General features: G+C 37.8%; 1 protein-coding gene across 1 annotated transcript; it reads left to right on the forward strand.

The window, feature by feature from the left end:
- The first annotated feature begins 47,662 nt into the window (after nucleotides 1–47,662).
- LOC112785786 (B3 domain-containing transcription factor VRN1-like) lies at nucleotides 47,663–53,631 on the forward strand. The gene is made up of 3 exons (XM_025829216.1): nucleotides 47,663–47,869; nucleotides 52,819–53,377; nucleotides 53,474–53,631. The coding sequence occupies exons 1-3, from the start codon at nucleotides 47,663–47,665 to the stop codon at nucleotides 53,629–53,631; spliced, it is 924 nt and encodes a 307-aa protein (XP_025685001.1).
- Nucleotides 53,632–72,089: the final 18,458 nt, after the last annotated feature.

A 72,089-nucleotide genomic window follows, 5' to 3' on the forward strand; every position in this document is an offset into this window, starting at 1 on the left:
TCAACCCAAATTCTGGATTCGCTCAACTAGAACATTCTTCTAATTAAAGTTGCTTGATCAATCAATCCCTGTGGGATTCGACCTCACTCCATTGTGAGTTTTTACTTGACGACAAATTCGGTACACTTGCCGAAGGGGAATTTGTTGAGAGACAAGTTTTCCGTGCATCAAACTCACGTCGACCACGATGTAGTCTATCTTGAGTGTTCTTGACTGGTTTCCTTTTCTGAAGGTTGTGTGTAGTGAGATGTATTCAAGTGGTTGAACTGGGGTGTCTCCTAGTCCGAACAGGTTGTTTGGGTATGCTCTAAGTTCTTTTTCTTCCAGGCCGAGCTTGTCGAAGGCAGTTTTGAACAAGATGTCGGAGGAGCTCCCTTGGTCTATTAGTGTGCGGTGGAGATTTGCGTTTGCCAACATAATAGTGATGACCATGGGATCGTCGTGTCCTGAGATGATACCGGCTGCGTCCTCTTTGGTGAAAGTAACTGCGGGGATATCGGGTGCTTCCTCCTTCCCCTCGACATGATATACTTCTTTAAGATATTTTTTGCGAGATGATTTGGAGATTCCTCCTCCCGCAAATCCGCCGTGTATCATGTGGACATGTCTTTCTGGTGTACGAGGTGATCGCTCGGTTCGTCCGACATCTTCGTCCCTTCTTCTTTTTCTTTGCTCATCGTCTCAGGTGGCCAGGTACCGATCTAATTTCCCTTCTCTTACTAGTTTTTCTATAACGTTCTTTAAGTCAAAACATTCATTGGTAGAATGCCCACGGATTCGATGATATTTGCAATATTCAGTCCGATTTCCTCCTCCTTTTTTGCCTTTGAGTGGTCGAGCTGGAGGTATTTTTTCAGTGTGGCAGACTTCTCTGTAGACATCCACAAGGGACACCTGAAGAGGGGTGTAATTGTGATATTTTTTTATTTTCTTCCCATGTCGATCTTCCTTCTTTTTGGATTCCTTGTCCTTGTCCCGGGAGGGGTAGGTGAATTCGGATTTTGCGGTCTCTCCTAGTCGGGAGTTTTTCTCCATGTTGATGTACTTCTCTGCTCGTTCTTGCACTTTGTTCAGAGATTCGGGGTGTTTTTTCGATATAGATTGGCTAAAAGGTCCCTCTCGTAAGCCATTGATGAGGCTCATAATGGCAGCCTCTGTTGGTAGGCTTTGTATGTCCAGGCATGTTTTGTTGAATCTTTCCATGTAGTTGCGAAGACTTTCCTGATCTTCTTGCTTGATTCCTAATAGACTTGCGTTGGTGAGGTACATTCTACTTCTGAAATTGCTGAGATGATGACCGGGATCTGTAGTGCCATCATATAAAGGCATATCTGGGAGTTTAAAGTCTTTAGGGATTTTGGTCCTCATGATCTCCCTAGTGAATGGATCTTGATCCTTGCGAGAGCTGTCCTCATGGACGGATCGATTAGCTTTGGTTTTGAGATCGGCTTCGAGTTTTAGAAGTTTTTTTTCTAATTCCCAGCGCCGCCTTATCTCCCTTTGTAGATCCTTCCCAGCTTCTCGCTGATGTTGGGCTTCTTTTTCAAGTTGTTTTAAACGATCTTGAAGCGTCTCTAGAGCTCCCGAGTTTGGTGAGTTTTTGTCCCCGTTAGATTCCGGGGTATCTTTTGGTGTAGTCTCCGCGTTTTTGTGCGGCGTTCTATCTTCTAGATCTGAATCATGGTCATTGTCAAGGTCGTCCGCCATGGTGATGGGATGACTTCCACATTCCCCGGCAACGGCGCCAATGTTCCGAGGGTTACCTGAAACTGTAGGTCGATCTCGGATGAGATCTTCTATACTGGTCGGAGATGACGTGTCCGGCTGGTGGATGGTGGCCGGAGCGGTCGTGTCCGACTTGTTGGACTGCTGCGCTGCTGATCCGTTGTCACCGGAGGGTGGTGGTACCTGCAAGGGACTCCGATGCTTAAGTTAGCAAGAGTATTAAGTAGGTTTTTAGTAGAATCAGAGTATGAGTTATACCTGGGTGCTCAAGTGTATTTATAGAGGTGTGATAGTGACCTTTTTAGATAAGATAAGTTAGTTATCTTATTTTATCTTATCTTATCTCTGGGTGAGGTCAGCTTATCTTCAAGGGAACCGCCCTTCTTTCTGTAGGCTTAGGCTGCCTTTGGATTTGGGTCGTGTTCCTCATTTTTGGGCCCATTTTAGACTTTTCTGTCGATTTGGCCGAGCTCTTTAAGAAGAGGTCGGATGGTTTGACCTGAAGAGGTCGGTCGCTTTGTCGCTAATCATCCCGGGTCGGACAGCTCGACCCAGGGGATGAACAATACATTTTTTAGGTTTTTTGGTAGTGTTAGAGCCTTGTTGCTCGACCTCTTTGGATTGCCTTTGCATTTCATACTTGTGGCTTTGACTCCTTTGAGGTTGTGGATGTTATGTCGGCTTCTGATGTTATTCTAGTAATCCTGTTTTGTTTGGACCTTTTGTGAGGTCTCTGCTAGGAGTTACTTTTTATAACATTAGGTTTTTTGGGAGGCTGACTTCGTCATGTCGGGTCCTTGTAAGTTATTTTTGTAATCCTCTTTCTTGAACCTTGTTCAAGTCTCTTTCAGGGATTACTTTTATAACTTTTATGTTTTGGGCCGACTTCATCATGTCGGGCCCTTCTAAGTTATTTTTGTAATCCTCTTTCTTGGACCTTGTTCAGGTCTCTTTCAGGGATTACTTTTATAAATTTTATATTTTGGGCTGACTTCATCATGTCGGGCCCTTCTAAGTTATTTTTGTAATCCTCTTTCTTGGACCTTGTTCAGGTCTCTTTCAGGGATTACTTTTATAACTTTTATATTTTGGGCCGACTTCATTATGTCGGGCCCTTCTAAGTTATTTTTCTAATCCTCTTTCTTGGACCTTGTTCAGGTCTCTTTCAGGGAATACTTTTATAACTTTTATGTTTTGGGCCGACTTCATCATGTCGGGCCCTTCTAAGTTATTTTTGTAATCCTCTTTCTTGGACCTTGTTCAGGTCTCTTTCAGGGATTACTTTTATAACTTTTATGTTTTGGGCCAAATTCATCATGTCGGGCCCTTCTAAGCTATAGTAATCCTCTTTTATAGGGTTGGCTAGACCTTTTTCTAGGGATTTACTTATAACTTTGGTTATTGCGACTGGTCCTACTTCTTTTCGTCGGCCAGTCTTTAAGTTATTTTTTAGCAATCCATTTTATTAAGACCTCGTCAGGTCCTTTCTATGGATCACTTTCGATAACTTCTTGCATTATTCTATTTTTCCCTTTGCCGATTTGTAGATATTGGGTTTAATCCACGTTTGGTCGACCTTTTAATGAATTTGGTTTTCATCTCTGTTGGTCTTTATCGTGATCGTGCAGTGAATCTGTTTTTCACTTTCTGCCAATCTATAGCTTTATAATCGGACGATGAATGTTTCAGATTAATACAGCTTGCGAATTTGTAGAAGATGTAAACAGATTTTATTCAAAAGAAAATGCATATATATACATGTGGAAGCTTTATCCCTCTAAGTTGGGCAATTTATAGGTCTTGGCTTGGCGCCTCATTAAAAAATCTTCTCAGGAAAAAGAGTGTGCCTTATCCTAAGATCCTTTATCATCCTTAACTATAGTACCTTCTTAGGTTGCAGGTGTGCCAGGATCTACGAAGCTCTTGCCCATCGAGTTCGGACAGTCTGTAGTAGCCCTTTCCGAGTACTTCTATAACTCGGTAGGGTCCTTTCTAGTTTGCTGCCAGCTTTCCTTCTCCAGGTTAAGTCGTTCCGATATCATTTCGGATTAGGATGAGGTCATTCTCAGAAAAACCTCGCAGCACTACCCTTTGATTATATCTTGAAGCCATTCGACGCTTTAATGCCTCTTCTCCGATCCAAGCTCTTTCTTGGACTTCTGGAAGTAGGTCGAGATCTTCCCTTTGAAGCTGGGAGTTGGCTTCTTCATTATAGTGGATCTCTCGAGGCGATCCTTCTTCAATCTCCACTGGGATCATTGCCTCCGTTCCGTATGCTAATCGGAAGGGTGATTCCTTTATGGTGGAATGTGGCATTGTTCGATATGCCCATAGGACTTGTGGGAGCTCTTCCACCCAGGCTCCCTTTGCGTCCTGTAATCTCTGTTTCAACCCAGCCAATATGACTTTGTTGGCAGCTTCGGCTTGTCCATTGGCTTGGGGATGTTCTACGGAGGTGAACTGGTGTTTTATGTTCAAATCGGCCACTAACTTTCTGAAACCTGCATCTGTGAATTGGGTGCCATTGTCTGTGGTGATGGAGTATGGAACCCCGAACCTTGTGACAATGTTCCTATATAGGAATTTTCGACTTCTTTGAGCAGTGGCATTAGCTAGAAGTTCTGCCTTGATCCACTTTGTGAAATAATCTACCCATACTATGAGGAATTTGACTTGTCCCGATCCCTGAGGGAAGGGTCCGAGAAGGTCGAGTCCCCATTTTGCAAATGGCCAAGGTGACGTCACGCTGATGAGTTCCTCTGGCGGGGCGATGTAAAAGTTGGCATGTTTTTGACATGGTGGACATGTCTTTACGAACTCTGTTGCTTTCTTTTGCAGAGCTGGCCAATAAAATCCTGCCCGGAGTACTTTTTTGGTAAGTGCTTGCGCTCCAAGATGGTTGCCACAAATGCCATTGTGTATTTCTTCTAGAACCTCCTTTGTGTTGGAAGTCGGCACACATTTTAACAATGGTATTGAAATCCCTCTTTTGTATAGAGTATTATTTATGATAGTGTAGTATTGTGCCTCCCGTTTTAACCTCTTTGCCTCCTTTTCATCTGTGGGGAGTGTTTCTGTTTTGAGGTAGTTAATTATGGGAGTCATCCATCCTTGATCCTGACCAGTTATGGCTAGGATTTTTCTTCTTCCAAGATTGACGGGTTCTGCAACATTTCTTGGATGAGGCTTCTATTGTTGCCCCCTGGTTTGGTACTGGCTGGTTTTGAGAGTGCGTCAGCTCAGGCATTCTGTTCTCGGGGTATGTGACAGACTTCATATTCTCCGAGTTGTCTGAGCTGTTCCCTGTTTTTGTCCAAGTACTTTTTCATGGTGGGATCTTTGGCTTAATAGCTCCCTGCTATTTGTGAAGTGACTACTTGCGAGTCGCTGAAGATGATAAGCCTTTGAGCTCCAACCTCCCTAGCCAGCTTCAAACCAGCTATTAGTGCCTCATATTCTGCTTGGTTGTTTGAGGCAGGGAACCTGAATTTGAGGGAGAGTTTGACTTGGGTTCCTTGGTCGCTTTCAATTATCACACCCGCGCCACTTCCAGTTTTATTTGAGGAACCGTCTACGTATAGATTCCATTTTGTGGGGAGTTCCGGGGTGTCTGTAAATTCTGTGATGAAGTCGGCCAGGTATTGTGATTTGATGGCTGTCCGAGCTTCGTATTGAAGATCAAATTCGGACAACTCGACTACCCATTGCAGGATTCTGCCTGCTAGGTCTGTTTTTTGCAAAATCCCTTTCATAGGCTGGTTGGTCCGAACCCTAATGGTGTAAGCTTGGAACTATGGACGAAGTCGTCGAGATGTTAGTATGAGGGCGTAGGCAAATTATTCTATTTTTTGGTATTTCAGCTCGGATCCTTGTAATGCTTTACTGATGAAATATACGGATTGTTGGCCACTGTCATATTCTCGAACTAGTACTGAGGCTATTGCCCGACTTCCTATTGCGAGGTATAATATGAGTGGTTCTCCTTCCCGTGGCCGAGTTAGGATAGGTGGTTGTCCCAAAAATCTTTTGAAATCTTGGAAGGCTTGCTCGCACTCAATTGTCCATTTGAACTTCTTTCCCTTCCTTAGAGTGGCATAGAAGGGGAAAGATCTTATTGCCGATCCGGCTAGAAATCTGGATAAGGCTGCCAACTTCCGGTTGAGTTGTTGTACCTCTTTGACACAAGTCGGGCTCTTCATGTCGAGTATGGCCCGGCATTTATCCGGATTTGCCTCGATTCCTCTTTGTGTGAGCATAAAACCCAAGAATTTGCCAGCTTCTACTGCGAATGTGCATTTTGCAAGATTGAGTCACATGCCATGCCTTCTTATAGTGTCGAATACTTGGGTCAGGTCGAACAGTAGCGTCTCTTCACTTTGTGTCTTTATTAACATGTCGTCCACATAGACTTCCATGATTTTTCTGATGTGATCCATAAAGATCTTATTCATTAATCTCTGATAAGTAGCTCCTGCGTTTTTAAGACCAAAAGGCATCACAATGTAGCAGTAGTTTGCTTTTGAGGTTAAGAATGAAGTTTTTTCTTGGTCGGGTGGATACATTGGGATTTGGTTGTATTCTGAATATGCGTCCATAAACGAGAGGTATTTATATCCGGAGGAGGCATCTACCAAAGCGTCGATACTTGGGAGTGGATAAGGATCTTTTGGGCAGGCTTTGTTGAGATCAGTGTAGTCGGTGCACATTCGCCACTTCCCATTTGACTATTTCACCAAGACGACGTTAGCTAGCCATAGTAGATACTTGACTTCTCATATGAATCCTGCCTCTAGTAGAGCTTGTACCTGCTCTTCCACATCTTGGGATCGTTCTGGCCCGAGCTTTCTTCGCCTCTGTTGTACAGGCCGAGATCCTGGGTAGACCGCCAATGTGTGGCACATTAATTTGGGGTCTATGCCTGGCATGTCTGCAGCCTTCCATGCAAAGAGGTCGACATTATCTCGTAAGAACTGTACGAGTGATTCTTTTATATCTCCTTTTAGGATCGTACCAATATTGGTTGTTTCGTCAGGGATATTGATAAACCACTATTTTATGGTTTATAATGTGTTTAATTGTGTGGTTTTATCATGATCTTTACCCACTTATTCATATGATTAGGATGCATTTATATTTCCTTCCTAAAATTATTACATGATTGAAAACTTGCTTCCTAGAGACTTTTAATTATGTATTTTAATTCTCCTTTATTCCATTCGATGCCGTGATCTGTGTGTTAAGTGTTTCAGGCTTTATATGGCATGAATGAGTTGGAGATTGGAAAGGAAGCTTGCAAAAATGGAAGGAACACAAGAAATTGAGGAGATGACCAGCGAGAAGTGACACAGGCACATGGCTCACGGGACCGCGCGGAAGAGAGGAAATCGCAGTGACGCGGCCCCATGTCTCACGCGACCGCGCGAATTGGAATACCACAAGTGACGCGGAGGCGTGGACGACGCGCCCGCGTGGCAAAGCAAAACGCTGAATGACGCGTCCGCATGAATGACGCGATCGCGTGACGTGCGCGATCTGCATAATCTGCAGAATTCGCTAGGGGCAATTTTGGGCCCTGTTTTGACCCAGTTTTCGGCCCAGAAAAGCAGACTAGAGCCAGAGAACATGGAAAAACCAAATACAACATTCATTCTACACAGTTTTAGTTTTTTTTATCTAGTTTTTACTCCTCCTCTAGGTTTTCTCTCTACACATTCCTAGTTCTTAGGATTTTATTTTGCTCTTTACATTGGGATATTGAGAAGAGTTATTACCTCATCAAGACTTCGTCATTCTAGTTCGTTTTCTTTACTTGGTTTTACTCTTTCATGTCCATTAATTTACTCAATTTTACTATTGGATTATTTTAGAATTTATTAATACAAGAGTTACTTTTATTTTTAATTGATTTCTTTGAGTTTTATTTATCATGTCTTTCTTTAATTCTCTTTTCTATGTTATGAATTCCACGTTCACAATGAGCAAGTAGTTCCCTAACTTGATGGGGAGTTGATTGAAAGGAACCCTTGAGTTGGAATGCTCAAAGGAGAAATTGTAATTGGGTTTATTTTTGGATTGCTCTCTAGTCACTAACGCCAGTCCTTCCAAGTAAGCGGATTGGGACTTGTGAATAGAAATAGCATTCCAACTTGTTTGACTTTCCCTTACCTAGTAAGGGATAACTAAATAGAACAACCCTCAATTATCAATTAATCTTGAGAGTACTGCAACAAGAATAGGGCTTTTAACTAATCTACTCTCAGTCAAGGCTTTTATTTAAATTACTTAATTTCTCTAATTTAATTTCCTGTTTATTCAACTCAAACTCTTTTTAAAACATCTGATTAATAAAATAGCACATCTTTCTGCAACTCGTTGGGAGACGACCTGGGATTCATACTTCCAGTATTTTAATTTTAATTTTTGTGACAACCCTTCTAAATTGATAAGCGGATTTCTGGTTGGTTAAGAACTATACTTGCAACGCATATTTTATAACAATTCTTGACTCGCCAATTTCCGCCACGTCAATTTTTGGCGCCGTTGCCAGAGAATTGCAATAGAGTGCTAGAGTTATTAATTAGATTTTATTTATTTGCATTTCATTTTATCTTGCTACTATGAGCTGCTTGTTTCTTTCGCTAGATGACGCGTTTACTTCCTAATCCAAGCTTGCCAGTATTCGATCCTGAGATTGAAAGAACTATTTCACGAATAAGGCAAGCTCGGCGTCGGTTAGTCCTCTCAGAGGGCGGATCTGAAATGTCATTTGAGGAAGAAACCAGCCCCCGTTCTACTGATTCTGTTAATTTACGTGTAGGTGACATGGCAGCACCTAGGAGAGTTACTATCCAGGAGGCTGGAGCCCCTGATTTTACAATGCAACCGTTTCAAGCGCATCACCCAGCGGTGGCTACAGACTTTGAAATAAAGACTGCAATGCTCAATTTGATGCCTAAGTTTCATGGCTTACCTGCTCAAGAGCCTATCAAGCACCTGAGAGATTTTCAAGCAGCCTGTTCTACTGTTAGGCGTGATGGTGCGGATGAAACTTCTATTTTGCTATAAGCCTTCCCCTTCTCTCTTGAGCGAAAGGCGAGAGAGTGGTACTACACTCAACCCGCAGCAACTGTATCCAACTGGGATACACTTAGAAGAGACTTTTTGGAAAAGTTCTTTCCAGCTGAAGTTACTGATAAACTGAGGAAAGACATTTCCATGATTGTTCAGGATGAATCCGAGACTCTCTATGAATACTGGGAGCGCTTCAATAATCTTCTGGAAGCTTGCCCCCACCATATGATTGACAAGATAATGTTACTTGATTACGTCACACAGGGCATGAGGCCCCAAGATAAGACCACATTGGAAAGTGCTAGCAATGGGTCTATGAAAAAGTACAAGACCACTGATGAGGCATGGCAATTGATCAGCGACTTAGCTGAATCTACTCGGAATCATAGGCAAAAACAAGGCCATTCAAAAACCGTTGCAGAAGTATCCTCTAGCAGAGAGACTGCTGCTCTAACTCAGAGTATCTGTGAAATGACCAACTTGCTGAAGCAGATGCAATTGAATCAACAACAAGTTTAGCAAGCTCAACCTTCTCCACCACAGCAAAGCCAACAGTTAGTCCCACAGAGAGTTTACGGAATCTGTGCTGATTATAGCCATTATACTGATGAATGTCCGCAGCTCCAGCAGGAAGACAACACCATGGTAGCCACTCATAACTTTTATAACCGCCCCAACCAAGGGTACAATCAAGGTGGCAATTACAGCCATGGATGGCAGGACAATTCTAACCAGAATTGGAGGGACAACAACAACAGAGGATGCAGAGACAAATCAGGAAAATTAGAGGTGGAATAATAATAACAACAGGCAGCAGAACCAGAACCAGCCTTACAGAGCACCTCACCTGAGGCAATCCCAAGGACCACAAAATACCCAACAGTAGACCTCTCAAATTACTTATCCTTCCTCATCTTCTAATGATGATTTACTACAATCCATTGATCGGAGACAACAGACCATGGAAAATAACCTTTATGCTACACTAAATGGTCTGAACTCTACCCTGTAAGCTCTTGTCTCCCAGATTGGCTCAATGAATAACTCCAATAACCAGCCTTTGAGCTCCAGTAGAATCCCCTCTCAACCATTACCCAATCCAAAGGGTGGCATTAATGCCATCACCCTAAGGTCCGGAACCACACTGCAGGAGAGGAATCAGGAGGAGCCAAGCTCACCAGAACACGTCTCAACTGAAGAGGTAGTGGAAGTAGAAGATGTTGAAGAGGAAGAGGACATACAGGACATAGCTGAAAAAGAAGAAGTTCAACCACAGGAGGAAGCACCACAGGGCGCAGATACTGCAAAAGACACCACTCCCATTCCATTTCCACAACTTGCAAGGAAGCCCAGGAAGCAGCTGGAACCTGATCCCAAAATGGTAGAGATATTCAAAAAGGTTGAGGTAATTGTTCCTCTATTTGATATTATTCAACAGGTACCTAAATATGCAAAGTTTCTAAAAGATTTATGTATACATAAAGACAAAATTAATGAATTAGAAACTATTCCTTTAGGTAGTTCCATATCTACTTTAATGGGAGGTTTACCTAAAAAGTGTAGTGACCCAAGTCCTTGTATGGTTAATTATACTATTGGTGGTGTGATAATTTCTGACTGCATGTGTGATTTTGGAGCATGTGTGAGTATAATGCCTTTGTCTATATATGATATTTTGAGGCTCCCTCCCTTAAAAAGGTCGGCAGCTCGTTTTGTGTTAGCAGATAAAAGCATTGTTAAAGTGGTTGGAGTTGCTGAAGATATATTAGTAGGCATTAAGGGGATCACATTCCCCACTGATTTTTATATCCTGGAGATGCCCCAAAATGACTCAGAAAAGCCATCATCAATCCTACTTGGAAGACCATTCCTGAAGACATCAAAGTTCAAATTGGATGCTTTTTCAGGAACATACTCTTTTGAAATGGATGGCCGATTAGTAAGTTTCAATCTGAATGGAGTTATAAATCACCCTCCAGAAGATCATTTTATCTTCCAGTGTGACATCATAGATGAAACTGTAGCTGAAGTTCACCAGGAGGAGTTGGAGGAGAAGCACACAGGACAAGGTCCGAGTGTGGGGACATTCTTGAACGACAATGAGGGCACTTTGCCATTATCACCAGCTCCAGACAATCCAGAGCCTAACCATGAGCAGAAGTTAGAGTTGAAACCCCTTCCCCCACACCTCAAATATGCTTACCTTGAGGACAAGCAGAATTTTCCAGTTATCATTGCATGGGAACTCCTTTCTCAACAAGAAGAGCAGTTACTTAGTATGCTGAGGAGGCACAAGAAGGCAATTGGGTGGAGTTTGGTAGATATAGTAGGCATTAACCCTCAAGTATGTGAGCACAGAATATTTTTAGAAGAGGGAGCAAGGCCCGTTCGTCAACCCCAGAGAAGACTGAACCCCACTATCTTAGAGGTTGTCAAGAAGGAAGTGACCAGACTACTGAAGGCAGATATCATCTATCCCATCTCAGACAGTGAATGGGTAAGCCCAGTACAAGTGGTGCCAAAGAAGTCTAGAGTCACTACAGTGAAGAATGAGCATGGAGAGCTCATAGCAACCAGAGTACAAAACGCTTGGAGGGTCTGCATTGACTACAGACGCCTCAACCAAGCAACCCGTAAGGATCACTATCTTCTTCCATTCATTGATCAAATGCTGGATCGCTTGTCAGGTAAATCACATTATTGCTTTTTAGATGGTTATACAGGATATTTCCAGATTCATATAGCTCCTGAGGATCAAGAAAAGACTACTTTTACATGTCCTTTTGGGACTTATGCTTACAAGAGAATGCCCTTTGGCTTGTGCAATGCACCAGCTACCTTCCAAAGGTGCATGATGAGTCTTTTCTCTGATCTTATTGAGGACTATAAGGAAGTTTTTATGGATGATTTTAGTGTTTATGACGATTCCTTTAGCCTTTGCTTAGATGGATTATCTAGAGTATTAGATAGATGTGTCAGTACAAACCTTGTATTAAATTTTGAAAAATGTCACTTTATGGTTAAACAAGGGATTGTACTAGGACATGTTGTGTCTAATACTGGTATTTCTGTAGATCCAGCAAAGGTGGATGTTATTTCTAGTTTACTTTACCCCTCTTCTGTGAGGAAAGTCCGTTCGTTCCTTGGCCATGCAGGTTTTTACAGGAGATTCATTAAGGATTTCAGTAAGGTAGCACTTCCCTTATCCAGACTACTGCAGAAGGATATTGAGTTCGAGTTCAGTGAGGATTGCAAACAAGCGTTTGATAAGCTGAAGACCGCCCTGACTCAAGCTCCAATTGTGAGAGGACCAGACTGGAGCCAGCCATTCGAAATAATGTGCGACGCTTCCAACCATGCAGTAGGAGCAGCATTGGCTCAGCGTGAAAGTAAGGATCCTTTTGTTATTGCTTATGCGTCTAAAACTCTAGATGCCGCACAGTCCAATTCCACTACTACTGAAAAAGAGCTTCTTGCTATTATTTTTGCTCTGGATAAATTCCGAGCCTATTTACTTGGTACGAAGGTAGTAGTGTACTCAGACCACGCAGCTCTAAAGTATCTATTAGCTAAAAAGGAGTCCAAACCAAGGCTTATACGTTGGATACTGCTATTACAAGAATTTGATTTAGAAATTAAGGATAGGAGTGGTAACCAGAATTTAGTGGCAGACCACTTGAGTCGCCTTGAGCACATTACGGATGACCCCACCCCTATAGCTGATAATTTCCCATTTAATAACCTGCAAGCAGTATCTGAGGTAGTCCCTTGGTATGCACCTGTAGCTAATTATCTAGTTAGCCGCACCTTTCTTCCAAACTTTTCTAAGCATCAAAGAGACAAGCTGAAAAGCGAGTCTAAATGTTATATATGGGATGACCCATATTTATGGAGATGTGGCACTGACCAGGTAATTAGACGGTGTGTGCCTCAATCAGAATTCCAGTCCATCTTAGAGGCATGTCACTCATCTGAGAGTGGAGGACATTTTAGCTCTCAAAGAACAGCTAGAAAAATCTTAGACTGTGGATTCTGGTGGCCTATACTTTTTAGAGACGCTGCTGAGTTTTGTAAATCTTATTTCCCATGCCAAAAATTTGGTAATATATCCAAGAGGGATGAGATGCCTCAACAAATTATGCTTTTCTGTGAAATTTTTGATGTTTGGGGCATTGACTTCATGGGTCCATTTCCAAATTGTAATGGTTATTTTTATATATTGTTAGCTGTGGATTACGTTTCCAAATGGGTGGAAGCAATTCCTACCCGCACTGATGATGCTAACACTGTTATTTCCTTTGTGAGAAACCATATTATTTGTCGCTTTGGATCACCACGAGCAATCGTGAGCGATCAAGGCACCCATTTTTGTAACAGGAGACAAACAGGATTAATGAAGAAGCATGGGATAATTCATAAGGTTGCAACAGCCTACCATCCTCAGACTATTGGGCAAGCCGAGGTGTCAAACAGAGAGATAAAGCGTATCTTGCAGAAGATAGTCAAACCTCATAGAAGAGACTGGAGCACCAGGCTACAAGATGCACTCTGGGCATACAGAACAGCATACAAAACACCCATTAGGATGAGTCTTTTCCGCTTAGTTTATGGTAAAGCTTGTCATCTCCCTGTTGAAGTAGAGCACAAAGCCTTTTGGGCAGTAAAGGAGTGCAACATAGGAATTGAGAAAGCCGGAGCTGAAAGGAAATTGCAACTGCAAGAACTGGAAAGCCTTCGCCTAGAAGCTTATGAGAACTCAAGACTATACAAGGAAAAGATGAAGGCTTTACATGATCAGCACCTCAAGAGAAAAGAGTTCCAACCTTGGGACTTAGTCCTCCTTTACAAGTCTCGACTCAGGCTCATGCCAGGCAAATTGAGATCAAGATGGAAAGGTCCATACAGAGTAGAGAAGGCCGAACCATACGGAGTTTACCACCTAAGCCATCCTTCAAGCTCTGAACTTATCAAAGTTAATGGACATCGTTTAAAGCTGTACCATGGCGAGACGCTGAAGAAAAAGAAGAAGCTCGAGATCTTCCTCTTCGAAGACCCTCACATAGCCGAAGATTGAGCTAGTGGAGCGTCCAACTTACGGACGTTAAAGCAAAGTGCTAGGTGGGAGACAACCCACCATGGTATGATCGTTCTTTTCTTTATTCTTAGTTTTTCTATTTAATAACTCTTCTCTTTATTAGTACAATTCTTGCATCTGCATTTACATATTTTCAAAAAAAAAAAAAGAAGAATTTTTCACGCGACGCGACCACCTCATTGACGCGTCTGCGTCGCAGGAGATGGGAGGAAATAATAAAACAAACAGAGAGTCACGCAGGAGTGTGGCTGGAAGCGTGCCAGTGGCACAAAACGCCCCATGCAACCGCGTCGCCGACGCGTCCGCGTCACTAGGGAATATTGGCCTCCCACGCGACCACGTCACTCACGCGGCCGCGTGCCCTGGAATTCGACGTCAAAAGGGTGCACGACCGAAAGTTGTGCTAGAGTGGTGCTGGATTGGTGCTGGATTGGTGCTGAACGCACAATCCTTCCCACATGGCCGCGTGACCGACGCGACCATGTCATATCCTTCTAATGGCCACTCACGCGATCGCATGCCCCACGCGATCGCGTCACCCCAGATTTGGTACAAATAAACTTTTAAACAAAGATTTGTGTGAGTGCGAGGCTACTCTCGCGCCAATAGCATGAAACGGGTCACGGGACCGCTTGACCGACCCGACCGCGTCAATCAGTATAAGCGCAAGTCGCACGACCGCGTGCCCCACGCGGCCGCGTCGCTTGCGCTGCATAGCTTCCCTGATTTGCCACTTATCTTATCTTTTTCTCCCCAAATCCTATTTTCTCTTTTCCCTCCTTATTCCTTCCTCCTCCCTTCTTCCTTCTTCCTTCTTTCTCACTTTCTACTCTCTCTCTCTCTCACCCCCATTAACAAGGTTTTCTTTTCTTCTTCCCTCCTTACTTTTCTATTTTTCTTCTTATTTTTATATGTTATCTTCTTTTCTTTCTTTTTACTTTCATTATCCATATTTTCTTTTTCTTTCTTTTTTTACTTGGTGTTAGAAATTTATTTGAGTCATTATTTCTCATTATATGCATGTGGATTGTTGTAATTTTGTTTGGCAATTATATATTACTTTTTAAAGGGTTGCTTGCATGTTCACTTTAATACATTTTATACCTTAATTATCATGCATGCTATGTGCTTGTGAAAAAGCCCATATGGCATTATGCATTTTTCTACATTATTCTACTATTCAATGCTTGCTTTTCACAAATTCCCTTTACTATTGTATTAATTGAAATTAATTGTCAATACAAACGTGATGGTTTTTTACGAGTGATGCTTGATCTATGCTACTCATGCCTTTGCCAGCATGTCAATAAACACCTTGCATTCACTTGTCATCATATGCACTAACTATTTTCCATTGATGACTTTTCACATGTAGTCATGACCATGTGTTAACATCATTTACCTTTTACTGTGCATTCATCACCACCCTTTTCCGTTCTCTCCCTTACTCTATCTCTTTGAATTTAATTTACTTTCTCTTCCCTTTTTCAGAATGGCCACCAAGAAGGGCAAAAAGAAAGCTACTCCCAAATCAACAGCAGGGAGAGGAACAAAGAGAGCACTAGTGGCAGAGCCTTCTTCAACTGCGGTAAAGCCCTCAACAAAGAGACTTAAGAGGATTATAAAGGTTGATGATAAAGAAAAAGCCTTCCCAACAAAGGACACTGCGCGATTTCCCAATCACTACTGTGAGCATATGTTCCCCATCCTGGCAGAAAGGAGTTACAACAATGAATACCTTCTTCTCCTCCCAAACTATATTGCTACATTTGTTGAGCCACAAATTGCACAAAGACAATGGGGTTTTCTACAGAGACAGCCGAGGCAGGTCAATCTTTCTTGGGTAGTCGAGTTCTACTCCAACTTCCACCTGCCAACCCTGCAGTCTGTCTTTGTCCGTCAGAAGCAAGTCCCCATTACAGAAGAGGCCATTCAAAAAGCTCTAGGTCTTCCCCCTATTCCAGAAGGTTTGGACGCCTTTCAAGAAGCCGCACTCAAGCGCCAGATGTACCAATTTAACTGGGACGTTGTTCTCAGAGTTATCGCACTACCTGGCAGCCGTTAGATCTACGGATACCATCGTACCCGCCCTAAGAGAATATCGGCTTCAGCACTTACCTTGGAGGCTCGCGTATGGGCACAGATCATGTCCCATTACATCTTTCCGAGCACTCACGAGTCCTCCTTCACTGCAGACATGGCCGTTCTACTATGGTGCATCCTTACTGACCAACCTCTGAACCTACCAAGATACATCCGGAATGCCATGGGACACGTACAAATTGCGGGCAACTTACCTTTTCCCGCCTTGGTCTCAGATCTTATCTCCGCAGCCGGAGTCTCCTTCAGAGCTGGAGACACCAAAGCCATGCTTCCACGGAATGATCAATATGTCCCTAATGGGAAATATATCAGACCCTCAGCAGCCACTATAAGCCAGCCTATTGAACCGGCTGCAGACATTCCTCCTTCAACACTACAAGCACCTACCACAGACCAACTGCTCCATCAGATACTCGAAAGGTTGGATCGGCAGGAACACAAAGCTAAGATGAGAGAGCGCCGTAACAAGCGCCGATTCACATACCTCAAGGAGCTGATCATGGGAAAATTCAAGGACTCAGACACTCTGGACTCCACTTCTTTTACCAGCACAAGGAGCCATTATGGTCCCGACTGTGGAGATACTGCTACCAGCCCACCCCTGTTCCTGACAGATGGCACCGAGGACGGTGCAAAGCCTTAAGTGTGGGGAGGTCGGTCAGTACCTGACTTCCGGAGGTAATTTCTCTTCCCTAAACACCAATAAATTAGGATATTTAGTTAGTTTTTCTTTTGTAGAATAGGATAAATTGCATAGTAATAGATTAGTTACATGCATGTTCTACTTGATTGAAAAGACAATAAGTTTTTTCTAAGACTCTATTTTTGGAACAAATTTTCACTATTTTTATGTTAAATTTGCTTGAAGTTGTATTTGGAACATGATTTTTAAGCTAAAAGAACACACAACCTGTGAGATTTGAGCCTTTATGCATGGTTACATTATTTAACTATAATTATTTTATTCTTATGTGTTTACTTCTCTATGATTGTGATCTATATTTTGTTTCATTCTATATGTCTAATGTTTAATATATTTATATGCTTGCATATGATTGAGGCCATTAATTGTTTAGCTCACTTATCCAAATTAAGCCTACCCTTTCAATTACCTTTGTTAGCCACTTTGAGCCTTTAAATCCCATTTGATCTATATTTTACCACATTACCAGTCTTAAGCGGAAAAATAATTATATATCCCAAATTGAATCTTTGGTTAGCTTAAGATAGAATTGTGTGTGCTAATTAAGTATGGGAAATTGTGGGAACAAAAGATAATAAGGGAATGTGTCAGGATAATATAATGAAAATTTGAATACCTACTCATGTGAAACTATAAGAATTAAAAATCTATGCGCATTGACAATCTATGTTTATTTTTATGCTTATATTGAAAAAAAAACCAAAAATATTCAATAAATAAATAAGGGGACAAAATTACCCCAATGTTAAGTTAAGAATTCAAAGATCAATACACGTATGATAAAATTAAAATAAAAAGTTGATACATGAGTATGGAATGTGAAAGGAAAATTCTGGGTAGCTAGGTATGAATTCTAAAGTTATATAGAATATATATATATATATATATATATATATATAGGTTATGTTAAAGCTTGGGTTAATTAAAGATTCAGTTTATAAGCTTACTTAGCCATATGTGTATCCTTACCATTACCTTGGCCCCATTACAACCTTGAAAAGACCTCATGATGTTTGCATTGGTATATTAAATGTTGTTGATTGATTAGGAGAAGAGCAAAAAAAAAAATTAGAAAGCATGATTAGAGAAGGATAGAGTGATTACCCTATAGACTAGAGAGACTAGAGTATACATACATCATCAGTGAGGGTTCAATGCTTGAAATTTTATGTTCCCTGCTTTCATGAGTTATCTTCTTGCACTTTTATCTGTTATCATTGTATAAGAATTGAATTAGTGGAATTTGATTTGTAATTGTTTTGAAGAGTTTATTTGCTATTGATCAAGTGGACAAGAATCATATAGTTGCATTGCATTGCATGAGTTTTACATGTTCCTACTCATTTATTTTATCTCCTTCAACTAAGCATGAGGACATGCTAATGTTTAAGTGTGGGGAGGTTGATAAACCACTATTTTATGGTTTATAATGTGTTTAATTGTGTGGTTTTATCATGATCTTTACCCACTTATTCATATGATTAGCATGCATTTATATTTCCTTCCTAAAATTATTACATGATTGAAAACTTGCTTCCTAGAGACTTTTAATTATGTATTTTAATTCTCCTTTATTCCATTCGATGCTGTGATCTGTGTGTTAAGTGTTTCAGGCTTTATAGGGGCATGAACGAGTTGGAGATTGGAAAGGAAGCTTGCAAAAATAGAAGAAACACAAGAAATTGAGGAGATAACCAGTGAGAAGTGGCGCGGCCGCATGGCTCACGTGACCGCACGAAAGAGAGGAAATCGCAGTGACGCGGAGGCGTGAACGACGCGCCCGCGTGGCAAAGCAAAACGCCGAATGACGCGTCCGCATGAATGACGCGATCGCGTGACGTGCGCGATCTGCATAATCTGCAGAATTCGCTGGAGGCGATTTTGGGCTCTGTTTTGACCCAGTTTTCGGTCCAGAAAAGTAGACTAGAGCCAGAGAACATGCAGAAACCAAAAACAACATTCATTCTACACAGTTTTAGTTTTTTTGATCTAGTTTTTACTCCTCCTCTAGGTTTTCTCTCTACACATTCCTAGTTCTTAGGATTTTATTTTGCTCTTTGCATTGGGATATTGAGAAGAGTTATTACCTCATCAAGACTTCGTCATTCTAGTTCATTTTCTTTACTTGGCTTTACTCTTCCATGTCCTTTAATTTACTCAATTTTACTATTGGATTATTTTAGAATTTATTAATACAAGAGTTACTTTTATTTTTAATTGATTCCTTTGAGTTTTATTTATCATGTCTTTCTTTAATTCTCTTTTCTATGTTATGAATTCCACGTTCACAATGAGCGAGTAGTTCCCTAACTTGATGTGGAGTTGATTGAAAGGAACCCTTGAGTTAAAATGCTTAAAGGAGAAATTGTAATTGGGTTTATTGTTGGATTGCTCTCTAGTCACTAACGCCAGTCCTTCCAAGTAAGCGGATTGGGACTTGTGAATAGAAACAGCATTCTAACTTGTTTGACTTTCTCTTACCTAGTAAGGGATAACTAAACAGAACAACCCTCAATTATCAATCAATCTTGAGAATACTGCAACAAGAATAGGGCTTCCAACTAATTGATGAGCAGATAATTTATACACTTTTTGGCATTATTTTTAGTATGTTTTTAGGGCTTCCAACTAATTTATACACTTTTTATTAGTTTTTAAATAAAAATCACTCTTATAGACTTTACTATGAGTTTGTGTGTTTTTCTGTGATTTCAGGTATTTTCTGGCTAAAATTGAGGGACTTGAGCAAAAATCTGATTCAGAGGCTAAAAAAGGACTGCAGATGCTGTTGGATTCTGACCTCCCTGCACTCGAAGTAGATTTTCTGGAGCTACAGAAGCCCAATTGGTGCGCTCTCAATTTTGTTAGAAAGTAGACATCCTGGGCTTTCCAGCAATATTTAATAGTCCATACTTTGCTCAAGATTTGATGGCCCAAACTGGCGTTCAAAGTCAGCATAGAAATTCTGGCGTCAAAACGCCAAAACTGGCATAAAAGCTGGAGTTAAACGCCCAAACTGGCACAAAAGCTGGCGTTTAACTCCAAGAAAAGTCTCTACACATGAAAGCTTCAATTCTCAGCCCAAGCACGCACCAAGTGGGCCCGGAAGAAGATTTCTGCATTAATTACTGATTTTTGTAAACCCTAGGCTACAAGTTCTCTATAAATAGGACCTTATACTATTGGATTGAAAGGATCTTTGGACGTTTAGTCCCTAGACCTTAGAGGTTGGCCATTCGGCCATGCTTACATCATTATCTCTTTTGTATTTTCAATGGTGGAGTTTCTACACACCATAGATTAAGGTGTGGAGCTCTACTGTTCTTCATGAATTAATGCAAAGTATTATTATTTTTCTATTCAACTCAAGTCTGTTTCTTCTCCAAGATATTCATTCGCACCCAAGAACATGATGAATGTGATGATTATGTGACACTCATCACCATTCTCACCTATGAACGCGTGACTGACAACCACTTTCATTCTACATGCAAACAAGCTTGAATGTGTATCTCTTGGGTTTCTAATCTAAGATTGGAACCTTCGTGGTATAGGCTAGAATTATTGGCGGCCATTCCTGAGATCCAGAACGTCTAAACCTTGTCTGTGGTATTCTGAGTAGGATCTGGGAAGGGATGACTGTGACGAGCTTCAAACTCGTGAGTGTTGGGCGTGTGACAGACGCAAAAGGATCAATGGATCCTATTCCAACATGATCGAGAACCGACAGATGATTAGCCGTGCAGTGACAGCGTGCGTAGAACATTTTCACTGAGAGGACGGGAAGTAGCCATTGACAATGGTGATGCCCAACATAAAGCTTTCCATGGAAAGGAGTATGAATGATTGGAAGAAGGCAATAGGAAAGCAGAGGTTCAGGAGGAACAAAGCATCTTCATACGCTTATCTGAAATTCCAACCAAAGAATTACATAAGTATCTCTATCTTTATTTTATGTTTTATTTATCTTTCAATTATCAATTCTCCACCCCCATCTGAATTCGCCTGACTGAGATTTACAAGGTGACCATAGCTTGCTTCAAGCCGACAGTCTCCGTCGGATCGACCCTTACTCACGTAACGTATTACTTGGACGACCCAGTATACTTGCTGGTTAGTTGTGCGGAATTGTGACAAATTGTGATTCACGTTTGAGAGATCCAAGTCCTTTGGTGCCATTGTTGATGATCACAATTTCGTGCACCACTAATCTACTCCCAATCAAGGCTTTTATTTAAATTACTTAATTTCTCTAATTTAATTTCCTGTTTATTCAACTCAAACTCTTTTTGAAAACATCTGATTAATAAAATAGCACACCTTTCTGCAACTCGTTGGGAGACGACCTGGGATTCATACTCCCAGTATTTTAATTTTAATTTTTGTGACAACCCTTCTAAATTGATAAACGGATTTCTGGTTGGTTAAGAACTATACTTGCAACGCATATTTTATAACAATTCTTGAATCGCCAATTTTCGCCACGTCAGATAACTCTGATCTGGACTTTTTCTACTTCACCTTCGAGTTGTGGGCGGAGTTCTTCCCGCCTCTGAACTCCACTGAATTCGATTGTATGGAATTCTTCTCCTCTGCCTCTGAAGTTTAGACTTTCGTTGTAACAGCGGCGTGCCATCTTCTGGTCCGCTTTTGTTGTAGTTACCCCTTCCGCAGTTGGGAATTTCATGCATAGATGTGGAGTCGAGACTATAGCGCTGAGCTAATTCAATGTTGTCCGACCTATTAAGGCGTTGTAGGCAGAACTCATGTCGACCACGATGTAGTCTATCTTGAGTGTTCTTGACTGATTTCCTTTTCCGAAGGTTGTATGTAGTGAGATGTATCCAAGTGGTTGCACTGGGGTGTCTCCCAGTCCGAACAGGCTGTTCGGATATGCTCTAGGTTCTTTTTCTTCCAGGCCGAGCTTGTCGAAGGCCGTTTTGAATAAGATGTCGGCGGAGCTCCCTTGGTCTATCAATGTGCGGTGGAGATTTGCATTTTCCAGTATAATGGTGATGACCATGGGATCGTCGTGTCCTGAGATGATATCGGATGCGTCTTCTTTGGTGAAAGTAATTGCAGGGATGTCGGGTGCTTCCTCCTTTCCTTCATCATGATATACTTCTTTAAGATATCTTTTATGAGATGATGTGGAGATTCCTCCTCCTGTAAATCCTCCGTGTATCATATGGACGTATCTTTCTGGTGTACGAGGTGATCGCTCGGTTCGTCCGATATCTTCGTCCCTTCTTCTTTTTCTTTGCTCATCGTCCCGGGTGGCCAGATACCGATCTAATTTCCCTTCTCTTACTAGTTTTTCGATGACATTCTTTAAGTCAAAACTTTCGTTGGTGGAATGTCCGCAGATTCGATGGTATTCACAATATTCGGTCCGATTTTCTCCTCCTTTTTTGCCTTTGAGTGGTCGAGCTAGGGGTATATTTTCAGTGTGGCAGAATTCTTTGTAGACATCCACGAGGGACACCCGAAGTGGGGTGTAATTGTGATATTTTTTGATTTTTTTCCCATGTCGATCTTCCTTCTTTTTGGGCTCTTTATCCTTATCCCGGGAGGGATAGGTGAATCCGGATTTTGAGGTCTCCCCGAGTCGAGAGTTTTCCTCCATGTTGATGTACTTCTCTGCTCGTTCTTGCACTTTTTTCAAAGATGTGGGGTGTTTTTTTTATATAGATTGACTAAAAGGTCCCTCTTGCAGGCCATTGATGAGGCCCATAATGGCGGCCTCTGTTGATAGGTTCTGTATGTCCAGACATGTTTTGTTGAATCTTTCCATGTAGTTGTGAAGACTTTTCCGATCTCCTTGCTTGATTCCTAATAGACTTGGAGCGTGTTTAGCCTTATCTTTTTGGATGGAGAATCTGGCCAAAAACTTCTTGGCTAAGTCGTCGAAGCTTGAGATGGACCTAGGAGGTAGATTGTCGAACCATTTAATTGCTGTCTTTGTTAAAGTAGTTGGAAAGGCTTTGCAGCGAAGTGCATCTGAGGCGTCGGTGAGGTACATTCTACTTCTGAAATTGCTGAGAAGATGGCCGGGATATGTAGTGCCATCGTACAAAGTCATATCTGGGAGTTTAAAGTCTTTTAGGATTTTGGTCTTCATGATCTCCTTAGTAAATGGATCTTGGTCCTTGCAGGAGCTATCCTCATGAGAGGATCGATTAGCTTTGGCCTTGAGATCGGCTTCGATTATTAGTAGTTTGTCCTCCAATTCCCGCGTCGTCTTATTTCCCTTTGTAGGTTTTTCTCAGCTTCTCGTTGATGCTCCGCCTCTTTTTTGAGTTGCTTTAAGCGATCTTGAAGTTCTTCCATGGCTCCCACAGTTGATGAATCGTTGTTTTTGTTAGGTTGAGGAGTATCTTTTGGTGTAGTGTTTGCGTTCTTGTGCGGCGTTCTATCTTCCAAATCCGAATTGTGGTCGTTGTCATGGTCGTCCGCCATGGTGACGGGATGACTTCCAGGTTTCCCAGCAATGGCGCCAATGTTCCGAGGGTTACCTGAAACTGTAGCTCGATCTCGGATGAGATCTTCTGTACCGGTCAGAGCTGACGTGTCCGGCTGGTGGGTGGCAACTGGAGCTGTCGTGCCCGACTTGTTGGACTGGTTGCTCTGCTGATCCTTTGTCACCAGAGGGTGGTGGTACCTGCAAGGGACTCCGATGCTTAAGTTAGTAAGGGTATTAAGCAGGTTTTTAGTAGAATCAGAGTATGAGTTATACCTGGGTGCTCCAGTGTATTTATAGTAGTGTGGAGTGACCTTTTTAGATAAGATAAGTTAGTTATCTTATCTTATCTCAGCTTTGGGCGAGGTCAGCTTATCTTCAAGGGAACCGCCCTTCTCTCTGTAGGCTTGGGCTGCCTTAGGATTTTGGGTCGTGTTCCTTGATTTTAGGCCCTTCTTTGGGCTTTCCTGTCGATTTGGCCGAGCTCTTTGAGAAGAGGTCGGATAGTCTGACCTGAAGAGATCGGTCGCCTTGTTACTGAACATCTCGGGTCGGATAGCTCGACCCAGGGTGTGAACAGAACTCTTTTGAGCTTTTCCTATTTATAGACCATGGAAATAGACTTGCCATGAAGAATCTTGACCCATAATCTTACTTCTTCCTTTTTCTCAGCCATGACCTTGCCTTGACTATAAAGAACCTTGACTCCCAAGTTTTGACACCCATGTCTTTCAAGTCCCACATTTCTTCAATTTACTCCTCAAATTTCACATTCATATCCTCCACTCAGCTTGAAGGTCGAGTAGCAAACCTTGATGCTCAAGGAAAGACAACAACTATCTTTCGACTTCGACTTTTTTTGTACCATCTTTCTTCAATTTCAGTTTATCCGTCTCTATTTTTGTAGTTGAAACACTACTTCTGTAGTCAAAAACACTCTCTTATCGAAAAAAATCCATTTTTATACTAGCAAAAAAATTACTTAAATCACCACTCATTGCAAATTCATCTACGCACTTGTTCACATATCTTGAATCTAAGTTAGGGGGCACAATTCAGTATATATTGAAGAATAAATTTTTTTTTTCATTTAGTGTTTGTTCAAAAGATAAAGTATTTGTTTTTAATTAATCTTCAATAATTTAAATAATTAATTTAAATAGTTCTTATAAATAATGATATGTTGATATATCAAAGATTGCTTAGTCTAGTAACAGAAAGTTGCTTAGTCCAATAATAAAAATATTTAAACTAATTATTTAAATAGTTGAAAAACGGTTAAAAATTTTTAAATTAAAAAAGATAAATTATTTTTCAAATAATAAATAGTCAAGTATCAAAAAATTTATTTATTTTATATTGAAAATCAAATATTAAATTAGTGTATTATTTATATATTTTATATAAATAATTAAATTAAAAGTTAATTCTTAGAATGAATGCATAGCCTAATTGTAAAAGTAATTGGTGCATAAACGAATAAATAATTCTTTTGGTTCTTAATTACTTATTTAAAAAAATAAAGTAATTCTTTACGATTCAAAAAATTTTAATTGGTCTATAACTATTAGGTAATTGATCTAAGCAATTTTTATTATATATCTATATAATTAATGACACATAAGCAAATTATTATTTACAAGAATCATATAGATTAATTACTTAAATGAATAAGAACGGCTGGTTATGTTGTAAAATAAATAAATAAATAAAAAAGAAATAATAAATATAAAATAAAAAAGTATAATTAGATAACTTTAGTAATAATATTCACCATAATTACTATTTTAATATAATAGAGATAATTAATATATTTATTAATATTATATATATTGTACTTAAAATCTACGGAGAAATAGAGAAAAGAGAGCATTTATAATTATATTATTGTAATGTATAGAGAGTGAGAACAATGTTTTGTTATTGCTGTGTGTTATATGTCCTAGACTCTTCTATTTATACTCGTACAAGATTTCTCTTTTTCAAACTTTATAAAGTTCATTCTCTCTTAATAATATTGAACCGCCCATCATAAATGGGTATCTACCTAAGCATACTTATCACAACACTCTCCCTTAAATGTCCATTTAGAATTATGCCCCAATTAAACCTTACTAAAGAAAACCTAAATGGGAAAAAAACTTTAGTGAAGGAAAAGAATATAATATCCTTTGTGATAGAGACTGTCTCATTAAAAACCTTGTCAAGAAAAACTCAATGGAAAAAAACTTTACCAAGGAAAAAAGAGTACAGTCTCCCCCTCTTGTCGACATTATTTAATATTTTAAAATCGACGCATCCCAATCTGATGTACCAATTTTTCAAAGGAGGATTTTGGAAGTGACTTAATAAATAAATCTGCCAGATTATCGCTTGAGCAAATCTGTTGGACATCAATTGTTCGTTGATTTTGAATATCATGAGTAAAAAAGAATTTGGGATAAATATACTTTGTTCTGTCACCTTTGATGTATCCACTCTTAAGTTGAGCAATGCATGCTGTATTATCTTCAAACAGGACAGTTGGAGCTATCTTATGATCAATCAGTCCACATGATGACAGAATATATTGGATCAAACTCCTGAGCCAAAAACACTCGCAACTAGCTTCATGTATTGCTAGTATTTCAGCATGATTAGAGGATGTTGCTGCAATTGTCTGTTTCGTGGACTTCTATGATATAACTGTACCACCATATGTGAATAAGTATTCTATTTGAGATCTCTTTTTGTGTGGATCAGACAAGTATCCTGCATCTGCATAGCCAACTAGTTGTGACTTGGATCTATATGGATAAAACAATCACATATCAACTGTTCCATGAAGATATCAAAAGATTTGTTTGATTGCATTCCAATGTCTTCTGGTTAGAGAGGAACTATACCTTGCTAGTAAATTCACAACAAATGATATATCGGGTCGTATATTGTTAGCAAGATATACTAGTACTCCAATGGCATTAAGATATGGTACTTCAGGACCAAGGGTATCTTCATTTTCTTCTTTATAACGGAATTGATCCTTTTCCACATCCAAAGACCTTACGATCATTAGGGTACTTAATGGAAGTGACTTATCCATATAAAATCTCTTCAAGACCTTTTTTTGTATGTTGTTTGATGAATAAAGATCTCATTTTTTGTATGCTCGATCTGCAGACCGAGACAAAATTTAGTCTTTCCAAGATCTTTCATTTCAAACTCTTCTTTTAGAGCTTTTATAATTGTTGGAATCTCTTCAGGGATTTCAATGATATTTAAATCATCAACGTACACAGCAATTATAATGAATCCAGATGTAGATTTCTTTATGAAAACACATGAACAGATATCATCATTCTTGAATCTTTTTTTGGCCAGATGCTCAGTAAGGAAATTATACCACATTTTCCAGATTGCTTTAGACCATATAAAGATCTTTGTAATTTAACTGAGTATAACACCTACGAATATTCATTGGATGGTTTATACATCTTTAGTCCTTCAGGGACTTTCATATAGATATCACGATCTAATGATCCGTATAAATAGGCTGTTACCACATCTATTAAATGTCTATGTAATTTATGGTATGCAAATAAACTGACCAAATAAGGCAATGTTATTGCATCCACTACAGGAGAATATGTTTCTTCATAATCTATACCAGGCCTTTGTGAAAAACCTTGTGCCACAAGTCGAGCCTTGTAGCGTACAACTTCATTTTTCTCATTTTATTTTCTTACAAATACCCATTGATAAACCACTATTTCATGGTTTATCTTGTGCTCAATTGAGTGGTTTTTATCAACTCTTTACCCACTTATTCATACTATTTGTATGGTTTTACATTTGCCTTCCTAATTATGTGCTTTGATTGAAAACATGCTTCTTTGGCCTTAAGTTTCCTATGTTTAATCCTCTCTTATTACCATTAGATGACTTGATATGTGTGTTAAGTGATTTCACAGATTACAGGGCAGGAATGGCTCAGAGGATGGAAAGGAAGCATGCAAAAGTGGAAGGAATACAAGAAGTTGGAGAAACTGCTAAGCTGTCCAGCCTGACCTCTTCACACTCAAACAACTATAACTGTAGCTACAGAGGTCCAAACAACGTGGTTCCAGTTGCGTAGCAAAGCTAACGTCCGGGGCTTCGATTTGATAGATAATTTGCCATGGCTTCCCTGAAGTTAGGCAATGTGAACGCGTGAATGACGCACTCACGTCGCATCTGCGAACTTCAATCCGCGTGGACGCACGGACGATGCCTCTGCGTCACTTGCCCGCGACCTGAACGTAAAAGAAATTGCAGGGGGCGATTTCTGGGCTGTTTTTGACCCAGTTTTTGGCCGAAAAAATACAGATTAGAGGCTATAAAGTGGGGGAATCTATTCATTCATAGGCATGCTCTCATAATTCACTTCTCATGATTTAGATGTAGTTTTGAGGGAGAGGTTCTCTCCTCTCTCTTTTAGGATTTAGAATTAGGATTTCTTTTGCTTGTAGGATTATCTCTTTTTATCAGGTTCAATGTTCTTTTTATTTATTTTATCAATTTAGTTTATGAACTCCATGTTAGAATTGATTTCTTTATTTACTATAATTTGAGGTATTTCAGACTTATGATTGCTCTCTTTAATTTATGTTACTGTTGCTTCCCATCTAAAAGCATTTTTATTCAAGTAGATTTTTCTTCCTCTTGGCTTTGGTTAAGTAATTGGTGACGCTTGAGCTGTCAAATAAAACAGTGGTTGAAATTGGGAGTTGCTGATTAATTTGAGTTCCAATAACTCTAGCCTTTCCAAAAGAAAGACTAGGACTTGAGGGATCAAATTAGTTCGGCCCACTTGACTTACCTTTGCTTTAGTAAAGGTTGACTAAGTAGGATTAAAATCCAATTCTCATCACAATTGATAAGGACAGGATTTTCAGTTCTTATACCTTGCCAAGAGTTTATTTTATTATTACTATTTTTCTTATTGTTCAACATACTGCTTCCTTACTTTCAAAACCCCCAATTTACAAACTCATAACCAATAATAAGATCATACCTCCCTGCAATTTCTTGAGAAGACGACCCGAGATTTAAATACTCGGTTATCAATTTTAAAGGGGTTTGTTACTTGTGACAACCAAAACGTTTGTACGAAGAGATTTCTGTTGGTTTAGAAACTATATCTACAACACAACTATTTTTATAAAATTCTTTACTGGCGAAAATCCTAACGTCAAAATGGCGCCGTTGCTGGAGAATTGCAAACGTGTGCCTTATTATTGGTTATTGTAAATATTTGCTTTCAAACTGATTTATTTTCGAAAAAAAAATTTCAGATTTTTAATTTTAAGTTTTTTTTTATCTTATCTTATCTTAGTTTTAAATTTCAAAATTCAAATTTTTTCAAAAAAAAAAATATATCTTTTTCAAAAATCTTATCTTATCTTATTTCAAAATTCAAATTTCAAATTTCAAATTTCAAAATTCAAATTTCAAAATTTAAGATTCAAATTTCAAAATTCAATTTTCAAATTTCAAATCTTTTCTCTTATTTATTTTATTTTATTTTATTTTCCTTTGCTTGTTTATTTGTTTTTATTTTTAATTTTTATTAGCTACTATGAACTCTCACCCCTTTGGCTATGAGTTTGGTTACAATTATGTTACACGAAGAGAAAATTACAATGAGAACAGGCATCAATGTTGGAACAATCAAAGATAGGAGGAGCCACAAGGATTTGATCAACTCTCATGGCAACAACCACCTCCAATGGACTATCAAAAACCACCACCATATGCCTATGAACCCTTTCCTCAACATAACTTTGGACCACCATACTCACAAGCCCCTTTCCACCATTCACCTCCATATGACCCTAACCCGTATCTACCACACCAACCACCTTATGAGCCATATGAACCATATATAAAACCACCACCTCAATATTTGCCATCTCCATATCCATCAATCCAAGAGCACTATGATCCTATTTATGATAGCCGAGTGCAACAAGAATCAACGGATCGTCTCACGGAAACAGTGGAAAAGCTTCTTACAACCCTTCGCCAACTAGATCAAGCGATAAATCGATTACCTTCCCGACGTTTGGACACTCAAGGAACCCCCATGGCTTCATGTGGGCAATCTAATGAAGAACGTAGCATGAAGGAGATATTAGAAACTCCGGTGGACAGTGAGCAGCACAATTTTGTATTGAAACAATTGGAAGAAGCTACGCCTGCCATTGAGGAGGAAGAAGTGGTTGAAGACTTAGGAGATGCGAAACCTCCATAGGAAACTCAAGTCATAGAGCTTCCTTCCAAGACATTTGAATTTGATGCTCAGGAGGGTGTACAACCTCTAGGGCATATCATAGTTGAAGACTTGGAAGAGGTTGGTCAAGAGATGGAGAGTAAAGAAGAAAAAGCACAGCCTCCCATGCCTTTGGTAAGTAATGAAGAAGAGATTGAATTGGAAGAAAGCTACCAAGAGGAAGAGGTTGAAATTGAAGAAGCTTGCAAAGAGGTGGAAGTTGTCAAAAAGCACAAGGGAGTGGAGCTTGCAAGTTCATTAGAGACCCCTCCCCCTAAGTTGCCATCATCCTTCACAACATTCAAGTGGGTAAAATTCATATCCCTTAGCTTTCTAATTCCACTTGAATATGGGCTACTGGAGACGGATGGTCAACTTAGAGCTCTTTGTGGCATAAAGAGTAAGAGGAAGATGGTCAGTGGCAAGAATTGTCCTGCAAGGTTCATTATGGTTGGAAGCTTTAAATTTAAACGCAAAGGTTGGTGTAGAGCTCAATTGAATGGGTCTAGGAAGTTATTTGGCCGTTTTAGTGAGAATCCAGATTGCTTGCTACCCGGATGGAATCATGATTATCAACACAAAGACGGGTGTAAAAGCAAAGTTTGGGATCCTGGAATCTGTTCTGACATTCAGAACACTGGAAGCCTGAGAACCTGTTTAAAACTGCTCAAGGGCTTTACACGCCTTGTTTGGGATCCCGGAGGCCATTGGAATCACAAACATTGGTGGAGATTCCTGGATGAGTTCAAGCACAAGCCACCATAACAAAGGACTCCCCAAATGTCCAACTTAAGGACTTTAACTAAAAGTGCTAGGTGGGAGACAACCCACCATGGTATGATCGTTCTTTTTTCATTTTTATTTAGTTTTATTTGTTTTCGAGTTTTGTTTTATTTTATTGTATTGAACCTGGAATTCTGCATAACATTCATATTAGCATTGCATTCTGCATACTGCATCAAAAAAAAAATATGCACGCGATGCGGAAGTGTCGCTGACGCGTCTGCGTCACAAGTGCATTAAGGAAGAAAAGAGAATTGAACAGAGAGTCACGCGAGAGCGTGGCTAGAGGCGTGCCCCTGGCACAAATCACCTCACGTGACCGCGTCGCCAACGCGTCCGCGTCACATGGGGAACCTGCCTCCCACGCGTCCGCGTCACTCATGCGGCCGCGTGACCTGGAAATCGACGTAAGAAAGGGTGCACGACCGAAAGTTGTGCGAGAGTGGTGCTGGACTGGTACTTATCGCACACGCCTTACCACGCAGACGCATGGCTCACACGTCCGCATCATATCCCCATGATGGCCACTCACGCGATCGCGTCGACCACGCGACCGCGTCACCCTGGATTTTGGCAATACCAAGTTTCGAACAGAGAGTTGTGCGACCGCGAGGCTGCACTCGAGCCAATCGCACAAATCAGGTCACGCGATCGCGTGGCCTACGCGTCCGCGTCACCTAACCTTATCGCGCACCAGGCGACCGCGTCACCCACGCGACTGCGTCACCCACGCGTCCGCGTCACATGCGGCGCACAGAATATCCAGATCAGCCAAAATATCTTATCTTTTCTTCTCCAAATCCTTATTTTTCTTATCTTTTCTAATCCTAATTTATTCTATCTTTTCTTCTTTCTTTCTTACTTTATTTCTTTCACTTCTCATTCCTTTTCACCTTCATTCTATTTTACTTACTTTATTTGCATATTTCATTCATTACATTTTAATTTTGTGCATATTTTTTTTTCTTTTCTAAATTTATTATTATTTTTCCATTGGTGTCACTTGTTCATATTCAACTATTGCATCTTTTCTTGAATTTACTTTGGTGCTTAGTAACTTGTTTTACACTGTGGGATGATATTAATTATCTGCTAATGCCAATCTTTTATGATACTTGCACTTCATTTGCATTGACATGAACTTATATTGATATTTTCATTACCCACACTCCTCTCCTTTGTTGCAAATTCTGCACCACTGGTATGCCATGTGCTTCTATTATTTTCTCACGTAGATGTTGAAGCTTCCATGTAAATGAGACCCTTATCAATTGGCATTAACCCACCCATACTTTATTTATTTTCTTATCTTTACTTTTGGGTTACTTTTCTTCCCTTTTTCTTTCAGGATGGCCACCCGGAAGGGAACCGGAAGATGTTTACATGGGGAGACAGACAAGTCCATCTGCACAATCCTTGGAGAAAACCATCAGTTGGAACAACCCGTCCACTTGCACATCTTAGCATGCACCGAGGATGGTGCAACCTTTAAGTGTGGGGAGGTCGATACCGATCTCCATGGGTTAGTTACTCTTCTATCTCAACACCAATGGTTTATTTTCCTTGTTAGTTGTTGCATTTGCATGTTTAATTGCATATTTGTTTGATTTTTTGCATATTTTACCACTTGGTTGAAGTAATATTTTCTTTTTCAAGAAACCTTTTAGAGCATTTCACTAATTTGAATAAAATTTAATGTTACACTTATTTGAAGAAATATTATACTGGAACATGGTTTAGAACTCGAACACACAAAACCTGTGAGATTTTTTAGCCTATTTGAATTGGTTGCATTTTACCAACCAATATTTTATTTTTGGTGTGTGTTTTTCTCTCTAAAATTGTGATCTTTGTCTTGCTTAATTCTATATTTCCATTATTTAATGTATGCATGCACTTATATGATTGAGGCCTTTGTTTCACTGAGCTTACAAACCCATATGGCCTTAACCTTTCATTATCCCTTGCAAACCAATTTTGAGCCTATTTTTACCCCTCTGTTCTTTATTTTAGTACATCATTAACTCTAAGCGGAAAATAATAATGTCCTTAATTTGAATCCTTGGTTAGCTTAGACTAGTGAGAGTGCTCATGAATTAAGTATGGGGAAAGTTGAATTTGGAAACATTTGGTTTGAGAATTGAGTATGTTAGAATTTTCTGAAAATTTGAAAAAAAAATGTTTAGGACATGATTCATGCATCCAATAATTTAATCATATGCATTGAAAAAAATAAAAAGAAAAGAAAAAAAATATATATATATATATATAAAAGTGAGAAAAATAAAAGAAAAAAAGAGCAATTAAGCAAAAAGGGGACAAAATGCCCCAAAGTAAGTGGTGAAAGCAATGCATATGTACTGTACTTGAAATTAGAATGCATGAATATGTGAAAAAACATGGTTAATGGATAGTTAGATGTGGTATTATGATTACATGGATTGTCTAAAGTTAGGTGGGAAAAGTTTAAATTAATTAAGGATTCAGATTTTAGTCCACTTGACCAAATACAATCCTACCTTGACCCTAACCCCATTACAACCCTTAAAAGACCTCTTGATTTGTGTATTTGTGCATTAAATTTATGTTGATTGTTAGATGAAGAGCAAGCCTTAGAAAGCAAGGTTAGTAGAGAATTGAGAGAATCGAACCTTAAACACTTGAGTGATTATAATGTATACACTACCAGTGAGGATTCGATGCTCAATCCCTTATTCCCTGCTTTCATGAGCTATTTTCTTCTTGCAAGTCTATTTGTACTTCATTTTCATGATTTGAATTAGTGAAATCCAGTTCATATTTCTTCTTGAAGGATTTGTTTACTTTTAACTAAGTAGGTAGAAATATTTTGCATGTAGTTGCATTCATATAGATAGGTTGCATTTCATACATTCTTACTTTCCTCTTCATTCCTTTATAGCTTCTCTTGAGCTTAGCATGAAGACATGCTATTGTTTAAGTGTGGGGAGGTTGATAAACCACTATTTCATGGTTTATCCTGTGCTCAATTGAGTGATTTTTATCAACTCTTTACCCACTTATTCATACTATTTGCATGGTTTTACATTTGCCTTCCTAATTATGTGCTTTGATTGAAAACATGCTTCTTTGCCCTTAAGTTCCCTATGTTTAATCCTCTCTTATTACCATTAGATGCCTTGATATGTGTGTTAAGTGATTTCAGAGATTACAGGGCAGGAATGGCTCAGAGGATGGAAAGAAAGCATGCAAAAGTGGAAGGAAAACAAGAAGTTGGAGAAACTGCTAAGCTGTCCATCTTGACCTCTTCGCACTCAAACGGCTATAACTTTAGCTACAGAGGTCCAAAGGATGCGGTTTTAGTTGTGTTGGAAAGCTAACGTATGGGGCTTCGATTTGATATATAATTTATCATAGCTTCCCCGAAGTTAGGCGACGCGAACATGTGAATGACGCGCCCGCGTCACATCTGTGAACTTCAATCCGCGCGGATGTGTGGACGACGCCTCCGCGTCACTTGCCGCGACCTGAACGTAACAGAAATCACAGGGGGCAATTTCTGGACTATTTTTGACCCAGTTTTCGGCCCAAAAAATACAGATTAGAGGCTATAAAGTGGGAAAATCCATTCATTCATAGGCATGCTCTCATAATTCACTTCTCATGATTTAGATGTAGTTTTGAGGGAGAGGTTCTCTCCTCTCTCTTTTAGGATTTAGAATTAGGATTTCTTTTGCTTTTAGGATTATCTCTTTTTATCAGGTTCAATGTTCTTTTTATTTATTTTATCAATTTAGTTTATGAACTCCATGTTAGAATTGATTTCTTTATTTACTATAATTTGAGGTATTTCAGACTTATGATTGCTCTCTTTAATTTATGTTACTGTTGCTTCCCATCTAAAGGCATTTTTATTCAAGTAGATTTTTCTTCCTCTTGGCTTTGGTTAAGTAATTGGTGACGCTTGAGCTGTCAAATAAAACAGTGGTTGAAATTGGGAGTTGCTGATTAATTTGAGTTCCAATAACTCTAGCCTTTCCAAAAGAAAGACTAGGACTTGAGGGATCAAATTAGTTCGGCCCACTTGACTTACCTTTGCTTTAGTAAAGGTTGACTAAGTAGGATTAAAATCCAATTCTCATCACAATTGATAAGGATAGGACTTCCAGTTCTTATACCTTGCCAAGAGTTTATTTTATTATTACTATTTTTCTTATTGTTCAACATACTGCTTCCTTACTTTCAAAACCCCTAATTTACAAACTCATAACCAATAATAAGAACATACCTCCCTGCAATTCCTTGAGAAGACGACCCGAGGTTTAAATACTCGGTTATCAATTTTAAAGGGGTTTGTTACTTGTGACAACCAAAACGTTTGTACGAAGGAATTTCTGTTGGTTTAGAAACTATATCTACAACGCAACTATTTTTATAAAATTCTTTACTGGCGAAAATCTTAACGTCACCCATCTGTATCCAACAGGTTTTACATCTTCTGGTGTATGAACTACAGGTCCAAAGACTTCACATTTTGCAAGTGAGTCTAACTCACCCTTCATAACATCTTTCCATTTCGGCCAATTATTCCTTTGTCAACATTCTTCGACTGTTCTTGGCTCAAGATGCTTACTTTCATGCATGATATTTAATGCCACATTGTATGCAAATATTTCATTGACAATTGTCTTATTTCGGTCCCATTTTTTTCTGTAAAGACATAATTTATCGAGATCTCATCATTTTCACAATTTTTAGGTACCTGAACGTCTTCTGGCGTCAAAACTATATCAGAATTTTGGACAACTGCAGGTGTCTTTACTATGTTTTTTTTAACAGGAATAGTATTTACCTCTTTTCTTTTTCGAAGATTTTTGTCTTTGGAACCGACAGGCCTACCACACTTCTGACATGACTTTGTTTCGGTGGCTATTTGTCCGACTGGGACATCAATTCACATTGGAGCATTTTCAGCTGGTATATAGGATTTAGTTATCCTTTTGTATCAAAAAATGCATCAAGCAATTCATTTGCTATTCTTTGCAAATGTACAATCTTTTGAACTTCTAGTTCACATTGCCCTGATCGAGGATCTAAATTCATTAAGGATGATGTATTCCAATTAAGTTCCTTTTCAGAAATCTTATTCTCTGCCCCTAATGTTGAAAATTTTGATTCATCAAAATGACAATCTGTAAATCGGGCTTTAAATACATCTCCAGTTTGTATCTCAAGATACCTCACTATAGAGAGAGAATCATATCCAACATACATCCCCAATTTTCTTTCGGGTCCCATTTTGGTGTGAGAAGGTGATGCAATGGGAACATATATCGCACACCCGAATATTCTTAAATGGGAAGCATTTGGTTGCTAGGCAAAAGCTAATTGCATAGGAGAGAACTGATGGTAACTTTTTGGCCTCAAACGAATAAGTGTTGCGGCATGTAAAAAAGCATGCCCTCAAGCCGAGGTTGGGAGATTTGTTCTCATAAGTAAGGGTCTAGCAATTAACTGGAGGTGTTTAATAAGTGATTCTGCTAACCCATTTTGTGTGTGAACATGAGCTACTGGATGTTCAACGCTTATTCCGTTAGTCATACAATAAGCATCAAAGGCTTGGGAAGTGAATTCACCAGCATTATCAAGATGAATTGCTTTGATTGGATTTTCTAAAAACTGTGCTTTTAATCGAATCATTTGAGCAAGTAATCTCGCAAACCCCAAGTTGCAAGAAGACAACAAGCACACATGTGACCATCTCGAAGATGCGTCTATTAGGACCATAAAATATCTAAAAGATCCACATGGTGGATGAATAGGTCCACATATATTGCCTTGAATCCTTTCTAGGAATTCAGGAGACTCAAATCTAATCTTTACTGGTGATAACCTTAAAATTAGCTTTCCTTGAGAATATGCAGCACAACAAAATTCACTAGATTTAAGAATCTTCTAGTTCTTTAGTAAATGTCCATAGGAGTTTTTAATAATTTTTCGCATCATGGTTGTTTCCGGATGACCCAATCAATCATGCCAAGTTATTAATTCATTTGGGCTAGTAAACTTCTGGTTTACAATGGTATGTGATTCAATTGCACTAATTTTAGTATAATATAACCTAGATGTAAGTAAGGGTAACTTTTCTAATATAACCTTTTTATTTGAATCATGAGTTGTGATATACAAGTACTCATAATTTCCCTCATTTATTATTTCAATATGATATCCATTTCGGCGAATATCTTTAAAACTCAATAAGTTCCTTAAAGACTTAGTAGACAATAGTGCATTATTTATTATGAACTTTGTTCTTCCGGAAAACAAAATTATAGCTCTTCCGGAGCCTTCTATCACATTGCATGAGCCAATAATAATATTAACATATTCTTCTTTTGCCACAAGCTAAGATGAGTAAAGTATATATTACTTTTGAGAATAGTGTGCAAACTTGCACTATCCGCAAGGCAAACATCTTCACTATATGTCCTCACCATTTTCTTCAAAGACAAATAATAATAAAATGAGTAGAAATATTTGCGCAATAAAATTATTTTCTTGATTGAAAATATTTTTCTAAGAAGTATAGTATATATTAAAAATTTTATTATTATCTTGGCACATTCAGCAAAATTTGAAATTCATAAATATTTTATTAAACATTATTTATATACATCGTACTTGAAATTCAAATGCGTAGAAAATAAAACTTAACAAGAAGTGTTTCTTACATTATTTATTTATATGAGTACTTAACAAACCCACATATTAAACTATTCCATCATTGATCAAATGACCAATATTTCTTTCAGGATTCTCAAAGAAATCAGATACTTCATAATAAGTGGTGTAATTTTTAGCATTATTTGAAATAAAATTTGACTCCTTTCCTTTGTCGTCCTTTTTCAAAGATGCTTGATAAAGATCGACTAGGTGCCTTGGGGTACGACAGGTATGCGACCAATGGCCTTTTCCACCACAACGAAAACATTTATCCTCTGTTGATTTATTTTGTCCATTGTTTCTTTCTTTATCCCACTTCAGGTGAGGTCTTTTCTCATGAACATAATTTTTCTTCCTTCCATAATTTTTCTTGTTGCCAAAACCTTGTCATTTACCTCTTATAGGGTTATGATTTGCCGCATTTGCTTCAGTAAATGGGGCGGCATCAACTGGACGCGTTTCATGATTTTTTTAAAAGTAACTCATTGTTGCGTTCAGCAACAAGAAGGCAAGAAATTAACTTAGAATATTTTTTAAATCTTTTTTCTCGATACTGCTGTTGTAGGAGCATATTCGAGGTATGGAAGGTTGAGAAAGTTTTCTCTAACATATCATTATCCGTTATCTTTTCCCCACATAATTTCATTCGTGAGGTGATTCGAAACATTACTAAATTATATTCACTAATCTTGTAGATGCAAGTGCATCCATTCATATCGGGCTTGAGAAAGTATCATTGTCTTTTCATTATTATACATTTCTTCAAGGTTTTCCAAAGATCTGCAGGATCTTTTAATGTGAGATATTTATTTTTCAATCTTTCATCAAGAAGACGAAGAAGGAAGATCATGGCTTTGACTTTATCCTTCTGGGATGCATTATTTTCAGCCTTAATGGTATCTCCACTACAAGAAAATAAACTAATAAAATCGACAGCCTGGCCGTCGATTTTTTTATGTTGCATTAAACCCTTTTTTAACAATCGTCATAGTGTCGACGAACTAGGGGGTGAAAATACTTTTATTCTAAAATCGACGGACTAGACATCTATTTTTATATTTAAAATATCGACAAAGCTCTCGTCGATAAATTTGAATGGTTTATATTGCTTTCTAAAATCAAATGAATAGTGTGGATTTAATGTATAAAATAGACACAAAAACCACTGCTTTTTTTCAAATTAAAATCGACAACGATACCATCGATTTTTATTGCTAAAAACACCATCCCCGCGCCCACTTCCCGCCTCCAAGTCCAGAAACACCATTTTGCCCCCAACTTCCTCACCAACCCTCATTTTATCCTTTTCTTTTCTGCATTACTCACCAATCCGCCACCAAGTTCAGAAACAACCCTCATTCTCCTCTGCCGGCGTTATGGTTGTGCCGCCGTCACTCCGTTTGCTCTCGCTGCCGTCGCGCTCTGTTGCTGTCGTGCCGCTGTCGCTCCCCACTGTCGCTCCTTTTGCTCGCGCTGCCTGTTGCTCCGCTGCTGCCGCACCGCCATCGCTCCTTCTCTCTATTGCCGCCGTGGCTCCTCCTACTTTAGTCCTTCTTCGTTCTCTCTCAATCGAGCTCACAAGAACCAGGTATCATTTTCAAAGCCAACTTCAGTTTTAATTGGAAATCCCCTATTTCAGGTGTAAACTATGACCTAATTGTAATATCTTATTTTTTAAATCTAGAAATTATGGTCATCATGTTTATTCTAGTTCCATTTTATTTTAAGAGCTAAGACTAAGTTTAATAATTGCGTGAATATGAAGTAGTAGTAATGTAGTCTGTGAATTGTGTGAGTGCATTAATCTTGAAAACTGATGTGAAAAAAGCACATATACTCTTCAATTAACTCTTAATTACAAACTCCTTTCCTTCATAATCCTTTTTAAAATCTTTTATTGACAAATAAGAGCATGGAGATTCACTTTTCGATTGTCATATGAAAATTCTATAAAATCTCTGAAGCAGAGCTTATTTCATTTGTTAGACAAATACGCCAACATTGCACTATTCTGTCTCATCCCTTGTGACCATGCTCTTGTCTGATTTCAGGCTATATGTAAGACCCATAACCTTTGAAAAGTCTTTTTATGATCAAGTCTCAAATCATATAATTATTTATAGCCTTAATTTTAGAAATCATTTTATTAAAGATAATTAAGGCAAGTTTTGATTTATGGGATTTGAGATAAGTTATGGTTATTATCCAATTTCACAATTATTGGATTATTTTCTATATTCAGAGTATAAAGTTGGTAGTTGTGAAATAATAAGGATTTCTATATGATTTGAATTAAAAATATTTTCAATATTAATACTACTACTTTGGAAAATAAAGGATTTAATTATATTACTCCTAATTATTTGATTTGGATATTTTATTGAAAATAATTTGTGAAATTGGTGAGCAAATAGTATTTTCTATATATAATTAGCGTTGGATTTAAATTGGGTTTCAATTACTATATTACCCTTACTTTTATTTGAAATTACAAAAGTAACCCTAACCCTAATTTTCAAAAATGAAACCCTAACCCAGTGACCCGTTACCCGACCCGGTTCCCTCCACCCACACTCAGCAGCAGCAGCTGCTGCCCCTCTACCCTAGACACCCACACGCAGAGGCAAAAGGAAAAAAAAAAGAAAGAAAGAAAGAAACGAAGCAAAGAAAGGGGAAGGCAGAGTCGGGGAAGGGGAATCGGAGAAGAGGGATGGTGCGGTGCCGGCGAGAAATGCCGTCGCTGTTGCTGTCGCCAGGAGAGGAGAGAGACGCGAAGGAGGGAGATGAGGCTTCATTGCCGTCGCGCTCTGCCGCACGCGAGGAGCGCCGCCGTCGAAGCCACGCCTTTCGCCCTGCCTAGTCGCGGTTCTGCCATCCAGCACCCGTTCCGTCGCCTGAGGAGAATCGCAAAGACGAGAGGGAGCTCACGCCGCCTCCACCTCTGTTGACCCGTCAAATCTGAGACACGGGGAGAGAGGGTACGCGAGTGAGAAGGGGGCTGAGGGCTTGGAACCGCCGTGCCTAGTCTCGTCTGTGAAGCCATCGTTGTCGCACTACCACGTCGCACCGATTTGCCGCCGCCGAAGCTCCCTGTGACGCCATGAACCTGCTGTCAAACCATCACCGCCGCTGTGCTATGGAGCAGAGTGAGCCGCGCCTGCGCTATTGGGGGTCTCACTGCTACCGGAGAAGGATTCTGGTCACTGCAGGTGTTGCTGTGAAGCTGCGCCTCTGTGTTTCTGACCGCCGGAGCTCCGGGCTGAGCTTCTGCCACTTGAGACCCTGCTTCCACCGTGTTCCACCGCCGGTAAGAGTTCTGAGTTTGGTTTCTATTCTTCTGGAATTCTGGAAGGGTTGTTAATGCCGCGTGGTTATTACAGTTGCCGTCACCGGGGTTTTTGCTCGCGATTGTCACTTGGGGTTATTGACGAAGCCGCTGCCGGGTCGATTTGGAGTTGCGGCTGCTTCGTTTTGCTAATTCAGTGAGTATTTCTCGTTTCGAAAAACCCCTGCTTTAGCGTTTGGTTGTGTTTGGTTAAAGACCTTGAGGCTTGGTAATGTAGGTTTGAGTTCCGATGTTTGCGTGTCGCATAAGTGTTGCGGAGGCTGCTGTGCCATTCCTTTTATTTCAGTAATTATTTTTACCTCGGAATCCTTGCCATTTGTTTTCAGTTATGAGTTTTAAGATTTCCGCGATATTGATGTGTTAAAAAGTAGTAATCGAGCTTATATGTGGTGTTGAGGCTGTTTCGTCTATTGCGAAAAACAAGCGGAGCCGGGATTTTGGTTGTTGATTTCGGGATGAGACAGAAAGGACTCTGTGAGGCGTTTGGGTTATGGAATTGCGTTTTGAGGTAGGGGCGCTTTCTAAAACTATACTTTATGTATTGGAATTATTACATATGGATACTGATGTGAGAAAATGTGTATTTGGTGATTGTATCGGCCTTATGTATTATTTGATTGTTTCGAAAGCTTATGAATGTTTGCTTGGCTGAATTGTTGTACGGCTTTGTGAAATGTAATGTTTTAAAGTTGATTCTTTAAAGATTTGAAATATGAGTTTAATCTGTTGAGGATTGGTTTGAATTGAGTCAATTATTTTGACGATGTGAAAGATAGAATACTCTTGAAATTCAGCCTGGGTTGCTTTAATTGATTTGGTTTTGATAAATGATTTATTGCTGAACCGATTCTTTAAAGCTTTATAAATGAGTTAAATCGGTTGATATTGAGTTGATTTTTGAAATGGTTTTCTTGAGGTATGCCATTAAGGCGACTCTTGGATTTAGCTTGCTTTTGAATTGATTTCTGGTTTTGAGCTGTTGAAAAGGAATGAGAAACGGTTTAGTTGGGACCCGAACCGGGTGGCAAAAGTCCAAGTTTTAGGGGAGGTGCTGCCGAAATTTCTATAAAATCCGAGTCTTTATTGAAATGTTGTCTGGAAAATGATGAGTTAAAGACTTCTGCTATTTTATTTGAATTATCAAGAAAAGGATGATTCATGCTTTCGAAATGAGTTAGTAAAGGGGAAATTGTGATTTAGTCTTGATTCTTAAGAAAGGCATTGTATCTCTTTCAAGAGAAAGTTATTTAGATGAAACTTGTGTTTTAAAGCTGTTTGAATGCGAAAAGGGTTTATGCCTTTGAATTTGACTTGGGGGTTTCAATTAAAGAAGTTTCAATGACTTTGAAAGAACCTGAATGTCTATTGACAACTTTTATTTTTAAATGTTTTGAGAAAGGTTTTAAGTACTCTTTGAACTCTGAACTTTTGCAAGACTAAAACAATTTTGAACAGTTGAAATGCTTTAGAATTTATCATGGGGGTTGAAGCTGGTTTTGCCTAAGTAAAGGAAATGGCTTTGAAAGAAGTAAATGATTACGTGACTCGGTTTGGCTTAGATCCTATTTTATTACTCAAATCGGAATGCCAAGGTTTTAATGATTTTAAATGAATTCGGCGAAATGAGTTATGCTACTCTCCCCTAAAGACTTGGGACTCTGTCGAGAAACTTTGTTATAAAATTCCATTGTGGGATGGGTGATTTTGAATGTTCCCAAAATGAATCTTTAACTTTCCATGGTTTTGGAAGTTTTGGAAAGAGAATGCCGAGAGTGGCTTTGTTTTAAAAAGGAAACTCACCTTGAGTAAATTTGGCTTATGAGCCTGAGATGATTTGAGAAATGAGATCTTTAAAGCCAAGGCTAAAAAGAGTTGAAATTTGATTTCAAAGTGAAATGGCTTGAGAAAAGTGACTTATGGCTTAAATGCCAGTTTTATGAATTTGATGATGTTGAATGGTGGAAGTGTTGTTTTGTTGTGAGCCGGAATGGCCGTGTATGCTATTGAACTATGGCTGATTGCCGAATGAGTTGTGAGCCGTATAGCTGATTATGAATTATGAACTTAAGCCGAAGGGCTGTATTTATTGATAAATTGGCTGGTTCTGGATTGAACCGTGAGCCGGATGGCTGAGATGGATGGTGATCCATGGTTGAGTATAAATGCATGTATGCAATCGAATGAATTGTGAATTTAAGCCGGATGGCTGAGATGAATGTTGTATGCGAGTATGCTTGTGTTTTCTCTCTGGTTGTAAGGGTGACAGGGCACCGATACCCTCTAATGGCGACAGGGCGCAGATACCCTCTAATGGCGATAGGGCGCAGATACCCTCTAATGGCGATAGGGCGCAGATACCCTCTAATGGCGACAGGGCGCAGATACCCTCTAATGATAATAAAGCGCAACAGAGAGACTGTGTCCGGGTTAGCTACCGGACACGTCGGGTTGGCTTGGTAACCGACAGATGATATCATCAGCCACTAGGGACAGGCATGCATCATATGCATTTGTGTGACATTGGTTGGGTGTGCATATTATACTTGGTTTGCCTATGTGATTAATTGCTAACTGTTCTACTTGTAATAATTGTTTGTTTGTGCTTGCATCCTTCTATTTGTGTTTGCTACTGGGACTCTGTTGGACTGTGGTGATTGGTTGCTGGTTGGATTGTTTGGACCTAGGGCCGTGGTTGGAATGAGGTGAACTGATGGTTGATTTCACTTTTGTGTTTTTGGTTTGGAATAAAATTATGAAAGGCTATTTTGGTTCCGCATAGATAAACCGTTTTGAAAGGCTTTTGAGTTTTTGAGAATTGAACGGTTCTTCTTTCCGAAAAGATTTCCGACTTTACTTCTATTGTAAACCGTTGTTTTTGAAAAGAGGCATAAGACGATTATGAATCACTGGTGCGGTTATCTTCACGTATCCTATTACAGTAATTCCCAAAAACCCTCTACTGAGAACCCTTTCGAGGATGATGTTCTCACACCCCTACATTTTTCCCCTTTCAGGATATGGGCGCAGAAGTTACGAAGAGTTCATTTAGTTGTTGTTGACATGCTCTATATTGTTTTAGTTATGGTTTATTGTACCCTTGCCTTTATCTTGATATAATCTGTAAGAGGGATAGGGATTGTATTGGATTATGTTTGTAATATTATTTATATATATATTTGTACATATATATGGATGTACTCTTTATGAGTTTTGTAAGTTGTATGGTATTTATGGATGTATGTCATCGGATGAAAGTATTTTTGGGAACGGTATTGCGGTTTAAAGTTTCAAACAGGCTCATATTTTAGTATTAAATATTATAAAAGTCGTCGTAATGTCCGAGCTATCAGAGTTGCGCAGCCGGAAGCGTGAGCTTTGGTAGTTAGGGTATTACATTATGGTATCAGAGCAGTCCTTCCTGTAGAGCCTGAGGAATGGACCGACTATGCTTTAGTTGCATACTCTGAGTGTTTGTCATGTATTAGGTCTTGTCGAATGACCAGAATTAGAGCTTTATGCACATGACAGTCTATTGATTAACGTTGTTAGTCTTGCATTGCATAATTCGTGGTATTAAGTTTGGCCGGCTTAATACTAGTGAATTATGTATATGAAAGCACTGATGGCTTATCATAGATGAAATCCGAGTTTTGAGTAAAGCGAATCGCGGGTTTTGGAAAAGTTGGAAACTATTTCTCGAGGCTATTCAGTTGTGTGTCTTGAATTTTGTTCGAGTCGACCTGTTCTTTTATATCCTAACTTGAAGTTCTTGTTTGCTAGTCCTTTTTGAAAAGTAGTTTGATTTTTCAACTCTATTCCTCTATCCATATGCATTCTTGTTTGACCTTAAGTGCATATGCTGGTTTAAGATCCTTGTTGCATCTATCTTCCTCTGTTTGAGTTCTTCTTTATTCAAGTATTCTTTGATATAGTCTTGAACTTGTCTTAATGTGCTGTGACTTTTAACTCTGGGTTCCGAGTTCATTCTTAGAGAACTTGTTGATTCAGTTTTCCTCTTATTTGACAGTGATTACAGCTAATTTTGAGATTTTTATAAAAATTGCTGTTGACTAGATATACACTTATCTATATGTGGAACTTTGGAGATTTCTTATACAATTTAACAACTATTTATTTCTAATACATCACCTGTACTTTTACTGGTTTGCAGAACTGCATTTACTTCAAATACAATTTGACTTTCTAGTAATTTTACTATAGTGCCAACGCACATCTTCATTTGATTGTGTATTTGGGGTATTTTTCAAAATTTTGAAAAGAAAGGATTTACCACTTTTGTCTCGGTTGAGTTTCGTTTGATAAACTTTACTCAATTCATTTTGATTTGAGTTTGATTTAGCATACTACATGGCTTATGCCGTTGTTATTCTTTTGAAAATGTTGGACTCATAGCTTTCTTCCTATGAACGGACTAAATTCTCTATTAAATCTTCCATCTCCATGAATGTCATGTTTGACCTTGTTTTTGACTGATCTTTTACATCTTGTGAATATTGCCATTGATCTTGGTTTTTTTTCTTTTTGTGAAACTCATTCGTATATGAGTTAGTTTGATTCGTTTCAAGTTAGTGCATTGTTTATTCTCCCATTATCTTTACAAGAGTTTTTAGTCAAAGATTTATCATTGAGAAATTACAAATGATTGAGTTGTCTTTTTCTATGACTTTTGTATTCTTTTGGATCAATTGAAAGCTTGTTTGATTTCTCATACCTATTGGATCTTGCTTGAACTACATTGATTTAAGATTCTTTCTTGCATGGCTTGACTCCTTTTAAGTACAATGCTAATTTTCTTGAATATTCTTTTGAGATGGTGATTTCAAGAACACTTTTGGAGTCTTGTTTTGAATCTTTTAAAGAAGTTTTGAATTCTCTTTGAAGAAATATTAAACGGAGTTTACTTTCTGTTGCTTGATTGATATTGGAACCATTGTTCAATTTTGATGAAGTTAATTTAAAAATCGGCATGCGCTATTTTAAATGAAGTTTTGAAAAGCTTCCTTGTTTAGTGAAAACCGGTTTGTTTGTAACGCACCACTTATTTCCTTACCAGATTGTAAGTAAATTTTTACCTCGGAATTTCTTTTCTAAAAAGAGTTTAACTTCCTCTTTCGTCCTTGCTATAAATGTTATACACGCTTGTTTGAATATGGACTTTGAGAATTTTTGAACAAGCATTTGATTTTCTTCCGAGTCTTCTGAACTACTTTTGGTTAAGATTGTGCACCTAACTATCTTTCTAAAATAGTTGAGGAAATATTTTTGCTCTTAGCCAAACCTGTGTGCATTTTGTTCTTAAAACTCTACATGATCTACTTCAACATGAAAACGTATTAAAAGCAAAACCACGTTTATGCTTTTATTTTTCTCTTGAAGGAGGCTTGTTGCTTAACTTTTCTTTTAAACTGCGAAGTGATTTTCCTACAAGTTTTCGATTCTTTTAAGAACAATGTATTCAGAAGTACTTTTAATTATGCTCTTGAGTTTTGTGAGCTTTGCCTTGGGTTTGAGATATTCTCTTTTGTGAACCTCATACTTCTTCGACTCAGCTTGAATTTGTTCAAACTGATGCAATGATTTTCTTCTTATTGATCCTATTGAACTTCTTCGATCCAAGGGTCATCTTTGAAGTTGCCAATTGAGTTGAGTCTAGGAAACTTCATTTCTTGAGAGTTCTTGTTTATCTGGACCTAGATACATTCTCCCAAATCTTTGAGTATTATCCTTGACATTTGACTCTCCTTTCTAAAGTCTTGTATCCTTCTGAGTAGACTCGAGAATTATTTTGATATCACGTGCGACTTGTAGACGTAGTAACGCGATGCGTTAGTTCTTTAAGGCGTGATATGTGTATACGGAAGTTGAAGCGGTAGGTGTGCAACGTTATGAGTTGTGGGTGTTTTGTCCCTTGCGGACGGGTTTGCGGTTGTAAGGCTTGTGATCGAGTATGGGATTGTAAAGTGCTTGATTGAGTTAGAAAGTTGAAACCTTGAGGTCGATATGAGATTAGTGTGCGGATATTGAGCACATCGTTTTAACTCCATCCTGTTTTATAGCCTTTGATGCTTTGCCCTACTATCACATGATTGACCCATGTTATCTTTTGCATCGAGCCTACCTTGTAACGTTTGCTTTGCAATCACACTCCTACCTTTACACCCTTATGCTTATGACAATCAAAGTATTTGGAAACCGTATATATGATTATATTTTGAGATATTTTTGCTTCTTCCTTAAATATGTTCAAGGGTGAACTGTTATGGAATTTCTTTCATTTTGTATCAATTTTCGAGGGCGAAAATTTTTATAAGGTGGGTAGAATGTAAGACCCAGAACCTTTGAAAAGTCTTTTTATGATCAAGTCTCAAATCATATAATTATTTATTGCCTTAATTTTAGAAATCATTTTATTAAAGATAATTAAGGCAAGTTTTGATTTATGGGATTTGAGATAAGTTATGGTTATTATCCAATTTCACAATTATTGGATTATTTTCTATATTCAGAGTATAAAGTTGGTAGTTGTGAAATAATAAGGATTTCTATATGATTTGAATTAAAAATATTTTCAATATTAATACTACTACTTTGGAAAATAAATGATTTAATTATATTACTCCTAATTATTTGATTTGGATATTTTATTGAAAATAATTTGTGAAATTGGTGAGCAAATAGTATTTTCTATATATAATTAGCGTTGGATTTAAATTGGGTTTCAATTACTATATTACCCTTACTTTTATTTGAAATTACAAAAGTAACCCTAACCCTAATTTTCAAAAATGAAACCCTAACCCAGTGACCCGTTACCCGACCCGGTTCCCTCCACCCACACTCAGCAGCAGCAGCTGCTGCCCCTCTACCCTAGACACCCACACGCAGAGGCAAAAGGAAAAAAAAAAGAAAGAAAGAAAGAAACGAAGCAAAGAAAGGGGAAGGCAGAGTCGGGGAAGGGGAATCGGAGAAGAGGGATGGTGCGGTGCCGGCGAGAAATGCCGTCGCTGTTGCTGTCGCCAGGAGAGGAGAGAGACGCGAAGGAGGGAGATGAGGCTTCATTGCCGTCGCGCTCTGCCGCACGCGAGGAGCGCCGCCGTCGAAGCCACGCCTTTCGCCCTGCCTAGTCGCAGTTCTGCCATCCAGCACCCGTTCCGTCGCCTGAGGAGAATCGCAAAGACGAGAGGGAGCTCACGCCGCCTCCACCTCTGTTGACCCGTCAAATCTGAGACACGGGGAGAGAGGGTACGCGAGTGAGAAGGGGGCTGAGGGCTTGGAACCGCCGTGCCTAGTCTCGTCTGTGAAGCCATCGTTGTCGCACTACCACGTCGCACCGATTTGCCGCCGCCGAAGCTCCCTGTGACGCCATGAACCTGCTGTCAAACCATCACCGCCGCTGTGCTATGGAGCAGAGTGAGCCACGCCTGCGCTATTGGGGGTCTCACTGCTACCAGAGAAGGATTCTGGTCACCGCAGGTGTTGCTGTGAAGCTGCGCCTCTGTGTTTCTGACCGCCGGAGCTCCGGGCTGAGCTTCTGCCACTTGAGACCCTGCTTCCACCGTGTTCCACCGCCGGTAAGAGTTCTGAGTTTGGTTTCTATTCTTCTGGAATTCTGGAAGGGTTGTTAATGCCGCGTGGTTATTACAGTTGCCGTCACCGGGGTTTTTGCTCGCGATTGTCACTTGGGGTTATTGACGGAGCCGCTGCCGGGTCGATTTGGAGTTGCGGCTGCTTCGTTTTGCTAATTCAGTGAGTATTTCTCGTTTCGAAAAACCCCTGCTTTAGCGTTTGGTTGTGTTTGGTTAAAGACCTTGAGGCTTGGTAATGTAGGTTTGAGTTCCGATGTTTGCGTGTCTCATAAGTGTTGCGGAGGCTGCTGTGCCATTCCTTTTATTTCAGTAAGTGTTTTTACCTCGGAATCCTTGCCATTTGTTTTCAGTTATGAGTTTTAAGATTTCCACGATATTGATGTGTTAAAAAGTAGTAATCGAGCTTATATGTGGTGTTGAGGCTGTTTCGTCTATTGCGAAAAACAAGCAGAGCCGGGATTTTGGTTGTTGATTTCGGGATGAGACGGAAAGGACTCTGTGAGGCGTTTGGGTTATGGAATTGCATTTTGAGGTAGGGGCGCTTTCTAAAACTATACTTTATGTATTGGAATTATTACATATGGATACTGATGTGAGAAAATGTGTATTTGGTGATTGTATCGGCCTTATGTATTATTTGATTGTTTCGAAAGCTTATGAATGTTAGCTTGGCTGAATTGTTGTGCGGCTTTGTGAAATGTAATGTTTTAAAGTTGATTCTTTAAAGATTTGAAATATGAGTTTAATCTGTTGAGGATTGGTTTGAATTGAGTCAATTATTTTGACGATGTGAAAGATAGAATACTCTTGAAATTCAGCCTGGGTTGCTTTAATTGATTTGGTTTTGATAAATGATTTATTGCTGAACCGATTCTTTAAAGCTTTATAAATGAGTTAAATCGGTTGATATTGAGTTGATTTTTGAAATGGTTTTCTTGAGGTATGCCATTGAGGCGACTCTTGGATTTAGCTTGCTTTTGAATTGATTTCTGGTTTTGAGCTGTTGAAAAGGAATGAGAAACGGTTTAGTTGGGACCCGAACCGGGTGGCAAAAGTCCAAGTTTTAGGGGAGGTGCTGCCGAAATTTCTATAAAATCCGAGTCTTTATTGAAATGTTGTCTGAAAAATGATGAGTTAAAGACTTCTGCTATTTTATTTGAATTATCAAGAAAAGGATGATTCATGCTTTCGAAATGAGTTAGTAAAGGGGAAATTGTGATTTAGTTTTGCTTCTTAAGAAAGGCATTGTATCTCTTTCAAGAGAAAGTTATTTAGATGAAACTTGTGTTTTAAAGCTGTTTGAATGCGAAAAGGGTTTATGCCTTTGAATTTGACTTGGGGGTTTCAATTAAAGAAGTTTCAATGACTTTGAAAGAACCTGAATGTCTATTGACAAGTTTTATTTTGAAATGTTTTGAGAAAGGTTTTAAGTACTCTTTGAACTCTGAACTTTTGCAAGACTAAAACAATTTTGAACAGTTGAAACGCTTTAGAATTTATCATGGGGGTTGAAGCTGGTTTTGCCTAAGTAAAGGAAACGGCTTTGAAAGAAGTAAATGATTACGTGACTCGGTTTGGCTTAGATCCTATTTTATTACTCAAATCGGAAAGCCAAGGTTTTAATGATTTTAAATGAATTCGGCGAAATGAGTTATGCTACTCTCCCCTAAAGACTTGGGACTCTATCGAGAAACTTTGTTATAAAATCCCATTGTGGGATGGGTGATTTTGAATGTTCCCAAAATGAATCTTTAACTTTCCATGGTTTTGGAAGTTTTGGAAAGAGAATGCCGAGAGTGGCTTTGTTTTAAAAAGGGAACTCACTTTGAGTAAATTTGGCTTATGAGCCTGAGATGATTTGAGAAATGAGATCTTTAAAGCCAAGGCTAAAAAGAGTTGAAATTTGATTTCAAAGTGAAATGGCTTGAGAAAAGTGACTTATGGCTTAAATGCCAGTTTTATGAATTTGATGATGTTGAATGGTGGAAGTGTTGTTTTGTTGTGAGCCGGAATGGCCGTGTATGCTATTGAACTATGGCTAATTGCCGAATGAGTTGTGAGCCGTATGGCTGATTATGCATTATGAACTTAAGCCGAAGGGCTGTATTTATTGATAAATTGGCTGGTTCTGGATTGAACCGTGAGCCGGATGGCTGAGATGGATGGTGATCCATGGTTGAGTATAAATGCATGTATGCAATCGAATGAATTGTGAATTTAAGCCGGATGGCTGAGATGAATGTTGTATGCGAGTATGCTTGTGTTTTCTCTCTGGTTGTAAAGGTGACAGGGCACCGATACCCTCTAATGGCGACAGGGCGCAGATACCCTCTAATGGCGATAGGGCGCAGGTACCCTCTAATGGTGATAGGGCGCAGATACCCTCTAATGGCGACAGGGCGCAGATACCCTCTAATGATAATAAAGCGCACCAGAGAGACTGTGTCCGGGTTAGCTACCGGACACGTCGGGTTGGCTTGGTAACCGACAGATGATATCATCAGCCACTAGGGACAGGCATGCATCATATGCATTTGTGTGACATTGGTTGGGTGTGCATATTATACTTGGTTTGCCTATGTGATTAATTGCTAACTGTTCTACTTGTAATAATTGTTTGTTTGTGCTTGCATCCTTCTATTTGTGTTTGCTACTGGGACTCTGTTGGACTGTGGTGATTGGTTGCTGGTTGGATTGTTTGGACCTAGGGCCGTGGTTGGAATGAGGTGAACCGATGGTTGATTTCACTTTTGTGTTTCTGGTTTGGAATAAAATTATGAAAGGCTATTTTGGTTCCGCATAGATAAACCGTTTTGAAAGGCTTTTGAGTTTTTGAGAATTGAACGGTTCTTCTTTCCGAAAAGGTTTCCGACTTTACTTCTATTGTAAACCGTTGTTTTTGAAAAGAGGCATAAGACGATTATGAATCACTGGTGCGGTTATCTTCACGTATCCTATTACAGTAATTCCCAAAAACCCTCTACTGAGAACCCTTTCGAGGATGATGTTCTCACCCCCCTACATTTTTCCCCTTTCAGGATATGGGCGCAGAAGTTACGAAGAGTTCATTTAGTTGTTGTTGAGATGCTCTATATTGTTTTAGTTATGGTTTATTGTACCCTTGCCTTTATCTTGATATAATCTGTAAGAGGGATAGGGATTGTATTGGATTATGTTTGTAATATTATTTATATATATATATTTGTACATATATATGGATGTACTCTTTATGAGTTTTGTAAGTTGTATGGTATTTATGGATGTATGTCATCGGATGAAAGTATTTTTGGGAACGGTATTGCGGTTTAAAGTTTTAAACAGGCTCATATTTTAGTATTAAATATTATAAAAGTCGTCGTAATGTCCGAGCTATCAGAGTTGCGCAGCCGGAAGCGTGAGCTTTGGTAGTTAGGGTATTACACTATAAACTTGATAATCTTCTGTGTTGCTGCTAAACTTAAGGGAGATTCCTGCTTTAGCTTTACAGTCCAACTTATGCTCCCTTTCTGCTGATAGGACTGTGAAAGTGTAGCATAAAAAGTTGCAGCAAAATCAATTTTGCTCTGCCAGTACACTGCAATTACCTTTGCCGAGTAGAGCTTAAGTTGCAGAAAAGAGAAAACAGAAATGAGTTTCAGTGGTTGGATGAAGTCCAGCTTGTAAATTTCTGGGTCATCACTTCAGTTGCTGTCTAATATCTGTCCTAAAGGATGCATCTTGTTGATTTGATGAAAATGATTTTCAAGAGACTGAGTGTATGTGTGATAATTTTAATATATATATATTTCTATTTCTTTGTGCTTATACTTGTATGAACTAATAATATTGAAGAATAATGGTTTGTTTGCCTAAACTAGACATCCTAAAATGCTTATTATTTTAAAATGCATGCTTTTCAGTTGATCCTCAATAACATGAATCACTGTTTTTATCAAAGATTTACTCTCTTTCAAAGAACTTCATAGTTTTCCATGCTTCAGAAGCCATTAAAGGTATATCTCTATCTAATTACGAACTCTACTGTATAATACAGAAGAATATGATATATTGATAGATAAACTTCAGCATTTGATATGAACCATTTACTTGACTTTATTAGTACTTGACTTTCTTGTATTTACCTTAGTAAAATATGGGTCCATGGGACTGAAATTCAGGTTGTGTGCTTTGTTGTTCAGGTTCCTGTCAATAAAAAGAACAAGAAAAAAGGTACCAAGAGGAATTGGAGGAGCACATTGTATCACTAATTTTTTCATTATTTGGTAAGCAGGCAAGTGAGGTTTCTATGGAGTTCACTTAGGATGTTTGATATAGGAGTGAATAGCTTTTACATTTTGCATGTAATTTATCTAAGGTTTTGAAATCTGTAATGGTCAAATTACACCAGTGTCTTGTTATTTTGCAATGTCTGTGCATTATGCATTTTTCCTTGACATGATCAATGTAAAAAAGAATGAGGGGTGTTATCAGATCAATTGTTTAATTGATAGTATAATTTTTAATCTTTCTCAATTGCATTATTTGACTTGTGTAGAAGTTTCCAGTCTTACCAAATGAGATAAGGCCTAGTTAATTATTGAATGTCCCACTCCCACATTGTTGCCTTAGTATTGTAGTATGTTCCATGTTATTTGCAATTTTGCATATTAAATAGACACTTGTTTTTAATACTTAAACCTAAGAAATATTTGGCATCTTTTCAGAGCCTGTATGTGATATCTGTATGACTATATTTGGCATTTGATTTGAGCTTCACTATTCACATTATTTTCAAGTGTTCTAGTTCAGGTTGAAGAGTTTCATTATCTTGAATTTCACTTGCCTTAAAGCTGAACTTGTTGAAATGGATTTCAGAACATAGAACATTGCATGTTTGAAATGAATCAATATATGATCTCCAATTTAATATGCGTAACCTGATTTGTGAATTGCAGAGAGTACCAGATAATTTTCTGAGAAAATATGGGGGTGAGCTTTCCTCCTTTGTTAACCTATCTGTTCCCGAGGGTAGTTCGTGGCATGTGGGACTGAAAAAGGTAGACAACAAATTTTGGTTCATTGATGGTTGGGCAGAATTTGTTCAGCGCTATTCCATCGGTGTTGGATACCTTTTAGCTTTCAGATACGAAGGAAAGTTGAATTTCAGTGTTCACATTTTTAATTTGGCTACTGCTGAGATAAATTATCAATCACCCACACGAAGCAGCAATGAAGGATCTTACTTTGCGAATTGCCTCAAAATTTTTGAAGAAATGGAAGATGAAGACTTCACTGAATCCAAACCAGCCTTGCAGAATCTATTTAACGGGTCCAAACTTAATAGTGTAAACTGGGGTGAGGGCAGGAATGCTCTTCCTACGAAAAGTGCCAGAGATATAGGTCTTCAATTTAATGCAATTGAGTTTAAAAAATCTACTGATGAACTGAAATTGTGTGCTTCTTTCGAGGAAAAGGCCAAAAAAACTGCAAGAAAGAAGCGAAAATCTAAACCTGGTAAGCTATAATTAAGTTATAACTAACTTTTGTTTCTAGGATTTAGTTATCAAAACCTTGAATTTTATGGTCAATACATTTCAGGAAGTGCAAAAGGCCAGGAAGCTTCTGATGAACAAAAAGAGGAGAGAGAAATGCGCATTAGATTGTATGAAAGTGCTTCTGCAAGGAAAAGAACCGTGACGGCTGAGGAAAGAGAAAAGGTTGTCAACGAAGCAAAAGCATTTGAACCAAAATTTTATCTGATGCCATGAAGGAATTAAGGGTCCCTAAGATGTTACATTTGGTGAGTTATCCGCGATATGTAATTTAGACAAACATAGTCATCTTGATTGTTTTTAATTTAACATATTGAAAGTTATTGGTGAGTTATCTGCCATATGTAATGTTATATTTGACAAATGAAAAATCTTGTTTCATTACATTGCAATACTAAAATCTGCTTTGCATATTTTCTTGAATTAAGATGGAGGCACTCTCATATAAAAAAAGGACTTCGAAGAGTTCTGTGTCGATTAAAATAATTAAAACATATCTATTAAAATCGACAGAATGGTTGTCACTTTTTAATTTTAAAATAGACAAGAAAACCCAAATATAGACAAAGAATTTATTGATATCTAAATAATAAAATCGACGACAACTGTGTCGATTTTACTGGATCAAATATCGACGGTAATGTTGTCAATTTTAGTAAGCATATTATAAATGAAAACATTGTCGATTTTATTGAATCAAATATCGATGGCAACGTTGTCAATTTTAGTAAGAATGTAAATTTCTCAAATTCATATTATAGACAGTAAAGCCGTCGATTTTATTAAATTATTATCGACGGCTAGGCAAGCCGTCGATTTTATTAGAATTTTGAAAAATCGACAAGCTTTATAGCGACCACCTCCGCCGTTCATTTTGCCGTCAAAATTTAATATTATCGAGGGCTAAGCCGTTGATTTGGCCGTCGATTTTAAAGATGTTTCTTGTAGTGCTCCAAGATCCATTGAATCAAGATGGATTTCAGCATCTAATATCCATGATAAGTAGTTGTTTTCAGATATATCAAGAGCATTAAATTCAAGTTGAGAGAGTTTCGACATAATAAAAGTTTGTTACCAGAGTCTCGTGCTGATAACGTGTTATAAAATAAATAAATAAGGAAGAGGTAATAAATATAAAATAAAGAAGTATAATTAGATAACTATAGTAGTAGTATTCACCACAATTACTATCTCAATATAATAGAGATGATTAATATATTTACTAATATTATATATTGTAAATTTAAAATCCACGGAGAAATAAAGAAAAGAGATTATTTATATTATTTTAATGTATAAAGAGAGAAGAATGTTTTCTTATTACTGTGGATCATATGCCTCAGACTCTTTTTCTATTTATACTCTGTACAAAATTTTCTTTTTTCAAACTTCATCAAGTTCATTCACTATAAGATTTTTATTTATTTGTGACAATTTTTTCTCTTATTTGTGGAGGTTTATAACCCCCACCAAATAATTTGTGGAGGTTTCTAAAATCTCCAAAATTTGAGGTGCCACGAGGTCTTTTGTGGGGATTTTTAAAAACCTCCACAATCTATTTAGTGGATATTTTGTGTGTATTTAGTGGGGTTTTATATTAGACTTTTGTAGCAGTTCTTGGTCAATGTTTGTGGCGGTTTAAAATCTCCCACAAAAAGATTTTTTCATTTTAAAAATAATAGCTATTCTGTGGAGGTTTCAAACCTGTCAATATAATTTTTAAAAATTAATCTACACTATTATTACACTACTAATTATTTATTATTAAAAAAATATTTAAGCAAGACATTAAAAATGTAGAAGAAAATTAAAATAAAAGAAATACTTTAAAACAAAATATAGCACATTATCATTATTTTCCAATCACATTAATTACAACTACAAAATATTAAAAATAACATGATAAAATACAGACTTATGTCTGGTGCACGAATTGTAAATCACACTTTTTACAACTCGTACCACTAACCAGCAAGTGCACTGGGTCGTCCAAGTAATACCTTACGTGAGTAAGGGTCGATCCCACGGAGATTGTTGGCTTGAAGCAATCTATGGTTATCTTGTAACTCTTATTCAGAAAAACAATAAAATAATTCACTTATCAAATTTGATTGCAAGGAATAAAAGGGCAGAACACAATTTATACTTGTATGCACTGATGGAGAGTAAGTTGGAGTTTTGGAGATGCTTTGTCTTCTGAAATTCTGCTTTCCTCTATTTTCTGATTCACGCACGCACGTCCTCCTATGGCAAGCTGTGTGTTGGGGGATCACCATTGTCAATGGCTACCATCCATCCTTCCAGTGAAAAGGGTCCAGGTGCGCTGTCACCGCACGGCTAATCATTTGCAGGTTCTCAGTCGTACCGGAATAGGATTTACTATCCTTTTGCGTCTGTCACTACGCCCAGCACTCGCGAGTTTGAAGCTCGTCACAGTCATTCAATCCCTGAATCCTACTCGGAATACCACAGACAAGGTTTAGACTTTCTGGATTCTCTTGAATGCTGCCATTAATCTAGCTTATACCACGAAGATTCCGATTAAGAGATCTAAGAGATATTCATTCATTCTATGGTGGAACGTAAGTGGTTGTCAGGCACGCATTCGTGGAGGAATGATGATGATTGTCACGTTCATCACATTCATATTGAAGTTCGAATGGATATCTTAGATAGGAACACGCATGTTTGAATGGAAAATAGAAATACTTGCATTAATTCATCGAGACACAGCAGAGCTCCTCACCCCCAACAATGGAGTTTAGAGACTCATGCCATCAAAAGGTACAAAGTTCAGATCTAAAATGTCATGAGATACAAAACAAGTCTCTAAAAGTTGTTTAAATACTAGACTAGTAAACTAGGTTTACAAAAAATGAGTAAACTAAGATGGATGGTGCAGAAATCCACTTCTGGGGCCCACTTGGTATGTGCTGGGGCTGAGACTCAAGCTAATCACGTGCATAGGGCTGTTTTGGGCGTTCAACGCCAGCTTTGGATCCTTTTCTGGCGTTGAACTCCAACTTGTAACTTGTTTCTGGCGCTAGACGCCAGACAGCAGCATGGAACTGGCGTTGAACGCCGGTTTACGTCATCTATCCTTGAGCAAAGTATGGACTATTATATATTTCTGGAAAGCCCTGGATGTCTACATTCTAATGCAATTGGAAGCGCGCTATTTGGAGTTCTGTAACTCCAGAAAATCTACTTTGAGTGTAGGAAGGTCAGAATCCAACAGCATCAGCAGTCCTTTTTCAGCCTGAATAAGATTTTTGCTCAGTTCCCTCAATTTCAGCCAGAAAATATCTGAAATCACAGAAAAATACACAAACTCATAGTAAAGTCTAGAAATATGAATTTTGCCTAAAAACTACTGAAAATAAACTAAAAACTAACTAAAACACACTAAAAACTATATGAAATTAACCCCAAAAAGCGTATAAAATATCCGCTCATCAATGTCCAAACTCCTTAACAATGAAAATAACTAGATAAATGTATTTGCAAGCAATGCAAATAGATCTTGACTTCTAGCCATACCATTATCATCTAGAAATAATGACAAACTAACAATGCAGTTAATAAGTCTTAATTCTTATACTAGCTGTTGCACTAGCTGTTAAAGCTAGAATAAGAGTATTTAGGAATTTTTGTTACAATGAGGATGGAAGACAAAAAAGTATTTCAGGTATATAAACCTGAGGATGGAAGTGATGATGGGAGATAGGTATTGATCTCTGCTGCTTCTGACTTGGGTGTGGCTGGTCAAACTATTTCAATGCAGAAACTAATTGCTTTTGCTCTGGATATTGCGCGTGGGATGGAATATATACACTCTCAAGGTGTCATTCATAGAAATCTTAAACCAGAGAATGTTCTTATTAGTGAAGACTTTCACCTTAGAATTGCTGATTTTGGGATTGCTTGTGAGGAAGCATATTGCTACAATGCTTCTGTAAGTATAAAAAGGCACTGCAATGTTTTCACTGTGTTTGTCTTCTAAACCTCCCAAGCCTATCAAACCTTTGACTTGCCTTTCACTATCATGCAAGCTCTCCTGTATTAGAATGTTCTTCCTGTCTGAATTTTATAGCTCATTTTGATTAGGATTTAAGAGCATAGTTGTGTGAGTAATTCAATGCTCAAAACCAAAATTAAAGTTCGTACCAATCTTGGGGTTTGTCTTGATTCTCCATACATATGAAAATATCACTGGAAATGCTAGCAAAAGCATGACTGTAAGAGTTACAACCAATAGCAATTTGTGGTTTTTTTATTCCTCGCCTGTGAAAGAAAGGAAAAAGGATAAAGATCATCAAAATGATGCAGCCAAAACACCTTCATTTAGATGACAGATTCAAAATACCTTTCCAAGATGAGGTGCCATTCCAGGAGTTGAAAAGCACTTGTCAACTTCAAGTTTATTATTACCACCTATAGTAATTAATACAAATACAAATTCTATTAGATATGAATAACATAAGCACAAAAATCGAAAAAGCCTAACACATAGCTTAGGGTTTTATATTATCAGCATTATAACTAAAAAGTTATCATTGCTAAAGCATGTAAGATAAGCTTTATATCTCCTCTCCATAACTAATGGCACACAAATGTCTCATAACTAACATAAGCATGTCAATACAAGATTCTTACTAATTGATGGAGGTTTTATAGTGGAGGTTTTTAAAAATCTCCTCAACATTATCTATTTGTGACATTTTACAAAACTCCCAAAAATAAAAATCTCAGTATTTTATAAGCTTAAACAAACACTTAAAGCCCATAGTCACCAAAAACCACTCAAAGCCCATACTGAAGATGCAAACAGCGGTTAGCTTTGAGTGACATGGATCGAAACCCTAAATTACGGCTGTCGCCGTCGCCGTCGCCGTCGTCGTGCCGTCGCTACCCCCACTGTCGTCGCTACCGCCACTGCCATCGCCACCGCTACAGCCATTCATCTCCTTAATGCAAGCACCAATGCCACCACGTGCTTCGACAATCTCTTCTCCCGTTGTTTCTTCTGTCGATGCGTCTCCTCAGATCGTGAGACGGTAACTTTTGAGAAATAACCCATGCCTTCGAGCCCCACCAGCGGCAAAGAAAGCGACGAAAAGCAAAGCTTCTCCTCCAAAAACGAATTCTCTTCCCGCAATGCTTTTCCAAGTACGATTTCGTTAACGTCCGTTTCGAAACCTCAATTTCAATATAGATATCGAAAATTTTCTTCATTGCATGAATGCACATAATCAATCATTCTGGAATCTATTTTCTATTCAATTTCAATTGGTTTATTTGCTTCTATAGTGCGAATATCGATTCCCTTGTATTTTATGCTTATAGGTAAAGGTGTGGTTGGGTGATAATGCGGATCATTACTATGTTCTGTCCAGATTTTTGCTCAGTAGGACGCTAACTGTAACCAAGGTATGAAAATCCACTCTTCAATTGTTCATTTTGCTTATGAGTTACTTTAGATGGATAGGACCGAGATTGGATTGTGTTGAAAAGTGTTGTGCTTGCCCTTATAGACTGGATTTAATGCTGCAATGTAGATTCGATTTGGTTAGTATCATTTGTGATTTGCTTGTTGGTTGCAGATTCTGAATCATGTAGCTATTAAAATATTTTGATTATAGTCTGACATTTAATTTGAAATTGTTACTCCTCTGCCAGAGAAATGTAGATTTTGTTTGGAAACTAGAAATGTGACGTTGAACTTGGTGGCGTTCGGAAAGAGGTCTCGCGGTGCATAAATTGCGACGGTGCTGGTCACCTCGTTCACACACCAACAAAACTTTACAAGATAGGATAAGTTGTCCTATATTGGCCTTATAAAATGTTTTGATATGAACCTTTATCATTTTCTGGTTTATTTTAGCATGTGACCATCTTATAGTAGCCTAGCTTTTATGAATATTTAGATATTAATTGAAGTAAAGAATGGAGGACATAGCTCATGTCCTCAAAGGAAAAGTGAGAAACAAAAATAGAAAATGACATATTCTATGAGGTATGTTAAGACTGGGAAATACCACTTAATTTTTCTGTTTTAGTACTGGACTTGAATCTCTTTTTTTCTCTATTCCCTGATGATGGGTTATATTTGAAGCTTGGGTAATCTGAGTTGACTTGAATTATTTAAACAAATTTGTATATCTTCAGTTAATTAAAGAATTTTTGTTTCATTGTCATTTTGTGATCCAGTGATGGGTGACAAAGGAAAACTTTATGTTCCTCAAGAGCTAATATTAATCTATCGTGAAAGGGTAAGACTGTTTAGTAAAGATGTTTCTACAGGTGTTCATGTGCAAATAATATATACAATGCATCAAGTTTAAAGAATATAAATCTTTTAGCTCAGTTACCAATAATTGAAAACTACATTTTAATGCACTGGTACTGGGTTCCTAGTTATGGAACGATTCAAGCAAAAATCCTTTTCATGTTACCTTTCTTATTTTTAATTTCAAAACTACATATCTGAATAACACAATTTAGCAGGTTGTTCCAGTAGCTTCAATGTTAACTCCTAACCAGTTTGAAGCAGAACTACTAACACAATTCAAGTAATTATCCCACAATTAAGGCTGCATGAAGCCTTTTGTTCCCCCCTGTTATATAGTTTCCTTTCCTTTGGTTTTTTTGTTTCAATGTCTACCACTCTATAATTGAAAATGTGTTCTTCCCAACAAATATGACTCCATAAGCAGCTGTCTCGGCAATACTCGAATACTCACCATTCTTGCTTCTAGTTAGAGGAACTGATTTCTTCAAATAATCAAATAGGAATCTTGTAATTCTCATCTGGTGACTTATGAAAAAGGTCAATTAGCATATAAAAAAAGGCCCACCTTTTTTGGTGACTTATGAAATGATAGTTACCTTTGTTAACCACTTATTAATTAATTGGCTTTTTGAATGGGTCTGTATGGTATGTTTTTTGGTCAAACTCATTTTTCTTTGCATTGGACGGGCAAATTAATAAGGGGAAGAAGAAACTATTACATTATTACCGTATTCTTTTGTGGAAAAAATTAAAAGGTTCTTTTCACCTTACTTTAATTTATGTTATAGTTTCACGTGAATGAAGTAATGAATAAGTGTGGTTAAGGTCACTAACATATACATACTATACTAGTACTAGCGTGTAAGAAATAATAAATATATGGTTTTATTTGTAATAAATATATAATATCTCTTTAGTTACAATTTTTTTATCAAGCAATAAGGACGGTAGCTATCTAGGTGAAGGATTCTTCCAATGTGGTAGTTTGGGTTTGGTTAAATTTAAATTACCTGCTATTGTCAAAGCAGCCTTCATATTACATTTAAAGTCAAATTACAGTGTTTTGATGTCTCAAGCATAAGATCTTTGGATTCTCTTTTCTAATTAGCGCAATTTACTATTGATAATTTATTTCATATGGCTACATAATTCATAGTGCATAGTGTTTTGATTGGCTTATTAATGCTTAAAATGCAAGCATAGCAGAAATTTTGTTCAGAAATTCTAACTGATCTATTTGCAGATAGTATTCTTGGCAAATACATAATTCATTTGAACTGACCACATATCCCATTTTAAAAACTTGTTTATTTTTTAGATATACTTCAGGAATCATGAGGATCTAGAATGTTATTGCTTTCAGTTTTAGTTCAATCTTCTCAGTTTCTAGTGAACTTTAATCTATCTTGTTCTGAGCTATAAATATCGTATATTATTCTCACACTAGTTTTTAACAATAATGTATCTTGCAGATTAAATTGCTTGATTTGTCCCTGCTATCAGCTACAGAGATTGATTGGCTTAACAACTACCACTCACAAGTCTGGGAAAAGGTATAATATTTGTGGTTGACCTTTTTGAGACAATCTGCAATATCATGTATAGGAAATCCATGCAATGCAAGATTATTCCTTTTGTAACTCCACTTAATTTCTATTTTGTATGATTGAATGTTTCATAACGCTTTCAGGTGTCGCAATTGCTGGATGGCTCTGCTCGACAGTTGCTTTGGGACAACACAAGGCCTATTATGCAATGAGAGTTGACAGAAGCTAATGGATTTTCATGTTAAGGTCCCATGCTACTCGTGCTTCAGGTTCATATTCTGGCGTATCTCACTCCTTCCTCGCTTTGTCTCTAATCAATCTGCATAATTCATATAGCAAACTATGTGTATAATAAAAGAGTGAGAATTAGAGGCTGTAGATATCTCAAGTCAACTCCAGATCATATATATTTGGATTTTAAACTTTTAGTTGGATAAGACGAGCAATTTAGTCGTTTGCAGTTGCAACTCAGCAGTTACAATTATATATTCTTTATATAGATTTCTTTTTACAAGGCTCTTATTGAATCGAACATTATCATTTATCAACACTTTATATTTGAAGAAGAAACTTTGAATTTAGTTTCTCAAATAATTTAATTCTATTGAGTTCAGCTTCTATTAATTAATGTTTTGCCTTTCTTATGTGATTATCAAAGTATCTTTCTATTCTTTTATATAGTTGGTGCGGAATTTGTAACCCACTAACTTACCGGCAAGTGCACCGGGTCGTACCAAGTAATACTTTACGTGAGTAAGGGTCGATCCCACGAGGATTGATGGATCAAGCAACAATAATTGATTGATTGGCTTAGTTAGACAAACAGAAAATGGTGTTGAGATGCAATATAAAAGACATTAAACAATATAAAGAATATTGAAGAAAGGCAAGTAAAAACTTTGGGAAGAAAATATGGAGAAGATAGTTAAGGCTTCAGAGTTATCTATTTTCTGGATTGACTTTTCTTATTATTTTATTTTAATCATGTAAGATCTAATTTATGGCAACTATATGTGACTAGACCATAATTCCTTAGACCTTTCTAGTCTCCTCTAAAATTCATTAACAGCCAATTTCTTGGTCAATTAATTCCAATTAGGGGGTAAAGTTCAATTCTAGTTATATGCCAAAGAAATCCTAATTACCCAAACATAAAAGGATTATATGTCACATATCCAATTAAATCCAGATAAATTAGAAATTTAGGAGAATATGTTTTCAAGCTGTTGTTCAAGTAAAGAGCTTTTCCAAGTTATACAAGAACGCATTTAGAAAGAGGGTCATACTTCCGTTCCACCCAAATTCATAAAATAAAGAACGAAAATAATTCTAAAATATAAATCAAAATATGAATTAAAATAGAAAAATAATAGTATCAATCCATATAATAGACAGAGCTCCTAACCTTAACAGTAGAGGTTTAGTTGCTCATGGTTCAGAGAAAATACGGATTGTAAATTAGGATGGAATGGGATCCTCCCCCGGACCTCCTTCAAGGATGGAAAGTTTCTTCTCCTTTTATAACTAATCCTAATAAATTTAAAATTAATTTTAAAAATTAAAATAATATCTTTTCCTAGAATTCAAATTTGAATTTAAATCAAAATTAACTAAATAATCAAGTCTTCAATTGATGGGTGGGGACCACTTGTTTTGTCCATTCTGCAGCTTCTAATATGTGTTTTCTAGGCTGGAAACTAAGTTAAAACAGCCCAGAAATTGCCCCCAGCGTTTTTCTGTATTTTCTGCACTTGGCGCATGTCACGCGTACGCATCAGTCACGCGTACGCGTCGATGGTCCTTTTCGCGAGTTACGCGGACGCGTCGGTCACGCAAACGCGTCGCTGTGCAAATCTTCAAATCACGCGTACGCGTCAATCACGCGCACGCGTCGCCTTGGATACTTCCAAATCACGCGCACGCGTCAGACACGCGTGCGCGTCGCTCCTCACTGCCATCTCCTTTGATTCTTGTGCTGCAGAAACTCCATCAAATCCAGCCGAATGCTACCTAAAATAAACAGTATTGCACAAAACGCAAAATAGCATCCACAGTGGCTAAAATATAATTAATTCTTAATTAAACTCAACAAATTAGATGCAAATTCACTAGGAAAAGATAGGAAAGATGCTCGCGCATCACAACACCAAACTTAAACTGTTGCTTGTCCTCAAGCAACCAAAACTAATATAAGCTTAGGATGTGAATTTTCATGAGAATGAAAGTTCGATTAAGCTCATGTCTCTTCTTATAGTGGGGTTTACAACTGCAATCCTGAACAGTTTTGGCATCTCACTTTATCCTTTGAAGTTAAGAATGATTGGCATCCATAGGAACTCAGAATTCAGATAGTGTTATTGATTTTCCTAGTTCAGTATGTTGATTCTTGAACACAGCTACTTTATGAGTCTTGGCCGTGACCCTAAACATTTTGTTTTCCAGTATTACCACCGGATACATAAATGCCACAGACATATAGCTGGGTGAACCTTTTCATATTGTGACTCAGCTTTGCTAGAGTCCCCAGTTAGAGGTGCCCAGAGTTCTTAAGCACACTCTTTTTGCTTTGGATCACGACTTTAACTGCTCAGTCTCAAGCTTTTCACTTGACACCTTCACGCCACAAGCACATGGTTAGGGACAGCTTGATTTAGCTGCTTAGGCCAGGATTTTATTCCTTGGGCCCTCCTATCCATTAATGCTCAAAGCCTTGGATCCTTTTTACCCTTTGCCTTTTTGTTTAAAGGGTTATTGGCTTTTTCTGCTTGCTTTTTCTCTCTCTCTTTTTTCGCAAGCTTTGTGTTTTTCATTGCTTTTTCTTGCTTCAAGAATCAATTTTTTGATTTTTCAGATTATCAATAACATTTCTCTTTTTTCATCATTCTTTCAAGAGCCAACAATTTTAACATTCATAAACTTCACTATCAAAAATATGCACTGTTCATGTCATGCATTCAGAGTCACAGAAAATACGACCACATTTGAATAAATGAGACTACTCTAAAAATTAAACTCAAATTCTCATGCACTACATCTATTCTTCTTTCTTTTTGATTTCAAGCTTAGTGGGCAATACATGAGACATCTTTTAGAATTTATAGCACTTAACAGAAAATTAAACTAGAACCTATGAATCTACTAATAAAGGATCATGCAATAAACCAAACAAAGTAGCAGGAAACTGAAACATAACATAGTAAAAGCGGGAAGGAATAAAAAATGAAAAGAACTCAACCACCTTAGTTATCCGAGCGGTCGTTTTATTCTTCAGGTTGTGCTCCTTTGTGAAGATGATTCGCCTCCCTTTGGTGCCATAAGAATAGACAGAAAACTTATAAGCGAAGCGTCAACACCAAACTTAAAACTTTGCTTATCCTCAAGCAAAGAAGAACTGAAAATAAAAAGAAACAAATATTATACTGAAATAAGAATAGAAGGAAAAAAGAACAAGAGAGATTTAGGATTTGGGAGAGAGAATAAAAAAATTAAAAACTGGCGGTGAACTGGTGGAGGTGTGCGGCACAAGCAACGCGTACGCGTACGGCACGCGTACGCGTGGGTCGCGAGATTTTCTTAATGACGCCGAAGCGTCAGGCACGCGTTCGCGTGCCCTGGGTTTTGTGCGATTCGCGTGAAGACAGCCGCGTGCACGCACAACTCTCTGTTCATGTGGCTTGGGATAAAAAATTCATACGACGCGTGTGCGTCATGCACGCGCACGCGTGGATAGCCGGTTGGTCAAATGACGCGCACGCGTCAGGGACACGTACGCGTGGGTAATTTTGTGCTTTTAGCATACTTTCAGCCCCAAGCCAGCAAAACTCTCTGCCCAAATACCTTTTACACCGATTTGCGAAGTCACGCGTACGCGTCGATGACGCGGACGCGTGGAGTGCCAAAATTATGAATGACGTGCACGCGTGGGGTACGCGTATGCGTGGGTTTGTTTATGCTAGAGGCATCCTTCCTGTGCCACCCATTTATTTGTTTATGCAGCTCTCTGTTCAAATTTATTTTTCACGCACACCCATTTGACGCGTACGCGTCAACGATGCTTGCGCGTCCTGTGCTTTTTTTTTTTATCCGGTTCCTGTTCTAAGATAGCTGCATGATCAGAAAAATAGTGAAGACTCAAGAAAAATCAACTAAGTAAGAAAACTACTACTATGAAAAACAACTAAGAATGAAAAGGAACGATCATACCACAGTGGGTTGTCTCCCACCAAGCACTTTTAGTTAAAGTCCTTAAGTTGGACATGTGGTGAGCTCCTTGTCATGGTGGCTTGTGCTTGTACTCATCCAGGAATCTCCACCAATGTTTGTTAATCCAATCACTACCGGGATCCCAAACTAGGCGCATAACACCTTTGAGCAAGTTAAAGTAAGTAACAAGGCTCCGATAGTGTTGATTGTGAGAATGAATTCCAGGGTCCCAAACCTTGCTTTTACACCCGTCTTCTTGTGGATCACCATTGTTCCCATCGGGTAGCAATTGATCCGAATTCTCACAGAGACATCCAAACAACCTTCTAGACCCATTCAGTTGAGCTCTACACCAATCCTTGTACTTTAATTTGGAGCATGCAACCATCTTGAACCTTGCTTGACAACTCTTACCACTAACCATCTTCCTCTTACTCTTAATGCCACAAAGAGCTCTAAGTTGACCTCCATCTCCAGTAGCCCATATTCAAGTGGGAACGTAAAGGTTAAGGATAGGAATTTCACCCACTTGAATGTTGTATTGGATGGTAATGGCTTTGGAAGAGGTCTTGCAAGCTCCACTCCCTTGTGTTCTTCTTTGAATTCTTCCACTTCTTTGCAAGCTTTCTCAATTTCAACCTCTTCCTCTTGGTAGCTGTCTTCTAATTCAATCTCTTCTTCATTGCTTACCAAGGGCATGGGAGGTTGTGCATCTTCCTCTTCTTTCATGTGTGAGGATGGAAAGTTCTCTAATTCACTGGAGTATGTACTCCTTTGATTGATTTCCTCACTTTGTTCTATAGGATCTTGCATTATATCTCTTGGGAAGGAATTTTCTTGCTCCTCTTCCTGTGACTTGATAATCGACTGCACATGCTTCTCTATATTTTTGACACTTGTCTTTATATCCTATAAGAATTCTTTCATGAGAAGCTCAAGATCTGATGGTATTTGAAATGAATAAGGAGGAGGTGATGGTTATTGATAAGTGTAAAAAGAGGATGGTGCTTGGTATGAATAGGGAGATAGTGGCTCTTGATATGGGTAGAAAGATGATGGTTCTTGATGTGGATATGGAGATGGTGGTTCTTGATAGTTGGAACATGGAGCATTGAAGTTTCTTTGGTTTTGACTTTGCCAACCAAAATTTGGGTGGTTTCCTCATTCATAATGATATGAATCACTACTCGGGTGTGAGTAGTAACCATATGATCTCTCTCCATTATTTTTCCTTAGCACAAAACACCAAAAAGGATTAACCGCACCATGTGGTAAACAGAAAAGCAAAAAAGAAAGAACAGAATTCTAAAAATTAAAAAAATTAAAATAAAACTAACTAGGAAACACCAAACTTAATTTCAAAAATTAAAAAAGATTTTTAAAAGAAATGAAAAAAAATAAAAAAAATCAACGAGATATATAAAAAAAATTTTTTAAACGAAAGTAAAAAAATAAATAAAACGGGAGCAGGGGCGTTTGCTAATGAAAAAAAAAACAAGGAAAATTTTTTTTTAATTTTTTTTTGAAAAATAATAAAATAATATTTACTAAAAATTAAAATTAAAATGCCTAATCTAAACAATCAAACAACTAATAGTTGTTAATCACAGTCAATCCCCGGCAACGGCGCCAAAAGTTTTGCCAACCAAAACTTGGTGCGGAATTTGAAACCCACTAACTTATCGGCAAGTGCACCGGGTCGTACCAAGTAATACCTTACGTGAGTAAGGGTCGATCCCACGAGGATTGATGGATCAAGCAACAATAATTGATTGATTGGCTTAGTTAGACAAACAGAAAATGGTGTTGAGATGCAATATAAAAGACATTAAACAATATAAAGAATATTGAAGAAAGGCAAGTAAAAACTTTGGGAAGAAAATATGGAGAAGATAGTTAAGGCTTCAGAGTTATCTATTTTCCGGATTGACTTTTCTTATTATTTTATTTTAATCATGTAAGATCTAATTTATGGCAACTATATGTGACTAGACCCTAATTCCTTAGACCTTTCTAGTCTCCTCTAAAATTCATTAACAGCCAATTCCTTGGTCAATTAATTCCAATTAAGGGGTAAAGTTCAATTCTAGTTATATGCCACAGAAATCCTAATTACCCAAACATAAAAGAATTATATGTCACGTATCCTATTAAATCCAGATAAATTAGAAATTTAGGAGAATATGTTTTCAAGCTGTTGTTCAAGTAAAGAGCTTTTCCAAGTTATACAAGAACGCATTTAGAAAGAGGGTCATACTTCCGTTCCACCCAAATTCATAAAATAAAGAACGAAAATAATTCTTAAATATAAATCAAAACATGAATTAAAATAGAAAAATAATAGTATCAATCCATACAATAGACAGAGCTCCTAACCTTAACAGTGGAGGTTTAATTGCTCATGGTTCAGAGAAAATAAGGATTGTAAATTGGGATGGAATGGGATCTCCCCCGAACCTCCTTCAAGGAAGGAAAGTTTCTTCTCCTTTTATAACTAATCCTAATAAATTTAAAATCTAATTTTAAAAATTAAAATAATATCTTTTCCTAGAATTTAAATTTGAATTTAAATCAAAATTAACTAAATAATCAAGTCTTCAATTGATGGGTGGGGACCACTTGTTTTGTCCATTCTGCAGCTTCTAATCTGTGTTTTCTGGGCTGGAAACTGAGATAAAACAGCCCAGAAATTGTCCCCAGTATTTTTCTGCGTTTTCTACACGTGGCACATGTCACGCGTACGCATCAGTCACGCGTACGCGTCGATGGTCCTTTTCGTGAGTCACGCGGACGCGTCGGTCACGCGAACGCGTCGCTGTACAAATCTTCAAATCACGCGTACGCGTCAGGCACGCGTGTGCGTCGCTCCTCGCTGCCATCTCCTTTGATTCTTGTGCTGCAGAAACTCCATCAAATCTAGGCAAATGCTTCCTAAAATAAATAGTATTGCACAAAACTCAAAATAGCATCCACAGTGGCTAAAATATAATTAATTCTGAATTAAACTCAACAAATTAGATGCAAATTCACTAGGAAAAGATAGGAAAGATGCTCGCGCATCAATAGTTATGTAGAACAATACCATATGAAATTTTGTTTGTAACTATTGACATTGAGAATTTTTTATTATATAGAGTTATGTCTTATATTGAGAAATTGTGTTATAAAAGATTTTAGTTTTTGAATTTTGATATTAAAAAATAAATTTTTAATTTGAAAATATGTAAATGAGATGAGATTAAGGAATAATTTGAAATTAAAAATAAATAAATAATTACAGAATTTGTGGAGGTTTGAAAATCTCACAAAATAGTTAATTTTTGTTAAATTAAAAAATCAATTTGTGGGGTTTTAAATTGTCACAAAAGTGATTTAAAACTGCGACAAAAGTATAATATAAAACCCCACTAAACACACACAAAACTCCCACCGAATAGATTGTGGAGGTTTTTAAAAACCTTCACAAAAGTCCTCGTGGCACCTCAAATTTTGGGATTTTGGAAACTCCCACAAACTATTTGGTGGAGGTTATAAACCTCCACAAATAGGAGAAAAAACTTCCATAAATAAATAAAAATCTTGTAGTGTGTGATTAACAAAACACATTTTCCTAGATCAACACGCCCGAGTTTGACATGTCAAAAACTATGAAAATCTGAATCTCAAGGGAAAAAACTATAATGGGAAAAAGCTATAATACTAATTCATATGATGAACATTACAAACACACATAGGAGAGAGAGAGAGAGAGAGTTTATTACTAGCTAGAGATGGCATTAGACAAAGCTAAAGCTGTATTGAGGCCCTTAGTTCCTCCTTGAATACAATATAAGTGAATCCTGTAACAAACATTGGGTTTAAAAAAAAAATAAAAATAATTTATAAGATTAATGCAGTATTTTGCATTCAAATACAATGGTAAGATACCTTAAGCACTCGATCATGTGTCAACCAACAACGAAACACGAATTGCTGTATAGCAGTATGAATCTCTAACAAATGACCGCCCAAATTTGGACCATCATTTAACAAATATGTATTAATACACTCAACAAGCTTGCGTGATATCTTTCCCTCTTCCCTAAAAAAAGAAACCAAGATAGGACATTTTGTATCTGAGCAGAAAATAATAGTAGAGACAGAGTTAAAATAAAATAGAAGCAACATAAGAGCACCTGATCAACAAACAGATCCTAACAAACCCCTTAACAAGGTCTTCTCTTATACTATTAGGATAGTCCCTAGTAAGAATGAAGTGCCAATATATAGCGGAAGAACTCCTCTTTGGAAGTATAATGACTTAATATTTTTCACATTCAAGCTTGCTTCAACTTTCAAATGTACAGAAACACCAACTCTTGCCAAAAAAAAAAAAAGAAAGAAAACAAACAATCAATGAATGTATAAGATTAAAATGATCATGTTTGACGAGATGCAAAAATAATGCATGCCTCAATTACAGAAACTTACTACAAAGATAATGGAGTGAACGAATTTCTTAGAAGCAATGATGACTCTCTTAGGGGTAATCTTCCAGACGTTATATAACTTATTCTAATTCTGGAAATAAACTGAGAATGCCATCCATTAGCAAACTGAAAATTGAACTAACAGGAAGAAAGGAATGAAATGATTGTTTAGATGACATAATAGTACTTAACATTGACAATTGGAGACCTTGAAATCTTCCAAAGCAGAGAAATTAGTGTTGATGATAACATTGAGAACAAGAATACTCACCTCAAAAGATGAACCAAAATATGTGACTTCATTGTTAGCACTGATCCACCTATGCTTTCCAGTAACATCAACTACCTGTCCAACAATGTTTGTAAAGAAAAGTTCTTAGGATGTAATATTCAATCTACTAAATCAAAACTATAAACAAGAATAACAAACAAAACTTTCTATATATACTATAACACTACAAGAACCTGAAAAGATCACAATATACTCAGGGGATTGAACTTGAATAGATCAAACAAAAAATTCATTACAATGAACTACTAAAGTCATTGCTCGTAAATATATAGTGGCCAAATATATAGTATAGTTGCTGCCACTTGCAGTATGACACAAAATAGGGAAAATGCTATTATCAGGAGAGTCTAATCTTTGATACGATAAGATTTAATTTACAGTGAGCAAATAAGACACAGTATCAGTTCACCGAACAAGAATTAATACAACGATTAAGAGAATAAACAATTCATCAAACACTTAGAGTGCTTGCGAATTTGAAACAATGTTCATCAATTAAGAGATAATAAAACTCATTGAATATTATATCATATAGCAAAGCATTAAGAATCTGAAAATGAAAAACAAAGAAAATGAATAAAAGGAAAAAAGAGAAAGAGAACCGAAAATTGAGAATGAGTGGAACAAAGAAGAGCATGCAGAAGCGAGAGAATGCCAATGGAGAACACGAGAGTCATTGGCGGAGAAGAGTTGATAGAAGAGGTGCTTTCTCTTGGTCTTAGAGGCTTGGGCATTGCAACAAGATTTAGAAACGCGTTGATAAAGGAAGCATCTTGACTTTATCTCAGTAGCTTTCTGGCAACAGCATAAAGGAGATGAACTTTAGTAGTGACGACGGCAGCAATGGCGGAGGAAGCGGCGACGGCCGCGGAGATGGCGGTGGAGATGGCTATCGCAATCTTAGGGTTTGAGTGAGCTCTCATCCTCTGTTCTTTCTCTTCAAGTGTTTTCTTAGATTTGGAAAAGAGTTTTAATTATCTAGTGATTTTTTGGTGACTAATTATCTAGTAATTTAAATGGTAACAATGAGTTTTATTGTGAATTATCTTATAGGGGTTTATTAAAATGTCACAAATAAAATATATTATGAAAGTTTTTAAAAACTCTCACTAAAAAATACCCACAAATATATATAAATTTTGTAGTGATTCTCTTTTAAAAATATTGAACCGTCCAATATAAATGGATATCCACCTAAGCATACTTATCACAACAGGTTAAAAATTTTTAAGTTGTGAAAGATTTTAACATTTACTCTTTTAAAAAGAAATTACTTTTAAGACCTTTAACTCATTTGGTTTTAACTTTAAGTCTTCAACCCTAACAAGCAATCGCACACTTTAATAATTAGGATGAGGAAATTTAGAAGAATAATATTTTTATTAAAATTTGATTAGCACTTAACAAAAAAAATGAATAATCTCATATTATTAAATATAATTTTATATTATTAAAAATATTAATAATAATTCATTAATAGAATAGTCATAATCCAATTAAATAGCTAGCTAACGTAGTTTCTAGAATAGGACACTCACAGGGTCAAGTTTACAAAGGGTCGAGTTCAACGTGATTTTAATATACATTAATGATAATGATATAGCTACTGATCATTATGTTGACAATGTGAACCGCCCATAAGTCAAGTATAGCCACTGTTATCCCTATTCCCTAACCATATGAAATCCACGAAATAGAACTTATTCATGTAACGTAACTTATCTAAGACATTGAATTTTAAACTATGATCAGAACTTCACCAAATCCAATATAATCTCAGTATGTAAGGCTAGTAGTGTTCCAATAATTTTATATTTGTTTAATTAGTGTGGTGCGCACAGAACATGGTGGGCCAATCAAATGAGTGGTGT

Source organism: Arachis hypogaea, chromosome 20 (genome assembly GCF_003086295.3).
Source record: "Arachis hypogaea cultivar Tifrunner chromosome 20, arahy.Tifrunner.gnm2.J5K5, whole genome shotgun sequence".
NCBI lineage: Eukaryota > Viridiplantae > Streptophyta > Magnoliopsida > Fabales > Fabaceae > Arachis > Arachis hypogaea.

What these genes read in the sequence shown, in the direction of transcription:
- LOC112785786 (XM_025829216.1), top strand. Translation starts at nt 47,663, where the DNA reads ATGAACCTGCTGTCAAACCATCACCGCCGCTGTGCTATGGAGCAGAGT. An exon ending in TCCACCGTGTTCCACCGCCG is followed by an intron (nt 47,870 to 52,818) that starts GTAAGAGTTCTG and finishes TGTGAATTGCAG; the next exon opens with AGAGTACCAGATAATTTTCT. An exon ending in GAAGCGAAAATCTAAACCTG is followed by an intron (nt 53,378 to 53,473) that starts GTAAGCTATAAT and finishes GAAGTGCAAAAG; the next exon opens with GCCAGGAAGCTTCTGATGAA.